The sequence below is a fragment of the Bos indicus x Bos taurus genome, chromosome X, assembly GCF_003369695.1.
Source record: "Bos indicus x Bos taurus breed Angus x Brahman F1 hybrid chromosome X, Bos_hybrid_MaternalHap_v2.0, whole genome shotgun sequence".
Taxonomy (NCBI): domain Eukaryota; kingdom Metazoa; phylum Chordata; class Mammalia; order Artiodactyla; family Bovidae; genus Bos; species Bos indicus x Bos taurus.
In genome coordinates, this window is record NC_040105.1 from 142,461,951 (window position 1) to 142,533,848 (window position 71,898).

The 71,898-nt window shown below is 43.5% G+C and overlaps 2 protein-coding genes across 2 annotated transcripts; one reads left to right on the forward strand and one right to left on the reverse strand.

The window, feature by feature from the left end:
* Positions 1 to 614: 614 nt before the first annotated feature.
* On the forward strand, positions 615 to 29,634 carry LOC113887573 (A-kinase anchor protein 17B). Its single transcript, XM_027534756.1, has 5 exons — positions 615 to 963; positions 18,777 to 19,548; positions 21,269 to 21,399; positions 23,140 to 23,371; positions 25,217 to 29,634. The coding sequence occupies exons 2-5, from the start codon at positions 18,793 to 18,795 to the stop codon at positions 26,849 to 26,851; spliced, it is 2,754 nt and encodes a 917-aa protein (XP_027390557.1). The 5' UTR covers positions 615 to 963; positions 18,777 to 18,792; the 3' UTR covers positions 26,852 to 29,634.
* A 1,982-nt stretch (positions 29,635 to 31,616) lies between these two features.
* Positions 31,617 to 40,078, reverse strand: PGRMC1 (progesterone receptor membrane component 1). Its single transcript, XM_027533844.1, has 3 exons — positions 39,449 to 40,078; positions 35,430 to 35,585; positions 31,617 to 32,917 (listed from the first exon to the last, which is right to left on the reverse strand). The coding sequence occupies exons 1-3, from the start codon at positions 39,771 to 39,773 to the stop codon at positions 32,814 to 32,816; spliced, it is 585 nt and encodes a 194-aa protein (XP_027389645.1). The 5' UTR covers positions 39,774 to 40,078; the 3' UTR covers positions 31,617 to 32,813.
* Between the last annotated feature and the right edge of the window lie 31,820 nt (positions 40,079 to 71,898).

Below are 71,898 nucleotides of genomic sequence, written 5' to 3' on the forward strand. Positions count from 1 at the left end.
AGAGACACAAGCAGCAGTCTGTGGGGCTAGTGCGTTCTTGTCACTGGAAGTTGTTCAGACTAGAGGGCAGGGACCCTGTACGTGGGAAAAGAAAACCCAAAACCCAAAGCGAAACCAACCAGTGCGAGGGTAGAGTCAGTGCGACCTTCGAGGTTCCTGCTGACCCTGTGATGTGTAAGTTCTGGCCAAGCGGGTGCACATTTCTCAGCAGTCTTGCCTCAGGGATGAATGAGGTGCATGGTACCTCTCCCGATCGCTTTCTTATACTACTTTATTCAAAGCAACTGGCTCGCGTCGCGGTCTGCAGACCAGGTGAGTTGCAGGCTCTAAATCGCTGTAACTTCGTTCAGGGGTGGGGGGTTGGGGGAGCCCGGCAAAGCCTTGCAATCCTCAGGAGCAACCGCACCGTGGGATAAACTTTGGCTCGGGCTCTGCCGCACGAGAGGGGCGGGGCTACTTGAATTGATTCTCAGGAGAAGGCGATTGGCCCCCGGGGAATCCAAGGGGCGGGACTAGTCTATTGTTGCCATTGGTCCTGAGGGCAAGTTGAGGGATGGCAGCGAGGGGGGCGGAGTCCATGAGGGAAGGCAATTGGCTAGGCTAAAGCCCACCAAGGGGAGCTGGCCGGCAGGCGGGCGAGCCTGAAGCCGGGAGTCCGCAGCCAGTAGCCGGGAGGCGGCTGCGCGAGCTCGCTGGGGCTTCGGCGGGGCGAGGGGCGCACGGGGCGTTGGCACCGGGACGCGCGCTTGCGTCGCCGACTTGGGTGCAGCGGGGACGCTTCTGCTCCCCGTGCGCTCGACGCGAGCCACTCAACAGCTGGCCTCGCGGGCTACAATCGTAGGAAGCGACTGGGAGCTTTGCCGGTCGAGACTGCGGCGATTGGAAAGACGCGGTGGCAGTAGCGGCAACCGGGGTACGCCAGCAGAGACCCGGGTGGAGACGCAGCAGCACCCCAGGATCCCGGTAAATGCCCTCCGCTCTGCTTGCAGAGCGGCAGCCACGTCCCGCTGCGTATCGGTGGGCCGGCCGGCCTGGCCTACGGGAGCTGGGAGCTGGGTGCCTGTAGACAGGGCCACGCGGGACCCACGGCGAGGATTGGGGAGGGGATGCTCAGGAGGCCTGGGTCGCTCCGCCTGCCCCTGCAGAGTCAGGGTTCCCAGAGATGCGCCGGGGCTCTTCCCCTGGTCCTCTCCTTTCACCCTAGACCTTGCCGCACCTCCCCCGGCCGTGGCGCCGCACTAGGGTCGGCTGTGGCACCCACGCCAGAGCTCGCTTCGGCCGCCGAGGTCACTCGAGGCATTCCCCTGGGGTACGCTGACAGTGGCGTCTCACTAGTGGGAACTAAAGGTGCCCTCTCCGGTACCATCCACAGGCCAAAGGCCGGATGCTCAGCTTCACCCCCGGCTCCGGTGCACTCCTCCAATTAACCAGCAGCCGGGCGCCGCCGCCCCCGCCCCCCTGTGACCCGGTCCTGGGCTTCAGGGATTTGTCAAGAGTCTCGCTAGAGGTTTCCAGCGCGTGTGGAATCAAACTGTCCCCAACCTGACTGGTACGACAGGGCCCACCCATGGCACGGGGTTCTGAATTTGGGTTGGGGGGAGTGGGGCCAGGGAAGAGCAGTTTGGAGAGGCCCAGGCGGTAGGAGAAACCGCTGTCGCCGAACGCGAAGTCAGGTAGTCTTGGTGCGTGGGACTCACCTCTTCTTTACACGTGGTCTCCTGCACTTGGCGATTTTATTTAAAGCCAGCCGTTACTGGAGAACTTTTGAATGTTGCTAACTCCGAGGAGTGAGTTTTATTGGAACACTGGATTCCAGCATGAGGACTGGTCACCCTTTTGACTTTTCCATTTTCTCTGCATCTTGTCTAGATTAGGACTAAGGTCTCAAAGATCAGGCCCATTTTGCTGTGTTCTCTCCTGCCTGCCTCCATCTAACTTTGGAACGTCATTCTGTTGAGAGCAAATTTACGCACGGACAGGGCTCAGACTTCATGCTGAGAAAACTACTCTTTGGGATAGTATAGTTGGGGTCTCTCCAGTTCTGTTTTGTTTGTTTGTTTGTTTGCTTTTTAAAGAATGTGACATTCCAGTAGTCACATTTTTCTTTGCTCCGTTTCTCTGTTTGGGTGGGAGGAGTCACTCAAAGCATTGAGTAGCTTGAAGTGTGGAATAACGTGCGTGAAGTTATTTTTACCTTGGCTTTTGCTAAGCACAGAGAAAAGTAGCAAGTGGAATAGGCCTGCTGGCACGGGTGTCAGGGGATCCCAGCTATGGTGTAGATCAGAGCACAACTGCAGGTGGAGTAACAGAGCCAAGGTGCGGAACCAGTGAAGACCATCTTGGCTCCTGTGAGGGCACCTGGGCTTTGCATGTGTGGGTGCCTGCGCTAAGTCGCTTCAGTCCGGTCCGACTCTTTGCGACCCCATGGACTGTAGCCTGCCAGGCTCCTCTGTCCATGGGATTCTCCAGGCAAGAATACTGGATTGCATTGCCATACCCTCCTTCAGGGCTTTCCATGTAGTCCTAGCCAGAGAGCACACCTGCAGTGTGGCCCTTTTGTCTGGGTTCCCTGCCATACACTCATGCAAAGAGCGTGGCCTTTGACTGGCTTCATGTGTCATCTTCAGCATCAGAAGGAAAAATGAGGTGCAGAGGTTTGGGAATGTGAAGCTGGCTCGTAGTGGTGGCACTGGTGGTGGTGGTGGTGGTGTGTGTCTGTGTGTGCACACATGTGTGAGGGAGAGAAACTTGTTTCAAATGCTAAAGCAGCTCTCTGCCACCAAGCCTGGCTATGGGTTGTCTTCCCAGCCTGCATTCCTGCTTTTGCTGGAGAGAGGGGTTTTGGCTGAGGTGTTTCAGAGCCAGGGTAGTGTTACTTGTATAATTCTCTTAGTGGCCACGTTGGGCCTGTATCAGTTCTATGTTATAGCCAGCATGCTCCTAAAGCTGTAAGATGCTATGTATTAAGAGCAAGCTGGAGGTTGAGGTAGACCAATGCCTGAGGCACAGTCTGAGCAGATGTGGACCGCATAGAATCCAGTGGTGGTTTGCTCAGAAGAGACACCATAAGGCTGGACCACTTAACAGCAGAAGAAGGCCAACCATAATAATAATATGCATTCACTTTAATTGAGCGTTTATGAGTATTAAATACTTGCATCATTTTTTGTAAACTTGACAATTCTGTAAGGTAGGCATTATTATCTTCTGAAGCTCAGAGAGGTTAGGTAAATCATCCAGCTGGTCAGTGGCAAAGGTGGGGTTTGAACCCGGGTCTGGTTGACACTAGCCCTTGAGCTTGAAAACATTTTACCATTTCATGTCACACAGGAGGTTTCAGAAACCAGGTGGGATGTGAGCAAGGCTTTGAAGGGTGGGGTTTATGTAGGGAGAGAGGACATTTAGTGAGAGGGGTTTGAAGGAACTCGAGGGAGACTGACCTGGCTAGAATGTGGGATGGACACAGGGCATGATTAAATAGAGCTGGTGGGGGTGGGGTTGTGCTCTGAAGAGTCTTGAAAGGAACTTGGGACTTGATGCAGTAAGAATGAGGGCAAGGTTGAGAATTTTTGAGCAAAGACAAGCAGGTCAAAGCCAGTCCTCATTCCTTGGTGTACCCTACCTGCGTCCCCGGGCCTGTCCTTGCCTCACTCTTTCTTGAGACCCTTGCCTAGCTGTCAGTATATTTAACTCTTGTTTTAAAACTTCCTGAAACTTTGGAGAGCACCGGGTACATGCAACCAAGCAGAAGGAGCAAGCTGGGAGTCTGGGGTCAAGTTCAGCCCTAGATGGGTGTGCTTCAGCCTGTACAGTATTTTTTTTTAAGCAATTGAATTAGGGGCTAATGTTGAAAAACCAAAGAGCCTAATAAAAATCAGGATTTCCAGCTTCTCTCTTCTTTTAAAATTTAAAAATTTTTTTAATTTTTTTTTTTTAACACCGAAACATTTTGTATTGCTATGCTATACTATGCTAAGTCACTTCAGTCGTGTCCGACTCTGTGCAACCCCATAGACGGCACCCCACCAGGCTCCCCCATCCCTGGGATTCTCCAGGCAAGAACACTGGAGTGGGTTGCCATTTCCTTCTCCAGTGCATGAAAGTGAAAAGTGAAAGTGAAGTCGCTCAGTTGTGTCCGACTCTCAGCGACCCCATGGACTGCAGCCCACCAGGCTCCTCCATCCATGGGGTTTTCCAGGCAAGAGTACTGGAGTGGGGTGCCATTGCCTTCAATAGTTTCAGGTGAACAGAGAGCTTCTCTTGAAATGCCAGAGACTTGGCTGGGGTTTTGCCCGTGGAAGACAGAACCGTGCAGTGCTGATTGGCTGGGGTCACATCGCCCACATCCTGGGACACACCTGACCTGGTGGGCCCCAGACCCCTACTCCAGGGCAGCAATCCCTCATACAGGAAGATGCTAATTTAGGATTAGCTTCGTGTCTTACTGTGTAATTAGGGAATTGTCAGACCTGCAGAAGGCCCGACTCTGAAATGTGAATATTCTTAACATGCAGGAGTGCTGTGGCCCTGTCTGGGGAAGGGTTACTAACCAGGAACTGAGCGGCATCCTGACGTGGCACCTTTCCTCTGGGCTGGGATTTCGAAGCCTGCTCTGATGGGGTCCCAAAGAGACAGTCTGGCAGGCCTTGCTTGGACTCAGGTTTTGTTCCTGAGAATCTGGGTCAAAATGATGAAAAGAGTTCAGAGGGAAGAAGAACCTACTCGGAGATGGTGACCTAAAAAGCATCGTGTTAAAAAGGTGAATCTGGAAGTCACTGAAGACACTATGTATGTTCTAGGGGGACAGGTACGAGCCATTTCTGTGCTGGTGTTTGGGCTGAGAGGGCTTCTTGGTGCAGGTCTCTACAGGCCCTGCAAGACACTTAGCAGTTCTGGCCCTCTGCTCACGCAGTGACAGCAGTACCTGTCCCTGTGCCAGTTGTTGTGTCAACTACAATCAACGGTAACTATGCCTGTCCCACCACTTTGGAAGGGCACAGTGCTAACACATTTGAAAACCACTGAGGTCTATTCCCAGGAATTCTAACATCCATTTCACGAAGAAGAGTGTTAAACCCATTACCACTTCTCTATGGCCCAGAGTATATCCTGTGCTTCCCATGGTGCTCACCATTTGCTTCTTCAGATTGCAGTGGTCTTAATTTCTTTCTCTTTCTAGACACAGTTCTTTGAGGGTAACTCATCACTGTGGTACTTCCCTGGTGGCTCAGATGGTAAAGTGTTTGCCTGTAATGCGGGAGACCTGGGTTCAATCCCTGGGTTGGGAAGATCCCCTGAAGAAGGAAATGGCAACCCACTCCAGTACTCTTGCCTGGAAAATTCCATGGATGGAGGAGCCCGGTGGGCTATATAGTCCATGGGGTCGCAAAGAGTCGGACACGCCTGAGCGACTTCAATTCACTTCACTTCATCACTGTAGCTTCCAAAGTGTCTTAAACACTTAAATGGAGTAGCTGCTTATAGGTGCACTTAACTGATCTCCACATTCACTGATTAATATTAGTAGCTCTGGGGGCCTTGAAAGAACAACAAGTCTGTTTTAGCATTTCACTATTCATTTCCAGGTGCTATTATTTGTATTTTCAATATGGGAGTAACACTTTTTCTTTAAAAAAAATTGAAGTATAGTTGATTTATAATGTTGTGTTAGTTTCTGGTATACAACAAATTGATTTACTTATATAAATATATTTGTGCATTGTAATATTTTTCAGATTCTTTTCCATTATAGGTCATTAGAAGGTGTTGAATGTAGTTCCCTGTGTTGTACAGTAAGTCTTTGTTGTTTATTTAGATAGTGGTGTGTATCTGTTAATCCCAAGCTCCTAATTTGTCCCTCCCCCTGGCTTTCCCCTTCATTAGCTGTAAGTTTGTTTACAACATCTGTGAGTCTGTTTTGAATGTAGTTGATAAGCAAATTCTTTGCTTCAGGAAAGACTTAGTACTGTTAAATCTCTACCACGTGCCAGGCTCTGTTCTAGGTTCTGAAGAGAAAATGATGAACAAGACACATGCAGTCCCTCCCTACTCTCACAGAACTTCCAAACTGGGGATGGGGGTGGGGTGAGGCAGATAAAAAGCAGATTAACTAGTCCACGTGATCACTTCAGTGTTACAGTGAAAATAAGATGGGTTGCTACACTACAACCTGATGGGAGTGGGGGCAGCCCTGTTTAAAACAGTGTTCTCTGTTGAATCTGAAAAATGGGAAGGAGCCAGCCATGAGAAGAGCTTGGAGGAGAGTGCTGCGGCCAGAACCCAGCATGGGGGCAAAGGCTCTGTGAGGGGTGAACTGTGCTCAAGGAACAGTCAGCAAGGCCAGTGTGGCTGAAACAGAGAGGACGGGGCAGTAGGGGAGAAGGGTAATGGGGTGAAAGAGGTGGGTGGGGGTTGGGTTTAAAGGGAAGCAGTTTAGATTTGGTACAAAGCATGTTGGGGAGCCACTGGAGGGTTTTGAACAGAGGAGCAACACCATCTGAGTTAGGATTTTTTAAAAAAATCATCTTGACTGTTGTGTAGCTTGAACTCTATGGGGGGCAAGGATGGAAGGAGAGAGACCAGCAGGGGCTGTTGCAGTCATTCAGGTTAGAGACGATGGTGGCGTGAACCTGGGGAGTAGCTGAGAAGATGGAGATGGATTTGGAATGTTTGAACAAGGAATGGAGTGGAGGGTATGGGGAGGGAGGAGGGAGGAGGGTTCAGGATGGGGAACACATGTATACATGTGGCGGATTCATTTTGATATTTGGCAAAACTAATACAATTATGTAAAGTTTAAAAATAAAATTAAAAAAAAAAAGGAATGGAGTGGAAACGATCTTGCTGCAGTATTGAATCTGAAAGGAGAGGAGGAAGAATGCCTGGTAGCCTGAGCGCCTGAGTGAAGGGCGGTTCTATTTAGGGAGATAAGAGTTACTGGATTGTGGGGGTGGGGGGTAGTCTGAGGTAGGGAACAGGTTTGGGGGAGGAAAATTAAGGTTGAGGTGCAAATGGGACATTTAGCTTGGAGACATTGAATGGGTGGTTGAATATCAGTGGAGCTCCAGCCTATAGAAAAATTAAATGCAAGTTAGAGCCAGTGTAAGTTGCTATTATATAGTGGCGACTAACAAACGTAGTGGAAATCAGGACTGTGAGGATTCAACCATCCCTCCCCTCCACCTTTCGCCCCTGGCAACCTCAAGTTTGTTCTCAGTCTGTGAGTCTGTTTCCGCTTTGTAAATAAGTTCATTTGGACCATCCCTTCTAGCTTCAACATATAAGCAATATTATATGATATTTCTCTGTCTGACTTACTTCACTCAGTATGACAATCTCTAGTCCATCCACGTTGCTGCTAATGAATAGTTGGGGAGTTTGAGATTGACATGTACATAGTGCTGTTATTTAGAGTGGGTAACCAACAAGGACCTACTGTATGGCATGGGGAAGTCTACTCAATGTTACATAACAGTCTAAGTGGGAAAAGAATTTGAGAAAGAATAAATACTGGGTTGGCCAAAAAAGTTTATTTGGATTTTTCGAAAACCTGAACAAACTTTTTGGCCAACCCAATACATGTATATTTGTGATTGGGTCCCTTTGCTGTGCTCCTGAAGGTAGCACAACATTGTTAATCACTAAACTCCAATATAAAATAAAAAGTGAAAAAGAAACCCAATAAGTGTCCAGCATGAGCAGGGCTGCAAGAAGATCAGGCGTGTTAACACTGGCGTTGGCACGATAAATTGACTTTATCTTTCAGGAGAACAACTTGACAATATGTAATGAGCCATGCACATGTTTTTCTGGCCTTTGACATGGGAACATATTTCGAGGAAACAGTTTTTTAAAAGATTTGTACAAAGATTTCCATTAGTGGTGCTTGTTCTCATACTAGTAGTACAGAGTGGTAGTGGCGCTCTCCTGGAAAAGAAAAAAGAAAGCACAGATTCCAAGGGAAGGGGACTATCTAACCAAATATATAGTAACTCTAAAGAGTTCCTGTAGACTTTCTCTTGATATAGAATTTCTCTCTATATAGAATTTGCTATAGGCACAAAAAGTGAGGAATGTGTTGACTATGTCATTTCTGGAATTGTGATTCAACAGGTGCAAACCCAGATTGTGAAGGCCCGTAAGTACAACTGTGTAAACCTCACATGCTATTCATGCTGAAAATCATAAATATACAGTTGTCCTGGTTTTTCAAACCACTGCATCTGCTTTTGACTTTGTCCCCCTTTCTCCTTGGCAGTGTTTGGTGATCAGGGTGCTATGACACGGAGGTCCACCATGAAGGATTCACATGAATTGTGGCTTCTCCAGTCTTTCCTCCCTTTATCACACTTTTGCCAGAAGGTATTGGAAAGTATCTTCTCCTGCAGGATGTGTATTCAAATAAGTTTCCCTTGGGATTTTAAAAAGGTTGTGAAATACTGTGGCTCTCACAGACTGCTTAGGAGTGCAAAACATGGTCCCATGTAAAGGTCGCTTTTTCCCTGTAGGTGGCGACTCGTGGGCAGGAATCTTGCTGGTAATTTTCAGGTTGTGAAGATGAAACCTGAGAAGCAAAACACTGGTGACTTGACGATATGCAAATAGTATTTCTCACAAAAGTACTCTGACTCTTCAATGAGTGAGGCAGACGTACAGAAGATACTCCAACCACATTCCATTAAATCCCTGATAGCTTTTTTCCCCCTAATATGAAGAAGAGAAAGCAATGTGTCTACTTCAGTAGCATCATAGTAAATTAATAGAAGGTTTAAGGCGGTATTTGGAGAAGGCAATGGCTCCCCACTCCAGTACTCTTGCCTGGAAAATCCATGGACGGAGGAGCCTGGTAGGCTGCAGTCCATGGGGTCGCCAAGAGTCGGACACGACTGAGCGACTTCACTTTCACTTTTCACTTTCATGCATTGAAGAAGGACATGGCAACCCACTCCAGTGTTCTTGCCTGGAGAATCCCAGGGACGGGGGAGCCTGGTGGGCTGCTGTCTATGGGGTCTCACAGAGTCAGACACGACTGAAGTGACTTAGCAGCAGCAGCAGCAAGGCGGTATTCCTAGCTGGAAGTGTCTAGAGAGAGATATTTTGTAACAAAAATGTTCTTGGTGTTGGAAAAGGGGATCAAAGACCAAAAGATTGGTCAGACAGGTGTTCCAACTGCCATGTGCCTATTTTTTTTTTTTTTTTTTTGCCATGTGCCTATTTTAAATAACAGCTCCCTCCCTTGCAACCATGGACTGACTCTCATACTAACAGAGTTGCGTAAATGTATTTGCACTGAAAGTCCTAACACAAACCTTTCTTTAGGTTAATTTAGTGACTGAGCACACACACACACATTTTTTTAATGGAAGTATTGTTGATTTACTATATTGTGTTAGTTTCAGGTGTATAACATAGTGATTCAGTATTTTTTCAGATTCTCTTCCATTATAGGTTATTCCAAGATATCAGGTATAATTCCCTGTGCTATACAGTAAATCCTTGTTGCATATCTATTTTATGTAGTTGTTGATCCCATGCCTCAAATTTGTCCCTCCCCACCTCCCTCCCCACTTTGGTAACCATAAATTTATTTTCTATGTCTGAGTCTGTTTCTGTTTTGTATATATATTTATTTGTATTATTTTTTAGATTCCACATATAAGTGATATTATACAGTGTTAGTATTTGTCTGACTTCTTTCACTAAACATAGTATTCCCTAGGTCTGTCTACATTGCTGCAAATGTCAATATTTCATTCTTTTTATGGCTGAGTAATTGGGTTAATTTATTTTTATTACTCTCAAAAACACTTTGCTTTCCCCAACATTATCACATAAAGGGAACATTCATATGATCTTTTAAAAGAGGGAAACAAAAACAGGAAATTAAGTTGCCGAAAGAGGTGAGTTAACACGAATCCAGTTTTCTTCATTTCAAGATCAAAATTTCCTGTACTAAACCGTACTTTAGAACAGATTTTCTTTGTGCTGGTAGAAGAGATTCTCTCTCAGTAAGACTGCAGTATATCATGGTCACAAATTGGTCATTGCTGTGGATCTCCAAAAAGTCACTTCTTTTATGCCCTGAAAGCCCCCAGAGCCACAATAAGCCCTTTAGGACCATCTTAATTTGAGAATTGAGTCATTTGGTGGATCCTAGATTGGTTGTCTTCCTCTTATTGCAACACTGTGTGCTGCTCGTTTTAATGACGTGATTTAAAGCCTTTTAAGATCAGAGCATATGGTCAGCCTCAGTTTTTAAATTGTTGTTCAGGGGACTTCCCTGGTGGTCCAGTGACAGACTGCATTCCGAATGTAGGGGCCTGGCCTTGATCCCTGGTCAGGGAACTAGATCCCACCTGCCACAAGGGAGGTTGCATGTTGCCACTAAGACCTGGCACAGCCGAATAGACAAATATTTTAAAAAATTATAGTTCGGGTTAATGATGTATCAGAACACCTGAACGTTCATCCATGACCTCTTGACTGAAAAACCAGGGAACTCCTCTATTTGGTCAAGACTTACTGGAATTCTGTACTAGTTGAGAAATTGGAAATTGACTAGGTTGATTTGACCCAAAGACATTTTGGCTGCCTTGTTGACAATGAATATGTCAATATAACTTTATACATCTTAAATGCTGTCAAAATGACTTAACTTTAAGTTTCAGAAGCCTAAAGAAAAAAGGCAGCAAAGGACCACTTTGAAAGAGGATATTGAGTTGTGCAGATGGCCTTATTTTTTTTCACTGTTTTAAAAAAAATGTGCCTCATTCAAATAGCATTCCTAGCACCCTGACAGTGAGTATTTATGAGCGTGAGAAAAAGGGAGAGAAAATGAATGAAACATACTTTGCTCATGACTCAGGTTCTTTTAATGTCATGGTTCTGATCTAAAACACCTGAGGTGTAGCAGAGTCCTCCCTCTGGTATCTTCTGAAATGAGAGAAGGTATTGGAGGAACTTTGCTTGCAGACCCCATAGAATATATTGATTTTTCACTGCAGGTTCAAACAACGGTTTTAGGGAATATCTCAAAACTGATCACTTTTCTCTAGTCTCTTATTCTGCTGCTATTTAGTCAGGTTTGCTACTAGCTATAGAGGCAGGAAGATGGGGCGGACCCATGACTAGAGAAAGCAGCCACGGTTCTCTGAGAAGCTGCTAGAAATGTTCTCGTGTTGAGAACTGGTTGAGTGAAATGCTTTCGTAGAGCTGTGTACACAAGATACTGCTGGAATGTGCACTGTGTAAACATTATTGAATAACTCTAATTTTTGAAGGTTAGAGGAGTTCTCATTTGCCTCTGCAAAGGCATTGAAGAATGAGTGATCTCAGTGGTGTTGTTTTTCATAATAAGGCTAGAAGAGAGATATGTGTATGTGTGAGGGGGCTAGGAGGCCATGGTAGAACATACTAGATAGAGCATGGGAATAGTTAAAAATCTTGATTAAAATTCAATTTTTGAATCACTGATGACGGCCATACTTATGACATTCCTTGCCCTCAGGGCTCAGCTTGTATTAGGCATATGACAGGGATTAGTAAAAATGATGGGGAAATTGCTAATGAGTTCTACCATGACTATCAATTGAAGCACAGACATATTAAAAGGGAGTTTAGCATAACACTCTCAAGGTCTCTCCATGCTGTCACAGATGACAAGCTTTCATCTCTTGTATCGAGTATTATGCTATGTAAAACAAGTCAGAGAAAGACAGATACCAAAAGATCTCATTCACATGTGGAGTATAAAACACAAGCAAACCAACACCTAAGATTAATTAGCAGACCAAGAAAAGCAAACACACAGATACAGAGAACAGAGTAGTGGTTACCAGAGGGAAAGGTGCAGGGGAGAGGGTGAAATTATAAAGGGGTCAACTGTATGGTGTTGAATGGAAACTAAATTTCTGGTGCTAAGCACACTGTAGAGTACTCAGTAGTGGACATATAATTTATATGCATACAGTTTATATAATGTTATAAATCCCTTTACTCAATTTTTTAAAAAGTATTTAGAGGGTATATTCAGTTCAGTTCAGTTCAGTCACTCAGTCGTGTCCGACTCTTTGTGACCCTATGGACTGCAGCACACCAGGCCTCCCTGTCCATCACCAACTCCTGGAGTTTACCCAGATTCATGTCCATTGAGTTGGTGATGCCATCCAACCATCTCATCCTCTGTCGTCCCCTTCTCCTTCTGCCCTCAATCTTTCCCAGCATCAGGGTCTTTTCCAATGAGTCAGCTCTTCGTATCAGGTGGCCAAAGTACTGGAGTTTCAGCTTCAACATCAGTCCTTCCAATGAACACTCGGGACTGATTTCCTTTAGGATGGATTGGTTGCATCTCCTTGCTGTCCAAGGGACTCTCAAGAGTCTTCTCTAACACCACAGTTCAAAAGCATCAATTCTTTGGCGCTCAGCTTTCTTTATAGTCCAACTCTCACATCCATATGTGACTACTGGAAAAACCATAGCTTTGATTAGACAAATCTTTGTTCGCAAAATAATGTCTCTGCTTTTGAATATGCTGTCTAGGTGGGTCATGACTTTCCTTCCAAGGAGTAAGAATCTTTTAATTTCATGGCTGCAGTCACCATCTGCAGTGATTTTGGAGGGCAAATTAGGTTGTTCTAAAGAATCAATTTTAAATCATATCCTGGTAACTTGATCTCAGTGATTTTGCCTATTTGAGTAGATATATTTTTATTAATGGACTTCCCAGGTTGCTCAGTGGTAAAGAATCCACCTGCCAGTGCAAGAGACACAAGTTCAATCTCTGAGTCAGAAAGATCCCCTGGAGGAGGAAATGGCAACCTACTCCAGTATTCTTGCCTGGAAAATCCCATGGACAGAGGAGCCTGGTGGGCTATAGTCCATGGGGTCACAAAAAAGTCAGACACAACTGAGCAACTAAGCATGCATGCATTTTTATTAATAAATATAAATATGCATAAAATGTGTAACTATATCTACTAAATAATATATGTAATTTAAAGTAATTTTCCTTTTTAAATTGAAGGATGTTTGATTTACAATATTGTATTAGTTTCAGGTATGCAGCAAAGTGATTCAGTTATATATGTATATAACTGATTCTTCTCCATTATAGATTGTTACTAAGATATTGAATATAGTTCCCTGTACTGTACAGTAGGTCCTAGTTGTTTATCTCTTTTATATAAAGCGCTATGTATCTGTTAATCCCCATATCCTAATTTATCCATCCCCCACCCTTCCCCTTTGGTAACCATAAGTTTGTTTTTTATGTCTGAGTCTGTTTCTGTTTTGTAAATCAGTTCACTTGTATTATCTTTTTTGGATTCCACATATAAATGATATCATATGATATTTGTCTTTGATTTACTTCACTTTGTATGATAAACTCTAGTTCCATCCATGTTGCTGCAAAAAGCATTATTTCATATATATGTGTTCCTAAGCCATAAAAACATATATGAAATAATGCCATTTGCAGCAACATGGATGGAACTAGAGATTATCATTTATATATATATGTGTGTGTGTGTGTGTGTGTGTGTGTGTATGTAACCTTCTTTATCTATTCAGCTGTCAGAGGACACTTTGGTTGCTGCCATGTCTTTGCTATTGTAAATAATTCTGCTATGAACATTGGGGTGCATGTATCTTTTTGAATTAAAGTTTTTGTTTTTTCAAGAAATATGCCCACGAGTGGGATTGCAGGATCATATAGTAACTCTATTTTTAGTTTTTTAAGAAACCTCAATGCTGCTCTCCATAGTGGCTGCAGCAGTTTACATTCCCATGTACAGTGTAGGAGGGTTCCCTTTTCTCCACACCCTCTCCAGCATTTATTTGTAGACTTTTTGATGATGGCCATTCTGACTGGTGTGAGATGATACCTCATTGTAGTTTTGAATTGCATTTCTCTAAAAATTAGCGATGTTGAGCAGCAGATTGCTTTATTATCTTTAAAAACTAGTTTATTTTAATTGGAGGACAGTTGCTTTACATTATTGTGACAGTTTTGGCCACGTATCAACATACATCGGCCATAGGTATACATGGACTCAGTGGCAGATTACTTTTGAACATGTTAAAACAGGGATTGGATGGGGGAAAAGGGCACAAACCTTTTAAAACCTATTTTCAGGCACAAGGTAGGGCCTTGTACAGTTTTAACTAGATTCAAGGATTGGCATGTTTAAGCTTAGAGTTGAGAAAGTGTCCTGTTTAGAAGTTTCTGGCCTCTCTGGATGACTAAGAAGATGTGGCCACCCCAGGCCCTCCTTTCCTCACCGTGGCCTTCAGATGGGGCACCAGCCTGGGTCTCTGCTCGGCATTCTTTACTTGCTGAGGCCATCTTGCTCTCCACTGTGGTCATCTGACTTGTGACCTCTGCTGTAGAATTTACTGCTTATTTTAGAGTCGGTGTGAGAATGAAGCAGTAGCCAGTTTTTTTTTTTAATGTCAAAAAATACTGGTATCAAGCACTATAAAATACCATCTGATCCATTTCCCTTCAAATTTTAGGAGAACATTTACTATACTTCAGGAAAGCAGAAAGATCTGGCTAAAATATAGAAACTGAGTGGAAATTGCCCTTGTGAAGGATATGAGGCATACGTTTAATGTCAAGAAGTTGATTTTTAGTAATTTTTGTGAGTTTAATCTTAAGTAGAAGGAAAAATAGAAAATTTACATACAATCCATTTATATCAATCATGATTTTAAATGAGTGACTAAAAAATGCCTCTGTTAACACAGTAAATCACCAAAACATTTTATTAAAACCACTTTGCAAAAAACTCATCACTCAGTTTCTGAACTTCATTCCTGTGTATACATAGTTTTGACAAAATTGTATCTAAAATGACACCGCAATAAGCATCTTTGAACATCTTCTCTTCTTATTTTTAATTCTTTCCTTAGGTTGAGTTCCTAGAGCAGCTTCCTGGTTCAAAGGGGATGAGCATTTTTATGGTTCTTGGTTTGTTTTGCCAAGTTATTCTAAAAAAAGATGTAATTAATTTTTCATTCTGGTAGCTCAGCTGATAAAGAATCTGCCTTCAATGCAGGAGACCCCGGTTTGATTCCTGGGTCCAGAAGATCCCCTGGAAAAGTAATAGGCTACCCATTCCAGTATTCTTGGGCTTCCCTGGTGACTCAGATGGTAAAGAATCAGCCTGCAATGTGGAAGACCTGGGTTCGATCCCTGGGTCAGGAAGATCCCCTGGAGGAGGGCATGGCAACCCACTCCAATATTCTTGCCTGGAGAATCCCCATGGACACAGGAGCCTGGCGGGCTACAGTCCATGGGGTCGCAGAGAGCTGGACACGACTAAATGACTGAGCACAGCACAGTAGCAAGATATGAAAGTGCCTAGTTTTTCCTTCTTCCCCAAACTCTCCCATGAGTGGGCTTTTGTAATTTTTTAGTTATTTGCGTAAAAAGTACTCAGTGTGATTGTATATCTTGAAATTAAAATTTAGATGTTTGTATCGTTAGCTATTTTTGTATAATAAGCCATCTGAAAACTTAGTGGTTTAAACAAAAACCATTTCTTATTTCTCATGAGTCTATAGTTTCTCAGGACTGTTCTGCTCATCTCTGATGGCTGCAGTTGATCTTGATGGGGATTGCTCTTATGTGAGCCGTCAGTTGGTGGGTTGGCTGGGAGCTGGCTGGACTAGGATGGCTGATGAGCCATCACAAGTGGGCTCTTCCCCATGTGGCCTTTTTCAAGCAGGCTAGCCCAGGATTCTCCACATGCTATGGAAGGGTTCCAGGAGAGTGAGGGCCACTTGATGCCTCATCTGAGAGCTGGCACTAGAACACTTCTGCCACATTCTATTAGGGGGAAAAAAGGCAAACTCATGTTCAAGAGCTGGGGAAAATAAACTCTATCTCTTGATAGCAACAACTCTCAGTTCAGTTCAGTCGCTCAGTCGTGTCCGACTCTTTGAGACCCCATGGACTGTAGTACACCAGGCCTCCCTGTCCATCACCAACTCCTGGAGTTCACTCAAACTCGTGTCCATCGAGTCAGTCATGCCATCCAACCATCTCATCCTCTGTTGTCCCCTTCTCCTCCCACCTTCAGTCTTTCCCAGCATCAGGGTCTTTTCAAATAAGTCAGTTCTTCACACCAGGTGGCCAAAGTATTGGAGCTTCAGCTTCAGCATCAGTCCTGCCAATGAACACTCAGGACTGATCTCCTTTAGGATGGACTGGTTGGATCTCCTTGCAGTCCAAGGGACTCTCAAGAGTCTTCTCCAACACCACAGTTCAAAAGCATCAATTCTTTGGCACTCAGCTTTCTTTATAGTCACAATCTCACATCCATACATGACTACTGGAAAAACCATAGCTTTGACTAGACAGACCTTTGTTGGCAAAGTAATGTCTCTGCTTTTTAATATACTGTCTAGGTTGATCATAACTTTTCTTCCAAGGAACAAGCATCTTTTAATTTCATGGCTGCAGTCACCATCTGCAGTGATTTTGGAGCCCCCAAAAGTAAAGTTTCTCACTGTTACCATTCTTTCTCCATCTGTTTGCCAAGTGATGGGACCAGATGCCATGACGTTAGTTTTGTGAATGTTGAGTTTTAAGCCAACTTTATCACTCTCCTCTTTCACCCTCATCAAGAGGCTTTTTAGTTATTCTTTGCTTTCTGCCATTAGAATGTTATCATTTGCATATCTGAGATTGTTGATATTTCTGCTAGCAATCTTGATTCCAGCTTGTGAGTCATCCATCATGGCATTTCCCATGATGTACTCTGCATGTAAGTTAAATAAACAGGGTGACAATATATAGCCTTGATGCACTCCTTTTCCAATTTTGAACCACTCCATTGATCTATGTCCAGTTGTAAATGTTGCTTCTGTCCTGCATACAGTTTTCTGAGGAGACAGGTATGGTGGTCTGGTATTCCCATCTCTTTAAAGGCTTTAGTGTAGTCAATGAAGCAGAAGTAGATTTTTTTTTTTTTGAATTATCTTGCTTTTTCTGTGATCCAACAGATGTTGGCAATTTGATCTCTGGTTCCTCTTTCTTTTCTAAATCCAGCTTGTATATCTGGAAGTTCTTGGTTCACATATTGTTAAAGCCTAGCTTGAAGGATTTTGAGCATAATCTTGCTAGCATGTGAAATGAGCACAATTGTAAAGTGGTTTGAACATTCTTTGGCATTGCCTTTCTTTGTGATTGGAATGAAAACTGACCTTTTCCAGTCCTGTGGTCACTGCTGAGTTTTCCAAATTTGCTGGCATATTGAGTGCAGCACTTTAATAGTATTGTCTTTTAAGATATTAAATAGCTCAGTTGGAATTCCATCACCTCCCCTAGCTTTGTTCATAGTAATGCTTCCTAAGACCTTCTTGACTTCACACTCCAGGGTGTCTGGCTCTAGGTGAGTGACCACACGATTGTGGTTAATTGGGTCATTAGGAACTTTTTTGTATAGTTCTTCTGCGTATTCTTGCCACCTCTTCTTAATCTCTTCTGCTTCTGTTACATCCTTGCACTTTCTGTCCTTTATCTTGCCCCTCTTGTATGAAATGTTCCCTTGGTACCTCTAATTTTCTTGAAGAGATCTCTAGTCTTTCCCATTCTATTGTTTTCCTGTATTTTTTGCATTCACTTAAAAAGCCTTTCTTGGAGAAGGCAATGGCACCCCACTCCAGTACTCTTGCCTGGAAAATCCTGTGGACGGAGGAGCCCGGTAGGCTGCAGTCCATGGGGTCGCGAACAGTTGGACGCGACTGATCGACTTCAATTTCACTTTTCACTTTCATGCATTGGAGAAGGAAATGGCAACGCACTCCAGTGTTCTTGCCTGGAGAATCCCAGGGACAGGGGAGCCTGGTGGGCTGCCGTCTCTGGGGTCACACAGAGTCCGACACGACTGAAGTGACTTAGCAGCAGCAGCAGCAGCAGCAGCAGCAGCAGCAAGAAGCCTTCTTATCTCTGCTTACTATTTTCTGGAACTCTGGATTTAGTTGGAACTTTGCATATCTTTCCCATTCTCCTTTGTCTTTTCCTTCTCTTCTTTTGTCAACCATTTGTAAGACCTCCTGTATAGGCAAGCCATTTAATTTTCCTGAATCCACTGAACGTCTCCATCTACAAAACAGGCATGAAAATACCTATTCACAGGTTGCTTCAGGAACCAAATGAGATAAAGTAGCATAAATAATAGTCACAGCTTATAGTGATTGAGAACTTGCTGTGTGCGGGGCACTCTTCTAAGGACTATGCCCATTTATTCCTTCCTAAAATCCTATTGTTTCTATTTTACAGTTAAGGAAACTGAGACACAGTCTATAGAAACTCTCTGAAACCTCTAAAACACATTAAACAAATGTTAGCTCTAACCTTAATTCTCCTGGTAGTGTATATTTCCTTATCAGTTTGACCTAAATCCAACAAATGCTGCTGCTGCTGCTAAGTCGCTTCAGTCGTGTCCGACACTGTGCGACCCCAGAGACAGCAGCCCACCAGGCTCCCCTGTCCCTGGGATTCTCCAGGCAAGAACACGAGTGGGTTGCCATTTCCTTCTCCAATGCATGAAAGTGACAAGTGAAAGCGAAGTTGCTCAGTCGTGGCTGACTCTTAGCGACCCCATGGACTGCAGCCCACCAGGCTCCTCCATCCATAAGATTCTCCAGGCAAGAGTACTGGAATGGGGTGCCATTGCCTTCTCCGCCAACAACTGCTAGCACCATTCAAAAGCTGAATCTGTGTTTCCCTCCTTTGGTATCCTAACAGTTCCTTTTCACCCTCTCAGGTTTCCTGTGGATACCATGACGGTCACGGTGGTGTATGATAACTCAGAGGCCACAGAACTGTGCGCAGCTCAGCACCTCTACCTCAAGCCCATAGCAAAGCTGATGATCAATGTGTTGCTCCCTGAGAGCCCGGAACCCTCGAGACCCGTCTCTAACTGGGAAGTTCTGGACCAGCTGAAGAGCCTGATTTGTCCTGACCAGTTTACCACTGTGCGGCTCGCCAAGAGCACCAGGGACTTCATCCGGTTTGAGGGGGAGGCGGAAACGCGAAGCTTGGTTCAAATCCTGAAGGCCAAGTTGCACGGGAAGATCATCAAGCTAAATGGCTTGGAAACAGACTTAAAAGTCGTGGTGACAGACGCCCAGGGAGAGTGGGAGCACTTCCCCAAGGAAAATGTGGCCACCCCGATGGGTGATGGGTCTGAAGAGCAGGACCATGATAAGAGTCCAAATTCCATATACTTCGAAGGGCTGCCCTGCAAGTGGTTTGCTCCCAAAGGTTCCAGTGGGGAGAAGCCGTGTGAAGAGATCCTTCGGGTGGTCTTTGAAAGCTTTGGAAAGATCAAGAATGTAGATATCCCAATGCTCGACCCCTACCGAGAGGTTATAACCAGTGGGAGCTTTGGGGGGTTCAACTTCGGCTTGCAGACGTTCGAGGCATTTATACAGTACCAAGAGTCAACTGACTTCTTAAAGGCCATGAAGTCCCTCCACGGGATGAAGCTGATGCTTAAAGGAGATGATGGGAAAGCTCTGGCATGTAACATCAAGGTAAGGAGCAGCCAGGGTTTTATAAACTTTTTTTCCCATGGTTCAGGTGGTCTTGAGTAAAAGCTAGAAAGAAGCCTTTGGAACAGATTTCCTTAGACCACCCTGGAGGCTCTGATCAAGAGCTAATGTAAAGATTTATGTTGTCATTAATAAATGGGTATTTTTTGGGGACAAAATATCATTATGATTAGGGCATTCTCCTACTGTCAGCCGTGCTGCCAGCTGTGGTTTGAAGTGATGGTTGTTATAGTCTGGGGCTCTGCCCAGCTCCTTGGGGACATTAAAGGATTCTTCATGGTCCTTATAGAAGTATCTCATATGCTTCTTCTGTTTGACAAATTGCTGGAAAAGGGCAACATGCAGCTTGAAACAAGAAAGGCAGTTTATTCCCCCTTTGCTATGGGAGTCACAGTTAACTATACATTAATGACGACTGTCAGGTAAATTCTAAAACAGAATCCCAACAAACCTGGTTCCTTTCCTCTCAAAGTCAATCTGTCTATCCAGCATGAAGACAGCTTCATGACTGTCTGAATGCCTGGTCATCTTGTTCTTGAAACCTTCATGCAGCTAAACCCTTTTTCTCTAAATCAGTCTTTAGTGTGAATTTGAACTTTCAGCTTCAGTAGCTTCAGGTGTGTGTGTGTGTGTGTGTGTTATGTGTGAGGCTTCTTGGGTTAAAATATATGTTTGAAGCTTATGAGCTATTCAGTCTGACAAAAGATCTAGCAATCGCTATAATGACCACCCACACACTACAGCAGCTTAAAAAATAAAGCATTACCAGTGGAATGAGAACATCTTCCCCTTTGTGTACCATCCTCAGTCAAGGCTGCTCACTCCCTTCAAAGGTAACTGTGATGGTGAATTTGGTGTTTGTCACTCATGCATATTTAAATAGCTACTTCTGCATCCTTGGGAGAAGGCAATGGCACCCCACTCCAGTACTCTTGCCTGGAAAATCCCACGGACGGAGGAGCCTGGTAGGCTACAGTCCGTGGGGGTCTCGAAGAGTCGGACACGACTGAGCGACTTCACTTTCACTTTTCACTTTCATGCATTGGAGGAGGAAATGGCAACCCACTCCAGTGTTCTTGCCTGGAGAATCCCAGGGACGGCGGGGCCTGGTGGGCTGCCGTCTATGGGGTCGCAGAGTCGGACATGACTGAAGTGACTTAGCAGCAGCAGCAGCTGCATCCTTATATTTTTTAGGCGAATTTATTTGTAGTGCATCAATCTGACTTTTACTTTATTTTCAGATTTGCAAAGTTGTTTAATAATCACTATAGTCAGATCTTGTATCTCTTTTGGTCAATTTTCCTACATCTTTGCTCCCCCCACCCCATTTCTGGACTGTTTTTGTCTCTGCTGATTTAAAAAAAACATTATTAATAACTCAGTTAATCAATATAACAAACCAGAAGCAATATACTCACATCCCTTAGAACTCGTGTCCATACGGGCACTATGATGCCGCATATGGCTGTCAGGTGAGTTCCTCAAAGGTTCTGCCAAAGAAAGTTCTAGAAATCCCACAAGGACAGTTTGAGAGATGACTGAGAGGCAGTGTAACTGTATGGGTACTGGGACACAGAGAAGGCATTTTTAATTCACTTGGTTTGGCATTGACAGGTACAAATTAGTTTTAGCTCTCTGGTCTGGGACATACCCAGCCAGCAGGCAAACTTTTCTAATGATACTTTGAATTGTTTGAGAGCAGGTTATGTTTGATACAACCAAACACTTCAGTGAAGGAGCTATAAAGAAGAGAAATCAAGAAAGGCTGAAATTACAAGAGTTGGAGGAAGAGAGGAAAAAAGCAAAAAAAAGAGAAGAGGAAGAGGCTGAAAGGTGAGGAGACCTAGTTCAGTGAAGAGCATTGTTGTTGTTGTTTTTGTTGTTTTTTGTCTGTTTTTAAACTTTCGATTTACGGATTTATCTCTTCAGGTGAATGGGTTCATCTCTTCAGCATGATGGGGGGAGCAGGAATTGGTGCCCATTAGAAAATTGCTGTCTTTCCATTACATTGTTACAAAACCAAAAGGAGAAAGCAGTGAAAAACAAGATACTTTAAAAGTATGCTTGTCAGGAGGAGCAAGTAATGAGGAATAGTAGGACCAACCAGATTAGGTTGTCTAGGAGTTAATAATCATTAAAAAAAAAAAAGGCCGGGTACTTTTCGAATGAGAATTCTAGCCTGCCAACGTACAAGTTTCACCAGTTTACCTAAATTTACCAAAGTTTACCTTGCCTATCCATTGAAATTTTGGGAGAAAATTCTTTTCTGTTTTGGAAAAGATTTTCTTTCATAAGATGATCAATAATCAAACTAACCCAGAAGGATCTGTTGAGACCGTTTTTCCTGTTGGTTCAAGTTCTTTCTGTGAATTTAAGGAGCCTGTGTATTTACTTCTTTGAGCAGTTTAGGAGCTTGAGACTAGAAAGGACCGTTGGATTGTCAAGGGTTTGCCAAGAAGGGACAGCTGGACCAGAACTATGGGGCTCCCCAAACCAGTTTTACCTCCTTCCTGGCTCCTCCCCTTGCAGGTTTATTCTTCCAGCCTTTTATCCAAATTATAGGAGTTTAAGAATAGTCTTCCATGTGCCTCTCACGTTTTTTTGGCTGGCGGAGTGCTAAGAGTTACTTAAGGTCTTGGCTGTGAAACCTGGCCAGAAGCTGATCCCAGTAAAGGTAATGAGCCCCCCCAAATTTCCAGATCGATTATGCAGTTGAGCTCATCCTCCAGTTTGGGGCTCGGTCCTCCCTCAGGCAATTGTCCTCCCCTGCCCTTCCCCCACCCCCCAGGTTTCCATGCTTCTATGAGAGCCTAACCAAAACATCTTAAATATTCAGAAAACAGAAAAATAAGCCCATATTCTTCTAAATCAGCCTGTTTTTATGATAATGTACTGGGTGGCTCAGATGGTAAAGAATCTGCCTGCAATGTGGGAGATCTGGGTGCAATCCCTGGGTTGGGAAGATACCCTGGAGAAAGGAATTACCTGCTCCAGTATTCTTGCCTGGAGAATTCCATGGACAGAGGAGCCTAGCAGACTACAGTCCATGGGGTCACAGAGTGTCAGACATGACTGAGTGACTAACACTTCACTGTGTTAAGGAGTGTGCACTAAAGACCAGTTCTAACCTTTAAGATTTTCTGAGTGCCTTGACTTACTTTCATTTGCGTCTGTGTGACCAGCTCAGGAAAGGTTTTGATCTCAAGAGAAATGGAATCATCACTGCAAATGCTAGATCCCATAGTCCCTGCTTCTGGTTTGAGAAAGTGCAGGGGGTGGGGGGAGGTTGAGGCCCTTCCTTTGAATTCAGTAGTCTTCTTCATTTATTTTTTAAATTCTCTCTGCATGAGGTCTCCTGTACGTGTTTCTAACTGACCAACTTCGTTAAGCATCTCTCCCCTTGGCTGATGTGTCACAGTGTCTTTTGTCCTCAGTGGTCTAATGTCGAGCCTTGGGGTGTTGTAGCTGGAGATTTTGGGGAACTCCTGCCAGGGAGGAGGTAGTGGGGAAGAGAGTAACCCTTTTGCCCGATAAACACCTTCTAAAGGGTTCACTCTCTTAATCATTATCCAGAAAAAGGAAAGAGGAGAGGAAGGTCCAGGAAAAGAGGAGAAAGGCCAGAGTCAAGAGACGCACCCAGAAGGAAAGGGACAGGCACCGGCAAAGGAGACAGAAGGACAGCGCCAAAGTGGGGGCCCAACCAGGGTCCAACTCTTCCAAAGACCTGGAGAAGAGGAAGATCCCACTGACCCAGACGCAGCTGGAGGCCCTCTACCTGATTCGGGCACTCCTAAGGAAAATTGCAGTAAGGCTCTTGCCCCATTGTTCTTTGGTTTGGGTAGCTAGTGACCTCTCTGAGTCATTATGGCCTTTACTTTGAAACAGCAGCCTATTGTTTAACCAGTGGCTGTGGAAGACTTACTGTATTCGTTGAGGTTTGTTTTCAATAGGCTGGTCTCTAATAACCACAATTTTGCATTGACCAAAGGGATATTCAGGTTCTCTGAAGGGGTTGGGTCTCACCTCCACCATCTGGCGTGCACACACACACACACACACACACACACTTTGTGTTTCTCAACTACTCTTCTAAGCTCCTAATGGAGCTAACAGAAAATGCCAGGAGGAGGGATGTGGAGTTTGTAGTCCTGCATTACCTTTCGCTGGCCATTCATCAGTGACAGGATTGGACGGGAAAGGAGGGCCTTGAACAGACATGTTAGTCTAGTCTTCAGCTGTTTGCTAAGGAATACCTCACATCATAGGCCAGTTGTTTTGTTTGGAGAGTTTCAGTTGGGGAAGGTTTTGTTCTCCCATTTACTGACCTCCTAAAGATAACCAGACTCAGCAGATGCCCCAGAGTAAAGACCGAAGCGTTCATTTGAAAAGCCACATTCAGTGTTCTTAGACACCAAGAGTGAATGGCATTCATTTTCAGTAGAGTTGATTTTAGGTATATTTGCCATCTCACCTGTTTTTGTTTTTGTTTTTCTCATTGGTATGGCCCATCAAACTGCATGAAATAAGGATCAGAAAAACCTCACATTTATCTTGACAATAAGGCGAGCTGGATCTTTTTTAGTTTGCCTTGCTGCTACTGCTGCTGCTAAGTCGCTTCAGTCGTGTCCGACTCTGTGCGACCCCGTAGACGGCAGCGCACCAGGCTCTGCCATCCCTGGGATTCTCCAGGCAGGAACACTGGAGTGGGTTGCCATTTCCTTCTCCAGTGCATGAAAGTGAAAAGTGAAAGTGAAGTCAAGTTGCTCAGTCGTATCCGACTCTTAGCAACCCCATGGACTGCAGCCTACCAGGCTCCTCCGTCCATGGGATTTTCCAGGCAAGAGTACTGGAGTGGGGTGCCATTGCCTTCTCCGTTAGTTTGCCTTAATGACTGCCAAAAGTGACTTCTTTTGAAGAATTCCTCTCTTCAATGTGTGTGGTACCAAATTTGAATCCCAAGTCCTGGGTAAGCTCTGAGCCCTGATTTGTGCCGAGTGTCAGTGGGAGCTCAGTACAAGCTCTCCCAGCAGGGTAGGGGCCGTAGTCCACACCTTCCACCTGCCCTGCAGTCATGGACAGCAGAGAGCACCATTGTCACAGCCATATTTTCTACTTGCTATCTTGTTTCCAACCGAGGTGGTCAGGTCAAAGACATGCTCACTTGTAATCCATAGGAAGAGGCCGTAATAAAACCCAAAAATGCAGTTTGGCTTTTATAAAGCCAACTGACCCTTTAAGACACATATTTCACCCACCAGTCTTTTCTTGTTCTAGGACTGTAGCCCCAGGGAGCGCTGTAGAGCATTTCTTATTCCTCTTCAGCTTCCCACCCTTGAGCACAATACCTGGAACAGTAAGTAGACCCATCAATTTGTGAACAAAGGAAAAAAGGATTATGTGCTTTTGAAGGTATGTAACTGGGGTGCTTTCTAACATAAGGACAGGCACAGACCTAGTCAAAGCAGCTCCTGTTAGATGGGGACATTTAATTTTGTACCTCCTGTTTCTTCAGTGTGCTATTATTCCTAATTTGGATCTACCCTAGGTGTAATTAGAAACTCTTCAGAACAGTGCTATATAGCCCAGTTTTCTTTGAGATTTTTAACCTGTTGAGCTTTTCATGTGAGATTTTTAACCTTTTTCTTTGAAGGAGTCTGAAGAATTTTACCCACGGAAGGCGAATATTGCAGGCTTCAAAGCTCATTATGCTCTGGGGACCATGTCAGGAACTCTGAAGAAAGAAGAACCAAACACTCAGTATCTTCAAAATCAGGAGGAAACGCTAAAATGCCCTGTTTCCAAGTCAAATTATAAACGTAAACGAAAAATGAAGAAAAAAGCTAGAGCTCACTTACGTAAATCTTCCCACCGCCTTGGGGGGAAAAAAAAAAGATATTCAGCAAGAAAAGAGAAAGCTGGAAAATCATTAACTGATGAATACAATAAAAGTTTGAGCTGTGAACAGAATTCCTTGCAAATTATAATGACTCAAGGTCAATCTCTTGAGAAAGACCAGCATGGTTCTAATACCTCCTATTCTTCCAGATTTGTTGAGAGAGACCATAGCAGGAAACAGAAGATCTATGAAACAGATGAATTTATTGACTATCTTTTAAACCATTATCAAACTCCAAAATATGCCCGCATCTGCCTAGAACCAAGTCACATAACAAGCACATGTCAGTGGAAGAGAACTGTCCTTGTGAAAGGAAATAGCTTTCAAATCAATTTGAGAAAACATAAGCATCGCTCAACCAGTTTGAGCCAAATGCAACATCTAGATAGGAGAGAACAGGTGCAAGAAGATGATCTCTGGACAAATCTTTCTTGGGATACTGAGCATATATCACAAAAGAAAAGAAAAGTGGATTATGCTGAAGAATGCACGAAGAAGTTTAAACATCATTTTAAGGACACAGCCAGTGAAGCTGGTGATTGCCTGTCCCCAACTGATGACAAGAGCCATCTGTTGGAAAAGACTCATGCTTACCAAGTCCAGGATCCCATATCCACAAGTCAAAGCCAAGTTTCCTCATCTAAGAAGTCAGAAGACTTTGATTTGAAGTTGAGAGATTTCTTAGAGGAAATTAGCAGTGATTCTGAATGTCTCAGTGATAATCTTAGTGTAAACAAAGAGAAGAAAAAGAAGTCTGTGGCCACATATGATAGCTGCCCAGAAAAGGGATGTCTTGATGCTGATGAAATCATCACTTGTGATCCAGAAATTATGTCAAGTCAGCAGGCCTTGCATGCAGAGTGGAAACATGATGGGGAGGAAAAATACTCTGAATACAAGCTTAGGAAACCAGGCAGGAGGTCTACTTATGAACTGAGATGTTCGTGGCTTGAGGGTAAAAACAATTCCATTAGAAATGAGGACAGCAACAGCAAAGAGAGGGAAATACTGGCTCCCCAATACTTATTTGATGAAAGCCACCACCACAGATCCAGTGCCAGTGATCAGTTAGACACTGTCATAGGAAAGAGGAGGCAGTTTAGTGATAGTGCATTTGACCACAGAGTCAACTATAGGCTCTTGCAAGTGCCAGTAACATCACCAAAAACTGCTGATGCTTCCTATTTGTGGGATTTTCCCAAAAGAAGAGAGATACCATGGAGGTCAGAATATAACTGGGATGCAGGAAGGATGAAAAGACGTGAGTATTCTGGAGATTTCATGCTGAATTCTGATAGTTACTACATCAGACCTAACAGTCTGGAGCGCATTGATAGAAGCCATTTGAGAAACAACTTCACTAGTTCTTTTTATTTTCAAATGTTTTGAAGGTTTCTTAGATCAGTAAACCCTTATTCACAGTAAAAATCTGCAAGAAGAAAATTTAAAACCAAATGTAGCTATGTAGTTAGCAACTACAGAGCAAGAGAGCAAACACTTAGGAGCTTGAGCAAGGTCAAATGCAAAACCTTGCTTCTCTTGCCAAAGTATAAAGTATAGATCAAAGTGTGTGTGTGGCAGATGTGTTGGCAAACTGGAAACACCAAACATCCCGATTCAAAAACTTGGTAAAACAATGTGCTTGCAAAACTTTCTTATCCAAGGACAGACATTTCTACAGTTCGATTGCAGCTTTAATTTGGTGCCATCAAAGGAGCAAATTCACATTGAGAGGAGTTAAGATAGCCTTCTACGGTTCTTCAGCTGTCATAACATTATCATTTAACATCATTTATCTTCAAAGGGATGGCAGTGAATGCATAAGGATCTTTCTACTTGTTCTTTGATTTGGTTCGAACACCATGTGAAGCAACAAACTTTCCTGACTTTTATCTAGAAATACCTATAGATAAGAGAGATGACACCTAGAACATACACTGGACTTCTCCATGACATTAGAGGGTTCCCTGAGCATCTACCAGAAGGAAATTAATCTTATTAATATGTTCATAGGACTCAAAGAGTTGTCCTTTTAGAAACAAAGCCTTGGAAGAAGAATCTAAAAGGGGCTCAGATTGTCTTTTGAGGCTGACACAGACAGTGGACCATTAGCAGAGTTGTTTTTTTTGGAAGAACCCCATGTCATTCCATCGTAGAAAAGCAACAGGATTGAAGTGATACAACTTGGGATTTGTCAAAGGAAATATTGAACAATCCTGGGGCACCAAAAATGGCACTTGGGAAGAGAGGATGTGACACTATTCCATTTCAGGTTATGTAATCCTTTCACTCAGGGTTGGGTGACATCAGTTTGTAAAAAGCCACTGAATATCCCCAAACTGACTTTTATAAAACAGTAACAAGTGCCTCCTCAACCCTCAGTAATGCCATGGAGTTAGGAAGAGTCAAGGGTAAAGCCCATACTTTTCTAGTGGGGGGAAAATTGTATGTGTGCAGAATTTGTAAACTCTTAACATAAGCAATTTATCTTTTTACCTACTGGTTTTGGACTCCTTGAATATGTTTTTAAATTGAGATATTTTATAGATTCGTAAAGACATACATCTTAATGCAGTGCATGTTCTATTGAAAGCCCGGCTGGCTCATTCTGCCTTATATTGGATTTAGGAACTCAGGGGGGGCAGTAGATGACTTTTTTCTTCCAACAAAACTATAGCTGACATGGCAGTGGAAGACCTCAAAGAGATTTGACTGCCTGCAGCGGGCAAAGGTATTTTAATCCACAAAGTAGTGGAAGGCAACATTTTCATATTACATGATTCATTTCAAATAGTCCTAACTTGATAGTCCATAGAAAAGGACCAGCTGGTCAAGCCAAAGTAGGACACCAGTCAGTGTGGCTGCCCAGAATGATAAGGCATGATGTGTGCTTGTAACCAGACTCTTGAACAACCTGATATCTGAGATGCCTAGAAAATCTTCACATCATTCATTTATTTGTTAGCTCTCTTGTATTCAGTTCTACTTGCAAGCTAGTGACTCTGCCATCAGAGTCACACAAGCCATCAACTAGGCTTGGCTTGTCCAATCTGAAAAATCACTCCTAGGGTGAGTGCCTTTTCTCCTCTAAGGACTAGCAATGACTATTAATGTTCAGAATACTATTGTCTAGAGTAGCCTTTACATTATAACAGCTTGTATTTTGTCAGAAAACCTGTGGCAACCAGGTATTATTCTTTTCCAATGAGACCCAACGTCCCTATTGTTTTCTTCATGTTTAATGCCCTTGAAACACAGAACATTATGGTTTGTAATGGAAAGCAGCTATGCTTGTTTTGGAAAAAAGAAAGAAAAAACAACTCAATGTCTTCTGTCATTTGATAATTTTTCTTTGCAGAGATTTTAGGCATGAAAACAATTTGCTGCTCAGTAACCAGACATAAAAAAATACATTGCAGAATACAGCATGTGCAATTAAAAAATTTTTTTTGTATAATAGAATTGGTGCTAAGTCACTTCTATGTAATATTTTGGTCTAAATACCATCCTGGGACCTAGAAGAAAGTAAAAATACTGGTTTTGTGTTTACTTTCTATACAACCTTGGGTTTTTATGTCTTGTGGTAATGCATTCTAGATTTGAGCAAATCCCTTTTTTTGGTGTGTGTAGGCCTTAAACAAGGATGAGAACAATTTCTCCTGAACTTTTCAAATGGATTGATGGAATGATTTAGAACTGAAAATGTGATACTCACTTTCTGTTAATTAACACTGTTATTCTTTGTTGTGCTGTTATTTAAGTGGTGCAAAAGTTTTCTCATATCTTTTTCCTATGTCCAGTGAAGGGCTGGAACTTTAATCTGTGTCTTTTTAAATAGATGTTTTCATGTTTTTCCTTGTATGCATTACTAATAGTGCTTTAAGAATTAACTAAAAGTCTGTTAATGTGTTTTCGTTACATTTGTTTGAATTCCTCAGGTAGAAAGCCATTGTAACCTGGTAATTTTGAACTTAAGAACCAAATAAATGTATTTTCATTTGTTGCAAGACTGTTCAACATGTTCACTTTTAAATGTTGATAATTCCACTTTGTGGGAGGGTGAGATTTCTACCTGTAGTATGCTGCTTTGCACTAACATTGCTGCTCCTTTTTGTCATTTGCATTGGTAGAGAAATAATACATGTTTGATTTTCAGATATATTAAAAATAAAGTTGTCATAGTATAGAGTCTTTGTTCATTGACCAGATGTGCTGGATAGAATATCACACACCTGCAGTAATATTTTCTTTGAAAATATGTCTGGTTTCACTACTGTTTTGAGTCAACATCTCCCTTTATAATACCAGTTAATGGCAATTGACTGTCAGAGCTCATGAAAATGCAGTTGTATTTTCATTTTTGGATAAATGAGAATCATATTTTGACTTAAGACTGTTCTCCCTTCAGCAAAGGTTTTATCAGTTCTTTATAGGCAGCAAAACAGATTCCACAGAATTTCACCTCAGCCCTTAGGGCTTCGCACGTGGTGCAGTGCTAAAGAATCCATTTGCCAATGCAGGAGACGTGGGTTCAGTCCCTGGGTTGGGCAGATCCCCTGGAGGAAGAAATGGCAACCACTCCAGTATTCTTGCCAGGGAAATTCCATGGACAGAGGAGCCTGGCAGGCTACAGTCCATGGGGTTGCAGGGTTGGATACAACTGAGTACACACACACACACACACACACACACACACACACACACACACACACACAGTTCAGGCCTTGGTGAAAGTGTAGAAGTTGCCCAATTTCCAAAAACATGTGTGGGTGTGGGATGGGGAGTCCAGTCATAGATGTGAGGGGCTTCAGTGATCAGTCTTTGATCCTGAAAGAGTTAATTGTATTTTCACAGGAAATGTACAGCAAATTTCTTCTAAATATCTGTAACAAAGGCGGACTGTACCTTAGAGGGCCACTGGGCACTCTAGAGCTTCTTTTTGTTCAGAGAGCTCTTTCTGAGACAGCAAAGGCTGTTTTTGCTCATTCTGGATCGAGGGTTTGCATGAAGTGTGGCCCTCTGATGTAAGGTGAACATGATATTGTGTAGAGAAGCCACAGAGATGCTGCAAGCACATAGCAAATGCTGCTTCTGACCCTCAGATGTTGGGACTAAGAAGACAGTGTCTAGGCAGGGACTATAAGAAAGTAGGGGAGGAGGAAACAGCTGTTCACCTGGCCCCTCCCTGGCTGGCATGGCTGGTGCCATGGCTGTAACCACCACTCCCTCATCTTCTCAAACAGTGCCTTTTACATAATATGGCTTATAACTGTGTGAGCTGGATTTAAGTTTCTACAGGAAAGTCCTGCCTGATAGTAGTATCCCTTTACCTGTAATCAGTACAATGTTTAGTTCTGAATGGGGGGATTCCGGCTATCTGGGGTTGAAGCTTTTAACCAGGCTCTGGATGTTTTCCACCTGGCATCAAGACAAACGTGTTTAACTGAGTAAAAGGAGCAGCCTAATCTCAGGCTGCAATGGTGGCCCAGTTTCTCTCTCCCTCCCCTTCCCCCAAAGCATACGGCCTAACAGGTTGCTTGGCACAAAACAGGCAGCTCAAATATTTGTTGGATGAAAACTAATGCAGGAAAAGGACACATTTTAAAACAACAAAAACAGACAATATGGTTTGAGAACATAAAAGCTGGAAAGCTCTGAGCCCTCTCTGGTTCAGGGAGTACCTCCCTTGTAAGAAGAGTCTGTCAATTTTCACATGAAAATGGCAAAACACTCATCTTCAGAGTAATAGGTTGTCTGTTTATACAACCGACTGAATATGTAAGTCTCATATCCTTTTGGCATGAAGTGAATCAACTTTGTGACCATAAGGTTCCTGAACACTTTCCTAATCCCATGATACGTAAAGCAAAAACAAAACCTGCCTTGGCACTCAGTAAGTCTTCACTAGAGTTACTCCTTAGTAAACTTGCTATAATTCAAGGCAGAAGTCTGCCTCTGAGTTTATTAAATTCTGACAAAAAAGTAAATTCGATTCACTATTTTAACCGGATAAGCTGGTACTTGGTTTTTGGTGTGAAGTTGTACCCCTTTCCTTGTCTCTCTTGGAAGACAAAAAACATCACTCAGAAGTGAAACTCCTGAATCTGCTTCCTCAGATTAAAGTTTAAAAGAAATAAGGCAATCCCCCACACTATACTGGGTAAAACCATTTTATTAACTGACCAAAGCACTTCATTTTGTTTTCTGATTTGAGGTAAAACCATTAAACACAGTTCACAAGAAAATACAATGACTATTCAACTACAATTACAAGAGTTTGAAACCTCACTAGTTATTCATATAATACTTTTACAAAGTCATACAACTGTACAGTCTACTTAAGCTAAGTTTATTGTTAACCAAGACCAATATCAAAGACCAAGACACTTGACTACAACTCTTGCAGTGGCTATAGTTTTGTAACAACAGAAGAATAACTGTTAGGTTATGAATACACTTTAAAAACCACTTGGCCAGTAATGTGTACGGTTTCCTCATTCTTCAGGGGTGTGTGTGAAGGCTCTTAGAGAACAATCTGCTCCTGTCCTACACGGTCCCCTCGCATGTCCAATCATGTGAAATAACCAAGAACACAGGGGTGGGGAAAATAGTCCTACAATCTTATTCATGTATTTTTGGTTTTTAGGCAAGCCAGCTGATTTTCGCCAAAGCTTGCTTTGGAATGTTGAGATCCTATTTTCAGGCTCATTGGAGATTACTGTTAAGTAAGGGCATCTGAGTGTTCCAAAGAGCACAGGACAATGATGCTGTCCCCAAACAGAAAAGTAGGTTACCTGTGATTGAGTCCAGCTTTGAGATTTCATTTTGTACTGGACTGCTCTCTTTAATTAATACCAAAGCCTTTGGGACACTGCAGATTTGCTTTAGAGGTAGAGAAAACAGAAATCATGCAGTTAGGTCAATCGAGAAATAAAGGATTTTCTATCTTTAGAGAATATCATGACTCAAAGTCCATTCTTTGTTTCTTGACGCTTGAAGGACTTCACACATTTAACCTTTAAACCTGTTTGGGGGGAATACTCATGTCTTACCTGTCTCTCAGGAAATACAAGTTCCAATTCAGCCTGCACTGACTACAAATAGAAGAAAAACCATAATAACATTTGTCTTACAGCACTGCAGTTCACTTTCTGGATTTGTGACACGCAAACATATCATGCATTCTAAGACAGAGTTAGCTTTATCAGTGTCACTAGTGATGTTAATTAAAAAAATGTACAGCAAGTTCAAAACTTTTCTAAATATTGAAATCACCATGTTTTAAAGACAGACTGGAATGTTACAAATGATTCTGCAAAATACAAAAATAGATATGCTTCCGCTGAAGGCCTTAATCATTCTTCCGAGTGCTCTCATCTTTTGGCTCCTCCTCGTCTGAGTACACGGTGGGCTCCTCCCCGTCCTTCAGCAGTTTGCCCACATGATGGTACTTGACTGGAAGAAAAGAAGATGACACAACTGGTCATTCTCACGCTTTGGACAAAACCACGATCATATTTCGTTTGAAAGCACTTACGAGAGGCCTACAAGCAACACAAAAACATGCTGGGATTCTTCAAGGCAGTTTATACCACAGTCCCAGCCAAGTCCCAGGGAGTTAGTTTTGTTCAGCAGATAGAAGTATAGAATGGGGAGTGATGCCTGACAATGTGTGTGCAAGGTAATGTCAAAGTGGTTTGTTTGTGTGTAGGGGAATGTTCAGCAGAGCAAGGGCTTGGTATGAGTTAGTTGGAAGGGTTGCAGGACACTTCGTGGGAGAGAGATATGCTTTGGAAGATGTGTAGAAGGACTTGGGGAAGGAGGGGTTTCCACAAAGTGCCAACGCCATTCACAAAGGCATTCAGGTGAGACCAAACATATCTGGGGAGCAATAAAGGGACCGACTTGGCAGGAGACTGGGAGCAGCGTCAGCCAAACAGGGTGGGAAAATCTTATGAAAGATGTGCAAAGGCAGCCTGAGGCGTCTGAACTTATCCCAGATGGCAAAGGGCACCGAAAGTGCACAACAAAGGAATGACAAGGTGAAATAGCGCTATGGTAACAACGGTTCCACTATGTATAGAGGGCAGGGCGAGTTAGTCAGGAGAGTCCAGGGACAGGGTGACTAGGAGGCCAGCGGGCAGATCCTCACGGGGAGAAACGTGAGCCAGGACGAAGGCAGTGTCCATGGGGCTGGAAAGGGAAGGATATGAGACCCATTAAAGGCAACTGGAGACAGGAGTTACGGAAGTGAACGCTGGAGACTCCGTGCACCGAAATGGGGACTTTGTGACCAGAGACTGACAACAGGGACTGGAGAAGTGCAATTAGTGTTGGCAAGATGCAGGTCTCAGTAAACGTTTGAGACAGAAGGTTCAGTGGAATGGTGGGGGCAGAAACCATATTGTAGAGAGCAAGGAGGGATGGAACAGTGGTTAGGGACAGCCATGATTACTAGATGCTTGTCTGACAGAGGAAGGAATGATAATAGTCTCGGAGGATAAAGGGGAGAGCAGGAGACAGAATTTTCCCTCAACTTGGGGAAAAAAAGCTAGACGTGGTTAAAGGCAGTGGTAAAGGAAACAGGAGAACACTGGAGATTTTGGAGAATGCAGGTTTAAGAGAGTAACCAGAATGTAAGAGACTCGAGGAGGGACGGAGTCAGCAGATGACCACCATATTGGCTGTATTATCGGGCCAAGTTAGTGTAGGGTTAATTATCACAGTGTCAGAGGTCAAGAGAACTCCTCTTCTGAATATGGGTAGGAATTAAAGGAGTAACCAACCTGTTTAATCAGGTAAACTGGAGCTACTTTGCTGTGAAATAATAGTCAGGAACAATTAGAACTCGCCTATTTGAACATATTATAAAGGTCCCTAGGGTGCTTGTGACTGTACAAGACAAATAAAAGCTGGGTGGCACCTGAGAAACCTGCCTTAAGGGGGAACCATGCCAGTTTTGAGTGTAGCTCAAGTGTCACGACAGTATTTGGGACTAGCCTTAGTTTAAGGGGTTGGGGGAACCATGGTTTTTTACCCCACTGATGAAATTAAGTCCTATAAAATAGAGCTATGTAAATTATGAATTACAACTCATTGGTTTCATATAGAACAATCTATTGTTACAAAGGCATCCTGAAGATGCAAAAAATGAGGGACTGTTAGATAGCTGAATTATGTTTTCAGAGTACAAAGACTTGCCTCTGGACTTGAAAGTTATACTTAGTTGACTTGGGATCCAAACTCTAAAGGCAGAGTTATACCTGGCTAATTATTAATCCAGAACTCTCTCTGAGGTCAGCATTACTCTCAAAACAGTTGAATTTAGCAAAAAAAAAAAAAAAAAAAATTATAGAGAACAGTAAATAGAAAATGACATTTATAATGACCTCCATCCTTACTTCCCCCCAAAGCCCTTGGTCCATAGCATAAGCCAGGAAACAAGTGTCTCCTTTCTGCTTTCTTTTTAAAAAACGTAGACACCATTGTTGCTGGGCAGATTATAAGCATCATTTGTAGATGAGGCCTATAGTTAGGCTCAATTAGATTCAAAGAGAAGCTGTTTTGTATAATACAAGTCTCTCATTCTTTAACAGCAATGTGGGCTGCTTTTAAACAGCAAGTTCTACAAGTAAGGGCTTATGAAAATCCTTCTGTAGCCAAGATGGCCACTCTCCTTTCCCCTGCACACCAAATCCTAGTGGGAAAATCTATGCAAACCTCAGAAATTTCAAAAACAGAAACCCAGGTTTCCACAGAGAACTAGCTAGATATTGGGATGCAGTCATGGCAAGTGACTCAGCACTGCTACAATTACTTCAAGCCATGAACTTGATCTGTCCAAGATTCAGGAGCCTATCAAAATGCTCTGCAGTTGCAGGCTGCTTAGTAATAACTATTGTACTGCTGTGAATCCCATTATTGGTAGAAATCTGACCCTGGCAAAATAAAAAAAAAACCCACTTACAAGTGAACTGAGAGTCCCAGTCACTCAGGGTCTCCTGCTGGGCAGGAGTGAGGTCGGAAAGGTCATCGTACTCATCCTTCAGCGCTTCCTTATCCAGGCAAAAGGTGGCAAGGCCTCTGGATGCATCTCTTCCAGCAAAGACTCCATACGGCCCCTCTTTAAAAACAAAACCAAACCAAAGACCAATTGTCTATTAGACAGTCAATTTCTCTGTGGCTCACACACAGGAAATGGCTTCCTTACCAATGAGCATGGAGAGCCCATTTTTGAATATCAAATTCCATTTGGAAACCTTAAGTGATTGACGTGGATCCTTTGATTATTACCTAGTGAATACTGAACGACCTGTTGTCATTAAACTTTTAAATACCTAAATCAAAATGCTATACTGAAGAGTTGGACACTACTGAGCGACTTCACTTTCACTTTTCACTTTCATGCATTGGAGAAGGAAATGGCAACCCACTCCAGTGTTCTTGCCTGGAGAATCCCAGGGATGGGGGAGCCTGGTGGGCTGCCGTCTATGGGGTCACAGAGTCGGACACGACTGAAGCGACTTAGCAGCAGGAGCAGCAGCAGCAGCATTTCTTGTGATTGCAAATAGCTAATAAAAAAGCCATAAATGATTATCTCCTGGGGGGAGGGTGTTAGTAGGGAATGATCCAAGATATAGTTCATGGATCAGAATTTAACTTCTGGACATTGAACCTAGAACCTGGCTCTGTTCTAGGGACTGGGGTTGCACCAGTGAAAGTTATGGTTTCTGAAGATAAGAAACGTGCGTGCGTGCTAAGTCAGTCAGTCATGTCCAACTCTGTGCGACCCTATGGACTGCAGCTTGCCAGGCTCCTCTGTCCATGGAATTCTCCAGGCAAGAATACTGGAGTGTGTTGCCATGCCCTCCTCCAGGAAATCTTCCTGACCCAGGGATTGAACCCACATCTCTTATGCCTCCTGCATTGGCAGGTGGGTTCTTTACCACTAGCGCCACCTGGGAAAATAAGAAACACTAGAGTGTAAACAGAAACATTTTACACATGTATGCTGATGCAATTTAATGAGCCAAGAGTGTCTCATAGAGATCTTTGGTTGTGAGACTAGACTGTGTTGAACATTAATGTATGGCCTCTGCAGGAGAAATCATTTTATGAGTATCAGTGGTTTAGAAATCTATCCACAGGTTACATAATCTTCACTGTCAGTAAAGAAGGCATGGAATCAGGTCTGTCAGCTGTTTTGGGTGGGTTTGAAGACTCTGAAAATTCTGTAAAATATCTGACTGCTATTATACATAATGATACTAAATTTTTGTCTAAGAGAGCAGTGAATCATTCTGTATGTACTTCAAGTGGGTTTTTCGACTTATTTTAATATTGCACCAGTAAATGAAAAGAATCCAGTGTACTTTAAACAATGTGTTGTTTCCCCAAAGGTAGATCAAGTAGCAAGTCAGATATGAAGAAGTTTGCAGGTAACTACCATACCAAGTGGGCTTCCCTGGTGGCTCAGAGGTTAAAGAGTCTGCCCGCAATGTGGGAGACCCGGGTTTGATCTCTGGGTTGGGAAGATCCCCTGGAGAAGGAAATGGCTACCCACTCCAGTATTCTTGCCTGGAGAATCCCACGGATGGAGGAGCCTGGTGGGCTACAGTCCACGGGGTCGCAAAGAGTTGGACACGACTGAGTGACTTCACTTTCTGACTTCACTTTCACCATACCAAGTATGAGAACAGATCACATTTCAATATGGCCTGAAACCTCAATCCACTAGGACACTTTTATTTTTACAAATTAGACGAAATTTATGATCAACTTTTAAAGGCACATAAGATTCCGAAGAAAAATGGTTGTTTTTCATCACCATTACATACTGCCATTTCCACTAGAGAAGGTAAACAGGCCAAGTGGATGGGTTTGGACCTCACCATTTTAGAACTTATGGTTACAGAATACTGAAAACACTCTGAGGGGAGCATTAAAAATCTTTGGAGAATATATACATTATCCACCAGAATATACAGTCACCAGAATGTAAGCTCCATGAGCAGAGATGTAGGCCTGTTTTGTTCACTACTATATTCCCAGCACCCACAAAGGTGCCATACATACAACATCATTAAAAATAATGAATCATTTTCAGGAATCCTTTATAACACAAAGTGTAATTGCCACGTGATGTTACAGATGCATGGACTCATGCAGGTAGACTGAGATCGCACAACGGGCCATCTCTATCACTTTAAAGAGGGACAACTAAGGCCTGGAGAGAACAATGCTTTGCCCCAGGTCACACAGGTGGTGAGTGACCCAACAAGGCCGAGAACCCAGGCTGCCTGACTCCCAGTTTCAAGCTCTGTACACAGGCCTACCTTCCTCTCAATGACTTTGCAAACTACAATTATATGGTGAAGCTCCAGGCACGTTTCAACTGCTTTATGGGGTGGCTTGGTTGTAACAGATATTTACATGATTATGTTTACTGATAAAGCCTTCAGGTGCACCACTGTAAGTGACAAATAATATAGGTATGGTTTTCAAATTATTTTGACAGTTACATGTTTATAGGAAGTAGGTCTTCTAAATCCTCCCCAAGGAAAAACTGTGGCGTGGGAGAGTGCTTTAGTACATCTGATGTTGATGAGTTGGAGGGGCAAAGTAAAACAAACCAGGAGTGGGGATGAAGGCAGACTGCTGCCTTCTTCGCTCTCCCTCCTCTCCCTGAACCCCCTGATTTTAGACGCATCCATACTGGAGGAGCTAAAACCCCTTCTTCCTCTGATCCAAACATGCTGTAAAGCAGAACTTTCCCAACCTGGAGACTCCTCGAATTTGCCTGGGGGTGGGCGTATTAAAATGCAGATTTCTGGATCACCCCTTTCCCCCACTCTTGGGGGAGATTAGGCCGGGAATCTGTATTGTACCTCAAGTGCATCAGGTGATTCTGTTCTGCAACCAAGCCTGGAGAAGCCTCATTTCTAAGGCCTACCAAGCCTGTCCCTCTGCAACAGCTCCTCAGTCAACCAGCCCTCATTTCCCCTCGGGTTGGCTTTTCCACGAAACCCCACACCCAGCAGCCTCCGTAGCCCTACCCCTTTTGTTTCTCAGGATCCTCCCACTTCTCCCTCCCTCCATTTTTTTTTTTTTTGGCTTCTAGTTCCTTCTCTCCTGTTACGGAGTGTAATACTGTATTACCTTCTGGTCTTGCCACATTCCTATCGACCACTACATTCAGCCTTCTACATCCAGCTCCCTTCCCCCTATGGAGCCTCCCCTGTTCACCTCCCAGCTTTCCCCGTCTGCCACACACATACCAAACACATGCCACTCACATACCTGACACATGCCACATTGCTAGCACACGCGTGCGCACGCACACACACAAGCCTGACATGCCACATACGCATCACACAGAGCACACACACATCACTCACTGCCACGCACAGTGCTCCAACCTGCTGCTAATCTCGTTTCCCATTTCCTTCTCCCACACCTCCCCATTCCTCATGGCTACTCCTGGGGTCATCGGCCTTCCCGGCCCCTCCAAGGCTAGACCTCCCGACCCCCTCTCGCCCTCCCTCCCATCATGTTTCCCTCGAGACACTCTCATTTCCTTTCCCCAGACCGACATCATCCCCTCCTTCCAGGAACCCTCGAACCCGATACCTTCCAAACTCCTCCAACACTGCGCTCTGCTGTGCCACCCCCCACCACCCTCAGCCTTCCAGACTGACGATCTCACCCCCCCATCCACCCCCGGCTTAAGCATTTCAGTCTTCTTCCTCCACCCCACGCCGGGGCTGGCGGTGCGGACCGGGAATCTGCGATCCCACTGGCTCGCAGCCTTTCCAGGGTGCCTCTGGCCCCCTGCCCGCCCGGGGAGCCTCCCTGCCCCGCCCTCCCAGGCTGGACACCATTCCAGCCCCTCCCCGGGCGCCCCGCTCCCTCCTCGCCCCTCCGGGACCCAGCCCCGTGCTGGGGCCCCTTCTTTTGTCTTTGCGACCCCCCGGCCAGCCGCCGTACCAGGCCCGTAGAACTTGCGGCCTTTGGTTACGTCGAACACCTTGCCATTGATGGCCATGAGTATACGCGGGTCCTGTACGCCGTCGAAGCGCCGCAGCTCGGCAGGGGTGAAGTCGCGCCGCTTAAGGCGGGGCAGCGGGGGCGGCTCGTCGTCGTCGCTATCGCTGGCCGCCGGCTGGTCCCCGCGCACGATCTTGTAGAGCAGAAAGATGCAAAGGCCAAGGAGCAGCAGGTTGAGCGGCGACGTGAAAATCTCTTGCAGCAGCCCGCCGCTCTCGAGCTCGCTCGTGTCTGCGCCGGTCGCCGCCACATCCTCGGCAGCCATGATCGCTGGAGCAAAGGTTGGGCCGGGATAGGCAGGGATCCGGAACTTGCTTTCTCCTCCCTCTCCGCGAGCTACTGGAGCGCGGGGCCCGGCTGACCAAGACTAGCCAGCCGAGGAGGTGGAGCCAGGCGGGGCGGAGTCGGAGGCGGACGGGCGGGGCCTTTCAGTCCCGCCTCCCCGCGGCAGCCGAGGCTCCCGGCGCGACTCAGTCAGGCCCCGCCCAGCTCAGGCCCCCAGACCTGGCCTCTGTTTGGTGGTGGCTCCCCTCCCCCAGCCGGATCCTACCTCCTCCGCCGCGGGGATTGCGGAACACACCCCTCAGCAATACCTGCAGGGCCTGGTCGCAGCCTCACGCCATCCCCACGCCAGCCTCTAGCTAACTGCGACGCATCACGCAGCCCTCCTCCTTACCCCCAGTTGTTCATCACACACCTACCCGCTTGGCTTTGCCGGGCTCTGTGTAAGGTCTTCTCAGCCACCTGATGCGAACCAAACACTAACTCCATTTCTCCTGCTTTAACCTTCTCCCAGCCTTCCATTCAGGAGACTCATCTTTACCCGGCCAACCCTCGGGATCACGAGGCTCTCTTAGGAGACAAGAAACTGACTCCTTAAACTCCTTTCCCACCCTAGCTGCTAGAGACTCAGACTAACCATTTTCACCTGGCTCCCCTTGGCAGCCTTTCTCCAATCCTCCTCCCACCAGATTTTGTGGGGCAGACACCCCTCGGGATAGGTCAAATCAGTGCCTGGGCCTCATCTGATAACTCCCCCAGTGTCTGGTGAAACAGATCAGATCGTTTGATCTGCTTTGGGTTCGTGTTTGGAACACTAAATCCTTTTTGCAATCACTGATTTGCTCAATCCCAGGGCATCAGCGGGCAATACTCTGTTGCGCTTTTTTTGGTTGTTGTTATTGTTTGTTTGGTTTGGTTTTTTGGCTCAGAATAATCACCAAAGTTTCTTTGTTTGGCAGCGTTCTTCTATTTGAAGTTGGTCGAGCTATCCTTGGCAGTCACAATAACCCTGTGCTAGAGCCCAGATGAAGGTGGGAGTTTGGAAGGATCCTAGATTTGGGCCGTTGTTTCCTTGGTATTTCATCCGGCCTTTGATGTGCTAACCAGCTGCACAGGAGCAGCCTCATGGAGGAAGCACTGTCTGTACCCTTCAGAGTCTTAATGTGGCTGCCCTCTTTATGGTGGCAGGGGGAGGGGAGCGGAAGAAAGGGTAGAGAGAAGGGGAAAAAATAATTAAAGCCAAGCCACGTACACATCTGCAACCCAGAGCAGTACTTTTCCATCAAGAGTTCTGTTTGCTGGCACAAAATTTACTCCCCCTCCCAACACGCAGGAGACTGGAGAGATTTGGCTTCTTACCTCAGAATTCTAAAAATTTCTGGCACAAACTGCTTCCATCCCTGCCCCCCCCCCATCTTCTTAAATCCTTTGTGTGTGTGCTCAGCCGCTCAGTCTTGTCCGACTCTTCCTGACCCCATGGACTATAGCCCACCAGGCTCTTCTGTCCATGGAATTTTCCAGGGAAGAATCCTGGAGTGGGTTGCCATTTCCTTCTCCATAAATCATGCAAAAGTGCATATGAACTGAACAATCTTTAAGTCGGGCCCACACACTTTTATTCACAGATCTAAATTTAGGATTAGCTGAAATGGCCTTTCCAGATCTTTTGTCAAACCTCTTCAATTTAATCAGGGAAAGCAGGCTCAAACTGGGGGCACTGGGCTGTATTTAGAATCAGATTGTCTTTAAAAAAAAAAAAACAAACAAAAAAATCTGTGTATGGCCAAGACAGTTAACAAAAACAAAAAAGTTGTGAAATATATTTACATTTGCGACTAATATGACAGACAAAAGATTCATATCTTTTAAGAGCTTATTTTGATTGACAAGAAAACTGTAAGAGACTAGTTAGTGAATGGGCAAAAATCAAAATAGAGAGTTCACAGAAGAAGGAATACCAGTGGTGAATAAGCATATGAAAAATGTTCAGTCTCAACAGCAATGACAAATGAAGATAACTCTCTCACCTACTACTTTCCTACAGAAAGGATTAAAAAAAAAAAAAAAGTGGAGGCCGGGAGTTATATACAATATTGATCAGAGACACTTGTACACTGCTGGGGAGAGTAGAAATTGGTATAACCTTTGGTTATCTGTAAAAATATTTGCTATCCATTGATATCCTACTTCTGAAAATCTACTCTTTGGTTCATTAAATCCACCGGTAGGGATCTATCCCTAGGAAACATTTAGAAATGCAAATGAAGATTTCATTACTAAGATGCTCATCAAAGAATCATTTGTAATGTGGAAAAACTGAAAACAACCTTAATGTTCAACTTTAAGAAATAGCTGATTAATCCACTCGAATTGTGACAAAACCATAAGATTGTGTGTGATGCAGCCATACAGATATTATCATGACACAGGAAAATGCTTGTGTTTTATTCTTAAGAGAGAAAAACAGGATACAAAACTATATACAATGTGAACTCAACTATGTAAAAAAAAGTATAAAAGGAAGCCTGAAAGGAAGCATGCTAAAACGTTAACTGTTATGATTGTTTCTTCTTTATACTATTCTGTATTTTCCAGAATGAACACATGTCCCTTTTAGCCTCAGGAGGGAAAATGGTTTACTATTTCTTGTCTGAAAAAAACGTAGAATGTAATACACGTTCACTACGACACACTTTAACAATATATAAGTAACAAATGAAACTCATTTCTCCGTCTCCCAGCTCCCCAAACAATCTTGAAATTCAGCCCACACATTAGCAGTTTGGTCTGTATTCCTGCAGAGATATGAGACACACACACGCATACACATACACAGATTTTGTTTTACAAAACTAGGGAAATTTTAATAATAAATAATTCTTCAGGCTTTTTTCTGAGAGGTACAAAGTAAAAAATACCAACAAGCCACTAGCTCCCACTCAGATAAACTGTGTTTGAAATTTTTAAAGGGCACATTTGTTTAAGGTTATAAAATTCAAACTATAGCAAGATACAAAAGGTAACTTCAATCTCCTCCCCTCACCTCTGGTTCTCTCTCCTCAAAGGTAACCATTATTAAAAGTGGGGAAAATGTCAGACAGAGAAAGACAAATACTGTGTGATATTACTGATATGTGGAACCTATAAAAGAAAACAAAACTGAACTTAAAAAGCAGATTATGGAAAAATGGTTACCAGGGGCTGGGAGTGGGGCAGTAGGAGAGACATTCAAGGATGCACATTTGCAAATAAGTCCTGGAGATCTAATATGCAGTACAGTGATTGTAGACAACAAAATCATATTATAAGCATTAAACTTACTAAGAGCCTGGATCTTAATTTTTCTCACCACTAGAAGAAATGAAAATTATGTGAGGTGCCAGAGGTGTTAGCTAACATGACAGTGGTAATCTGCAACAATATGAATGTATGAGGTCAATATGTTGTACACCAGAAGCTGCTGCTAAGTTGCTTCAGTCGTGTCTGACTCTGTGCGACCCCATAGACAGCAGCCCACCAGGCTCCCCCTCCCCGGGATTCTCCAGGCAAGAACACTGGAGTGGGTTGCCATTTCCTTCTCCAGTGCATGAAAGTGAAAAGTGAAAGTGAAGTCGCTCAGTTGTGTCCGACTCCTAGCGACCCCATGGACTGCAGCCCACCAGGCCCCTCCGTCCATGGGATTTTCCAGGCAAGAGTACTGGAGTGGGGTGCCACATGATGTTATATATCAATTATATCTCAATAAAAAGTGGGGGAAATGTTTTTATGGAAGGCTAGGGGGGTTTATGGGGCTTCCCTGGGGGCTTAGAGGTTAAAGTGTTTGCCTGGAATGTGGGAAACCCGGGTTCAATCCCTGGGTTGGGAAGATCCCCTGGAGAAGGAAATGGCAACCCACTCCAGTACTCTGGCCTGGAGAATCCCATGGAGGGAGGAGCCTGGTAGAGATCGCAAAGATGGAGGGAGGAGCCTGGTAGGAATCGCAAAGAGTCGGACATGACTGAGCTACGTCACTTCACTTCACAGGGGGGTTTATGGGCTTCCCTGGTGGCTCAGCTGGTAAAGAATCTGCTTGCCAATGCAGGAGATGCAGGATTTGATCTCTGGGTTGGGAAGATCACTTGGAGAAGAGAATGGCAACCCACTCCAGTATTCTGGCTGGGGAAATCCCATGGACAGAGGAGCCTGGTGTACTACAGTCCATGGGGCCACAAAGAGTCAGACATGACTGAGTGACTCACACTCACACACACACACACACACACAGGGGTTATAATTTTCACTTGTCACAGTCCAGTGCCCTTCCTCCTATACCTCTATAGCAGGTATACCCTTGGAGGGGCAATGGATTTAAGGTAGTCTTGCTTTATATAGAGCTTTGAAAATGCCATTGAAAAGCTCAAGAAGTGATCCAGATTGAAAATGTAAATGCTTTCAAAGCAGAGTTGATGTTCAATAAAATGGGCTGTTGGGTAAACACTGGGATGTTGAGATTGAAGGCAAGCCTCCTACCATTCTAGTTCATGTCGCAACTCTCAGTGGAAAGGTCTTGTCCAGAGTGGCAATTCTCAAAGTTCTCTGGAAAGAAGCCAGGTGCTCTTGACTAAACAGCCCCCTCCAGCCCATGAGAGTTGCAGTATATATAATGTTTGGCTTCAAATCAATGTCTAAAGCCTATGTATTTGACCTGAGGACTACTTATTTCCCAAGATATACATTAAGTCTTTTAATGTTTCCAAGCTTCTTGTCTCCTTTAAATTATTTTCATAGGTTTTAAAGAACGTTTAAAGAAGAATAGGACAATTGGCTGATTAACTAGAAAATGTGTGAGAAGGAATTTAACCTCACTAGTAATCAAATACATACACAGGAATGCAGTGACAACATATCATTTTTCAGCACTCAAATTATCAGAGCGTTATTTTTGCCTTTGGCTGTTTGAAGCTTTTTAAGAATGGTAATACTTTGTGTTGGCAAGCATGTAGCGAGATACTTACTCAGACACAATGCTGGCCAGAGTGAAATGGCTAGGATGAAAGATTCATCTTATTCACCAGTGTATTTCATGTCTGTCATATAGTAGGTGATCAATAAATATTTGCTGAGTTAAGGTATATTATAAGTGGACATAGACTTTCTAGTGGTTTACAGTGACTGTAGCCATGAAATTGAAAGATGCTTACTCTTTGGAAGAAAAGCTATGACAAACCTAGACACTGTATTAAAAAGCAGAGATATTACTTTGCCTGCAAAGGTCCGTATAGTCAAAGCTATGGTTTTTCCAGTGGGCATGTATGGATGTGGTGAAGGTGAAGGTGAAAGTTGCTCAGTCGTGTCCAACTCTTTACTACCCCATGAACTGTAGCCTACCAGGCTCCTCCATCCATGAAATTCTCTAGGCAAGAATAGTGGAGTGGGTAGCCCTTGCCTTCTCCAGGGATCTTCCCAACCCAGGGATCAAATCCGGGTCTCTTGCATCGCAGGCAGATTCTTTACCATCTGAATCACCAGGGAAGGCCCATGGATGTGAGAGCTGGACAATAAAAAAGGTTGAGTGCCAAAGAACTGATGCTTTTGAACTGTGGTGCTGGATGAGACTCTTGAGAGTCCCTTGGACAGCAATCAAACCAGTCAATCGTAAAGGAAATCAGTCCTGAATATTCATTGGAAGGACTGATACTGAAGCTGAAGCTCAGCACTTTGGCCATCTGATGCAAAGAGCTGACTCATTGGAAAAGACCCTGATGCTGGGAAAGATTGAGGGTGGAGGAGAAGGGGATGACAGAGGATGAGGTGGTTGGATGACATCACCAACTCAATGGGCATGAATTTGAGCAAGCTCTGGGAGATGGTGATGGACAGGCATGCTGCAGTCCATGGGGTCACAAAGAGTTGGACACAACTGAATGACAGAACAGCAGCAACAAGACTTTCTAGAAAGCAGTCCTGGCAATATGCAATAAGAACTTCAAGTTATTTGTACCCTGTGACCAAAGACTTTAACTTCTAAAAATTTTTCCTAGGAAAGTACTCAGAGATATGAGTAGAGATTTGTACGGAAAAATCACAAAGCCTGATACATGGTAGAACAGATGCTGGAAACCATGTAAGTATGCTAAATGCCTTCCACCTCACTCACAATAAAAGCCCAAAGTCCTTACAGCCACCTACAAGGCCTTCCAAGGTTTGTTGCACCTCACCCTGCCTTTATTCTAGGACTTTAGGACCTCATGCCCACTTCCTTCCCAGGTCACTCTACTCCAACCACAGTGGCCACCTTGCTGGCCCTCGAACAATCAGGCATATTCCAATTCCTCCATACTTATGACTCCTTTTGCTGGAGTGTTCTTCCCCACATAGAAATCATTTCCTCACTGCTTTCAAATCTTAAAACAGCCTCCCTCAACTTGCTTTCCCTCTTCTCGGATTTATTTTTCTCCATCATAGTATTATTTACTCACTTTTTTGTTTATCTCCTCCAGTGTGACTCTGAGTTACAGGAGAACAGAGATTTTCTTTATTTCCTTCACTGCTGTATCCCCCTGTGCTTAGACTAGTGGCTGGAATATGGTAGGAGCTCAATACATATTTGTGAGCTTGATTTGTTTTTTTAGTTTTTCAACTGAAGTATAGTTGATTTACAGTGTTGTGCTAATTTCTGCTGCTGTACAGCAAAGTGACTCAGTTATACACATATATACATTATTTTTTAATATTCTTTCCCATTATGGTTTATCCCAGGAGACTGGATATAGTTCCTTGTGCTTTCCAGTAGGACCTTGTTGTTTTTCCATTCTAAATATAATCGTTTGCATCAACTAACCCCAAATTTTCAGTCCATCCCTCTCCCTTCCCCTCCCCCTTGGCAACCACAAGTCTGTTGTATGTGTCCATGAGTCTGTTTATGTTTCGCAGATAGGTCCCTTTGTGCCATATTTTATCATATGGTATTGGTCTGCTTTTCTTCACCTAGTATGATAATCTCTAGTTGCATCCATGTTGCTGTAAATAGCATTATTTTGTTCTGTTTCATGGCTGAGTAGTATTGTTGCGGGGAGGAAGGCAATTCTGACTCCATGTTGGAAACTGTTTCTTTGACTTGCTTTCGTTGCTTTTGTCATTCGTAATCATACTTAATGAACTGCCTCAGAGGACCCTGCCTCTCTGCCTGACTGTAAACGTGCCCTTGTTCAATTCCTGAGATCACTTCGCTTTTTAGAAGTATCCTACTGGTCGAATGATTGAGGATCCGCTGGAGGGGCAAATGCTGGAGCAGGGACAGCAGTAAGGAGACTAGTGGCTGAAGGGCGAGGGGGTGTAAGCCAAGCTTGCGACATTGTGGACACACATGCGAGTACGGAGAGGATCGATGGAAAGGGGCGCGTGGCACCGAGCTTAGGATTCCTCCTCGACTTCTCCCGTTCTCTCTACATCGCATTCCAAACACTCTATCATCCGCAGTGAGGAGGTATGCAGAGGGGAGAGAAAATTTGAAGAAAGGGCCTTGTCCTCAGATGGGGGCTGTGTCTTAATATGTGGTTCATGGACCAGCAGTGTTGGCATCAGCTGGAAGCTCATCAAAAACACATGATTTTGGGCAGTATATCAGACCTACTGAACCAGAATTTCCATTTTAACAAGAGCCCCACGTGAGTCACCTGCACATTAATGTCTGAAAAGCACAGGTAGATAGATTTATAATAGATAACCAACAAGGGCCTATGGTATAGCATAGGGAACACTGCTCAGTATTCCATAATAACCTAAATGGGAAAAGATTTGGAAAAAGAATTGTTGTTCAGTTACTCAGTTGTGTCTGACTCTTTGCGACCCCATGGACTGTAGCACACCAGGCTTCCCTGTCCTTCACCATCTCCCGGAGCTTGCTCAAACTCATGTCCATGGAGTCGGGGATGCCGTCCAACCATCTCGTCCTCTGTTGTCCCCTTCTTCTGCCTTCAATCTTTCCCAGCATCAGGGTCTTTTCTAATGAGTCAGCTCTTCACATCAGGTGGCCAGAGTACTGGAGCTTCAGCTTCAACATCAGTCCTTCCAATGAACATTCAGGATTGATTTCCTTTAGGATTGACTGGTTTGATCTCCTTGAAGTCCAAGGGGCTCTCAAGAGTCTTCTCCAACACCATAGTTCAAAAGCATCAGTTCTTCAGGACTCAGCCTTCTTTATGGTCTCTCACATCCATATATGACTACTGGAAAAACCATAGCTTTGGAAAAGAATAGATACCTGTGTATGTATAACTGAATCACTGTGCTATACATCTGAAACTAACACAACATTGTTAATCAACTATGCTCCAATATAAAATTATTTTTAAGCTTTTACTTTTTTTTGTTTTATTTTTTTAATTACTTTTATTTTATTTTTAAACTTTACATAATTGTATTAGTTTTGCCAAATATCAAAATGAATCCGCCACAGGTATACATGTGTTCCCCGTCCTGAACCCTCCTCCCTCCTCCCTCCCCATACCATCCCTCTGGGTCGTCCCAGTGCACCAGCCCCAAGCATCCAGTATCGTGCATCGAGACTGGCATCTCGTTTCATACATGATATTTTACATGTTTCAATGCCATTCTCCCAAATCTTCCCACCCTCTCCCTCTCCCACAGAGTCCATAAGACTGTTCTATACATCAGTGTCTCTTTTGCTGTCTCGTACACAGGGTTATTGTTACCATCTTTCTAAATTCCATATATATGCGTTAGTATACTGTATTGGTGTTTTTCCTTCTGGCTTACTTCACTCTTACATTTGAATCAATTCTAATGAGGTGGATGAAACTGGAGCCAATATAAAATTTTTAAAAAGATTCAAGTACAGAAGAAAACCACTGGTAGAAGGAATGAACATTCAGGTGGAGAGATCCAATAATGTATCCAGTGGAGTACTGGGGCATGAGGCTAAGGCTAGAGGTCTTGACTGGAGAGATACATGTAGCAGGAATCAGGTTGTGAGTGGCAGTTGCAATAAATCACTCGTATTGAATCAGATCACCAGGGAGAACAGGGCAGAGGTGCTGCCAGGTCTCCATGCACAATGTGCTAAGCCAAGGCTGAAATTGATCGGCCCTGGTGACTAGAACTGGCTCCAGTGCATGCATATTTGACCCTCACATTTATGTTACCTTAAAAAATGTTAGATGTAAACACTTAACCAAGAGATTTTTTTTACATAAATCCGGATTTCTGAATTCTCTTAAAAAGTTGGACAACCTGGCATTAGATCCATGTGTGACAACAATTGGCAGTTGATTGGCAGCTACCTCCCTCAGAGGGCACTCCTACAGGAGGCTCACTCCTCTGAGCTGTGTTCCCATCGGTGAGACAAGATATCAGCTGTCTTTTAGCATATTTGCTCTGATTTTCTTAATACTGGAGGATAGTCAAATGTTTTTTTGTTCTCATGACTCCGTTGAAAGTGGAAGATGAAAGATAAAGGAGAGGGGAAGAGGGTCACTGTTTCTAAAAAAAAAAGAGAGAGTGAGAACATGTTTCTTTGTGAATTCCAGCATGTACTACATTTTCACATATCTACCATCCTCGTGTGACTCATTCAAATTACTTGCCTGGCATCCATAGGTTGTTAGCCATTTGTAGGAAGAAGATGAAGGCCAAGGGTTTCCCTGGTGGTCCAGTGGCTAAGACTCCACGCTCCCAATGCTGGAAGCCTGGTCAGGGAACTAGATCCCACGTGCAGCAACTAAGACCTGGTACGGCCGAAAGAAAGAAAATGAAGGCCAAGATAGAATCTAGGGGGAAGACTGCCATTTTACGGAGAGGTAGGGGAAGAAGGACCCACCAAGAAGATTGAGATTAAAAACTCCCAGTGATGGACAGACGATTGGGACAGTGTGGTGTGACAGAAGCTAGGGGATGGGAGAGGATTCCCCGGGAGGGGAGAGGTTCACAGTTCTGCAAAGGGATGGAGAGACAGGAAGACTAAAGAGTGAACTGGGCTAGGTCACTTGGAAGTCCCAGGTTACCTCTGCCAGAGTATTGTGAGTGTGGGTGTTGTGGGAAGGGCTGGAGCCTCATTCCAGTGACCTAGGGTGTGAGTGGGATTCGGGGATTGAGGAGATCCTCCTCTCCAACCATAAGCTTGAGGAGCTTGACTAAAGGGAGGGGGGTGGAGGACAGAAGGCAGTCAGATTTCTTGGTTTGATTTGTTTTTTTTTTCTGAGAGTTGGGACGGACTCAGGCTGTAGTCACGGAGGTGGTAGGTGTTTAGAGTTTGAAAAATACAGGAGAGGGGATGTTAATCAATGCTGTGGCAGGAAGTGAGACAGAAAAGGAAGAAATCCAAGGGGACAGGGGCAGGGATGGGAGGAAGGGATTGTGCGTCATCCTTTAGAGAGAGATGAGGGGACCTCAGGGCCGAGGGACTTCACACCTGACAGTCTCGGCGTTTTCCATGAAGCAGGAGGCAAGGTCAGCTGCATGGGGAGTTAAGTGGGGAGGGGGGAGGTGAAGAGCAGGGATGTGAATGTGAGCCAAGGTTAATATTTTCGCGGTCCCTCCATAGGGGCTTTTAGAAACAGGAAGAAACAGGAGACGTAGAGGCATTATGTTGCCTAGGAAACTCAGTGGTTTGCTAAAGCAACAGCAGGTTGTTTTTAATCTCGTTAACCCATTCGCATCCATTATCACCTAAAAGAGAACCGGTAAGTAGGACTAGAAACAGAGAGAATTCTGCTTCACAGAGAACACAGTGGGCATTCTCTATCGCTAAGGGAACGCAGAGGGACAGGAGGAGCCCTGGGACCAGAGACTCCACTAAGCTGGGAGGAATCATCAAGTGGCAGACAGTAAGGTGTCAAAGCCAAATTTCCTTTATTTTCTTGTGCTTGTGTGTGTCCACCGACACACACACACACACACACACACACACACACACACACTCCATACCTCTGCATGTGTGATCCCACTATCCCACCCACCAGAAATGTATAGAGTTAAAATGTGGAAATTATTCCTTCTTTGATTTTTTTTTCTGTGCCGCAGCATAATCTGTCACTCTCTGTTTTCTCTGCTGGAGCTTCATCACTGGGTAGAATTTATTTTTCTCTCCGTTACCCCATAAAGGGTGGCCGAGGCTTGTGATGTGGAGGTCTGGGCTTTACTTGCCCCAGGAGGAGAGTGAAGAGGCATTTGCTTTCAAAAGTCTAGGTTATTGAGAGCTTGGAGCTGGCTTGTCTGAGAGTGGATTGTCTGAGGGCTCTGAGGTGGGGGTGTGGGGGGGCGTGAGTGTGGACCAGCCCTGGAGAGTGCTAGGTTCCCGGAGCCTGGCCACACACAGGGCCCTGATGCAGAGTCTTAGAGTATCTAGGATCTAGGCCCTGGACCCTTCACCACTTCAGAAGCCTTTTCCTGCAGGCTCACCTGTCCTCCCCAAGGTGATGCAGCTTCATCTTTCTTGGTGGCTTGGGCTTCCCTGGCAGCTCAGCTGGTAAAGAATCTGCCTGCCATGTGGGAGACCTGGGTTTGATTCCTGGGTTGGGAAGATCCCCTGGAGAGGAGAATGGCTACCCACTCCAGTATTCTGGCCTGGAGAGTTCCACAGACTGTATAGTGCATGGGGTCACAAAGAGTCGGACACGACTGAACGACTAACTTTCAGCATCCACATGGATGAGCCATCCTGCACCTCGCCTTCTCCTTCCTTGACATTCTTCAGATCCAACTGCCTTTTCCTCTACCCTTCATCAGCCACCCTCTCTCTTGGTCACACACTAGGCCTTTTCGAAAGCACAACCCTGATTAAACTCAATCATTCCCTTTCTCCCTTTGTTGTTTAGTTGCTAGGTTGTGTCTGACTCTTTGCCACCCTATGGACTGTAGCCCACCACACTCTTCTGTCCATGGGATTTCCCAGGTAAGAATACTAGTTCAGTTCAGTTCAGTTCAGTCGCTCAGTCGTGTCCGACTCTTTTCGACTCCACGAATCGCAGCATGCCAGGCCTCCGTGTCCATCACCAACTCCCAGAGTTCACTGAGACTCACATCCATCGAGTCAGTGATGCCATCCAGCCATCTCATCCTCTGTCATCCCCTTCTCCTCCTGCCCCCAATCCCTCCCAGCATCAGAGTCTTTTCCAATGAGTCAACTCCTTCTCAGCCATTTTTCCCCCAATGTAGTATAGATTTCTTTATTTAGGAGAAAAGAGCAGCATCATGGATCAAACAGACTTAGTAATCAAAAACTTTGGTTGCCTATACAGTCATAAATTAAGACTGCTGTGTTTTAGCATATGGTTATCTCCAGATGACTTGGCATTTAATTTTTGCAATATTGCTATCACAAAATACTGATGTACCAAGATGCCTTTGCAGTGGTAGATATACTGCTCCTTTATACACCATCAGAGTAAATGTCAAATAATTTAATGAAACTGGTTTAGGGCTCTGTCATAACTGTTTAATTCACAGGTGAAAGGGAAACAATAAAATATAAATTTATGGGGACACAGTGTCAATTAAGTTATCACGTGAGTGGGTGACACTTTAAGTACAAAATTTTGAAACATACGTCCAAATCTGGGAAAACATGCTGCCTAAAGGAGTGATTTTTCTCACCTATAAAATGGTAATTATGAAGCTGATCATATAGGGGTTCAGTCTTTTTTTTTTCTTTACCATTTCTACCTCTTTTACTGGATTTTTTTTAGTGGAAAAAGAGCTTTAAATCTTTATTTCCATCAACTTCTATTTGAAATGTTGCATTTCCTTTCACCATTAATGTCTCTTACCCAATTTTAAATGTAAGCACGCCCCAGGTATGTCCAGGGCCAGCATATTTTCTCACTCTCTCCCTAGATGATTTCATCCATCATCCAGTCCTACGGATTAAAATGTGGTTCATAGACTTATGACTCACATATTTAAACTATTTACTTGGCTCTTATCCCATTCTCCAGACTCTTCCATGCACTTAGGCATACCTGACATCAGTAGGCGTCAAAATCTTTCCATGTCCCAAACCTTTCTCTTTCATCCTTGTATCAGTCAGAGTTCAGCGGTAAAAAGCAGAAACTGTTCAGTTATTTTGAAGAAGAAACTTAACACAGGGCATTGCTGCTGCTGCTGCTAAGTCACTTCAGTCGTGTCCGACTCTGTGTGACCCCATAGATGGCAGCTCAACAGGCTCTGCCATCCCTGGGAATCTCCAGGCAAGAACACTGGAGTGGGTTGCCATTTCCATTAAGCACTTGCAAAATCACAAGAAGAGGTGGAGGAACAGGGCTGCAGAAATGGCTTGTAGGACTGAGTAACTACATAGGCCCACCAGGGGTGTGAGACCTCTGCACCAGTCAGGGAAGGGGACATCAGGAAGCCTCTACCAGGACTATTGTCCTGAAGAATACGACCCCATAGCTGCAATCCAGGGAAGCTGAGCCATTGCCACCACCACCATAGACTGCTTCCTAACATCCACCTTGCTGAGACATGGGAACACTGAACTTGAAGGTTGCCATTATTGCAACTGTCTCTTGACCATCATTACTCTTTCTGTCTCCTCAAATGCACATGCAAGCACACACACAAGCTAATATTTTGTGTGTGCAAGGTACCACTCTGTGTTCTATCATTATATTATCGTCATTTCACAGAGGAGTAAACAGGGATTAAGTAAATTGCCAAAGATTAGATAGCTAATGAGTTGTCTCTGCAATTATCTGTGCTGCTTTTATCTCTGAATATTCCTTTGTCAGAATATCCCATGTAAACAAAATCTTCATAAGCATAATTTTAATGACTGCATAAGATACCATCTTATGTATCAACCATAATTTTCACCATTCCCCTACTTGTATGTTTAGGCTTATTTCCAATTTTTCTTTATGAACCATAACTCCTTGATAAGTATCATAACTAGTGATAACTATGTGTATAAATTATTTTGCCTATTTCTGATCATTTCGTTAAGATAAACTCCTTAATGTTCAACTCCTGGGTCAAAGGCTATGATGAGTTCTAAGAATAGAATTATTGAGTCAGAGGTTGTGAATATTTTTTAATGCACTTGATGTGATGGTTGATTTTGTGTGTCAGCTTGACTGGGCCAAGGGGTGCCCAGATTAAACATTATTTCTGGGTTTGTGTGTGTAAAGATGTGTCTGGATGAGATTGAATCAGTGGACTCCCCAAAGCAAATTGCCTTCCCCAATCAGGGTGGGCATTATCCAGTTCATTGAGGAATAGAATAAAAAGCAGAGGAAGGAAGGATTCACCCCATCCTCACCCCTTCCTGCCTACCTGAGCTGAAACATTGGTTCTTAGGACTTTGGACTCAGACTGAATTTACACTACTGGCTCTCCAGGGTCTCCAGCTTGTGGAGGGTAGATTGTGGGACTTCTCAGTCTCCATAATCACATGAACTAATTCCTATCATAAATTGCTTATATACACATTGATTCGGTTTCTCTGGAGACCCATGATTGTTACACTTGAGTATATTAATGCGTGTGTCCCCCCTCACCCAAACTAGGCATGATTGTCTTATCTAGTTTTTGCTCTAAGTATGCAATATTTGCAAACTTATATTAAAAACACATTCTTTTTTTTTTGCTGAAAATTTAACTGGGTGTCCTGTATTTTATCTGGCATCTCTCCCTGAGGTGGCTATCCAAACCCTATTCTTTTCTGAGGTAATCTTTCATTGTGAATCTGAAGGGCAAGGCCTTACCTCCCCTCATGGAAACCAAGGAAAGCACACGGTGCCTCTTCACATACCCAGGGCAGCTAAGGCACCGACAAGGGACTCAGGTTCTCAACAAAGACTTTGAATCCCCAGAGATTTATTCAAGAAGTGGAAGTTTTAAATTCATTTGTAAAAACTGCATCTAGCAGAGGCCCTGGCAGCCACTGTGGGAACAGTCTTTGCAGCCAACTAAGCAGGTATGTTCATTATCCATACTTTGCAGAAGAAGAAACCAAAGCATGTTCAGGTTAAGTAACTTGTTCAAGATCAGAAAAGTAATTAGTGTTCAAAAGGAACGATTTGAACCCAAGAAATCTGGCCTTGGAGCCTGTAGTCTTAACCCATTTGCTCTCCTAACCCTCATAACTATGCTATAGCTTTCATTCACTGATTGCCTACTCCGAGTCAGATTCTGGGCCAGGCACTTTGCATAATGAGGTCCTTACTGCCATTTTACAAATGAGGGAACTGAGGTTCAGAGGGGCTAAGTAACGGGTTCATGTTCCCCAGATAGAGACAAATCCAAGAGCTTTTATGCATGTAATTCCATGATGTGGATAATAAAATTAAAGTAAATTAAATAAAAAATAATTTATCCTTCAAGAGAGTAATTTCATTTTGGAGAGAAGGAAAAATAGACTTTGAAAGTCATGGGCATGGTACACTATTCGTTTCAGCTCTTCAGGCAATTGTGGCCACAATTGTCTTCCCTCTTCAGACCTCTCCCTCTACGAGGTACAGAAGGTATGAAAGCTAAAGGCCGAATTGGAGCCCGGCTTATTTAGACTTTTGCTTTGTTCATTATGAGGATGCTGTCTAATGATCCAAGTAGGTGAAGTAGGCAGCCCCCAATTCATAAAATTTACGTGTGCTCTGGGAAGGAACCAGTCCTCCTCACAAAATGTAATACTTACTGAAAAGAAAACTAATATAAATAGCTAAGAAAAAGTGCGAGTCAGAGGAATAATGCTATCAAAATATAAAACCACAGCATTAAATAAAATAAAATTTTGTTTGTCAATGTAGCCTCATCATGCTTGTTGAATTCTTTTATAAGTAAGCATCATAAAATTTGAACCAAAAAAAAAGAAATGTACTCTAATAAAATAACTTTTATATTAAAAAAAAAAACCCAAAGAACTCCACAGCACTTAAAATTGCCATCCTCAAAGGCCAGACCAATTTGTTGTTCTCATCAGTGCATGAAAGTGCTTTATAATGTTGGGGTAGTGATTTTTAAAATATCTTTGCTGATTTGATAGGAGAGAAACACCCTCTTACTTTTAGCTGTCACTTCGAAATTTCAAGTAGGGCCAAAACTTGTTAATATTTCACTACACATTTGTATTTCTTCACATGTGATTCAACTGTTCAGTTCATTTTCTGTTTATTTGTCTTCGTTCACTGATCATGGTACAAGAGGAGACAAATCAACGAAACAGAATAGACAGCCCCCCCAAAACACAACAAAAGTAGGTGTGTGTATGTATATATGGATGCATACATATGTATGAATTTATAAGATAAAGGAAAGATCACAGATCAATGGGAAATAGAGGAATCAGTCAATAAACAGTGCTGGTATGCTTTGCAATTTGGGAAGAAATAATCACATCATACACTGAAATAAATTCTGCATGTATAAAAGATACATTTTTTAAAAGAGGGGTAATAAGATTATCCATCTGATTCCTGAATGGGGAAATGCTTTTAGGCATACATGGGATAGAAGAACTCTTAAAGTAAGAAAGTGATTGGTATGCTACATAAAAATGAAGCTTTCTGGACACCAAGAAGCAGCATAAACAAATTTAAAGGCAACCCTGGCCCTGAAAATTCGTGTGGTAAATATTGAAGACAGTGGATAAAGAGACAATGCAAATCAATAGGGAAGACACTAAAAGAACAGACAAGTGAACACGCAGACAAAGAACTGGAGTTGAATCGCATGTGAAGAAATACAAATGTGTAGTGAAATATTATGGAGAAGGAAATGGCAACCCACTCCAGTATTCTTGTCTGGAGAATCTTGCGGACAGAGGAGCCTGGTGGGCTGCTGTCCATAGGGTCGCACAGAGTCAGACACGACTGAAGCGACTTAGCAGCAGCAGTAGTGAAATATTAACAATTGTTTACCCCACTTGAAATTTCAAAGTGACAGCTAAAAATAAGATGGCATTTCTCTCCCATCAAATTGGCAAAGATGTTTTAAAAATCACAACCCCTAACATTATAAAGCACTTTCATGCACTAATGAGAACAATAAATTGGTCTGGCTTTTGAGGATGGCAATTTGGCAAGGTGCATTAAGAACCTTAAGAAAAGTTCAGACTTTTGTTCCCGAAACTCCTTATCTAGAACTTTATCTTAAGAAACTGGTAATGCAGGTAGAGATTTTATACAAAGACATTCATTTCAGCTCTGAATAACCTGAGGAGAACCATTAAGAGAATAGTTAAATAGATCATGGGACAGCCACACAATAGAATACTTTGCAGTTATCAAAAATGATATTTTTTAAAGGACTTTTAATAACACAGAAATATTTACAATAATAAATTAGATAATCTAGGTGACATGGAAAAACTCTCAGAGACACACATATTACCAAAAATTGACTCAAGAAAAAACAGAAAAGTTGAACAGACCAATAACAAGTAAAGAGATTAAATAGGCTTCACAATCCTTCTGTCCATGGGATCAAGAATACTGGAGTGTGTATTTCCTGTTTCAAAAGAGATTGACTCAGTGATCAAAAACCTCCTCTTATCACACAGGCCACTCCTGTTCCCTATCTGTAACTTTTATAAAGAATCATTTTTCAATAAAACGAATTATATATAATTAGGGTTCAGATTCTGGACCAAGGAAGAAGTTCGTCTTCACTTTGCTCTCCATGTACTTTTGGATCACCTCAAGGGCACTGTTTTCTCTTTCCAGTGGCCTCCTGTTATCATCGCCTTCCCCTTTAGCAAAGTCTTCTGTAAGACAAAGAGCAAGATACTGAATTGTACTTGGTGGATAATACATACTATTACCAGGGATATTTGCATGTTGACAAAGGCCAAAACCTTAACCAACAGAATGAATCCCTGAGTGAACTGGCATTCAAGGCCATTCCCTACCTCCTTCCACTAGTCTTCTATTTCTTACTCCCCCATATGTGAGCTGAGCAATGGGAACAGTCTCTTGCTCTTCCAGCCAAATGGATATACTACCTGGATCTCCCCACGTGCCTCACACGTGCTCAGGTTTCTCAGGATTTCCCTTCCATTTGGACGCCTTCTTGTCCACTACTCAACTCTTACCCACCACCTGGGGCCACCTGCATCACACACCCCTCTTGAATTCTTCTTTCATTTATTCATTAATTCAAAGACCCTGTCTTGAGCACCTGCCACCATCTGGTAGTGTGCCAGGCACAGGAGATATACTGGTGATGAAAACACACATGGGCTCTGACCTCATAGAGCTTAGTTTCTTGGGGAAGACTGATACCAAGCAAATATACAAATATATGTATAATTATCATGTGTACTGTGTGAACTGGAGGAAAAGAACAGGGTGCAGTGAGAGACGAATGAAGTCAGGGGAAGCAGCGTCCTTGAGTGGCCCAGCTGACCCTGACCCATTCCTAATTGAAACCCTGAAAGCCTTACTGAGTGAACCACTCACTCAAAAATGTCTCTGGAATCCTTTTAGGTGCCAGGCCCTGGGCAATAATAATACAAAGTACCACTGACTGAGCAATTACCATATGCCAGGCACTGTGTGTGTCTGCACTTGCTATACCCTCCCATTTAATGCTTAAAATGACTCCATGAGAGAAGTACTGTTATTATTCCCATTGTACAGATGAGGTGACTGAGTCACAGAGTGGGTCAGTTACTTTCCTAAGGCCATTCATTTTGTTAGTGACAAAGTTGGGATTCCAACTCAGACAGTCTGAATCCTGAGTTCACCCACATAACCACAATACTGTACTCTGTAAGACGTGTGTGTGTGTGTGTGTGTGTGTGTTTGTGGAAGGCGCACAGATGAAGAGATGGGTCCAGTCAGGAGTCTGCTACACAGGCACTGATCATATCTTGCCATAGCCTGGTCCTATCCTTGGTGCACAGTGGGGAAGGGAGGGAAATCCAGTCTGCTGAAGTGGGGGCTAGGGGCATGGATGATGGGGATCACAGCATGCAGTGACAGGATTTGAGCTGGATCTTGGCTGACTTTGGAATTTGTCCATAGAAAAGGGGAAGAGGAGAGGCCTGGAGAACAGCCTGTTCAAAGCCACAGCGATGGAAAGAACACGGAATGTCTGAAGCCCAGGCAGTCTGCTCTTGACCCTGCTTAGGGGCCAGGGTCGTGGCAGGGGAGGGGAAGGCTGAGGGTGCTGTTTTGTCTTCTTCCTTCCATGTTTGGAAATACACATTCTCTTTTCCCAGGGAAGATGTTCTTTTCTTCATTTTGGAGGCAAAGCTGGGCATTGAAGATGCACAGAGACAGGTGGCTATATGCCACCCCTCTACTTTCCACAGAGTGAAAGATGCAGGAAGCATGATAAAAGAGCCGAAGGCACATTCAATCTTCTACATAATAGGAGAGATGAGTTAAGATTCTCTTGGTTCTTGGACAGTATAAAAATTGAAAATTTATCCTCAAGCCAGAGAATGAAATCTTACCAGTCACAATCTATGCTGTCCTTCAGTTCTCGCAGATCCCTTTGGTGACTTTATCCCAAACAGCCGACACAAGTTTTGTTAACAGAAGCATCCCAGGTTTTTGGTAATCTACCACCTGGTATCCCGCAGAGTCCCTGGAAGAGTGCTGAACACACACTATGTGCCTCAGTTTCCTCATTTACAAGATGAGCACAGTAATAGCCCCTACTTCAGAGAGTTAACTGGAGGATTAAATGAGATATTGGACGGAAAGCAAGTTCTTAGCAAAGAGCCTGGCTCACTATAAGCCCCTCCCCCCATGAATGTTAATATCATAGTGAGATTTGCTGATGGTGTGTGGGCTTTTCATCTGGCTTTGCTTTGGTTTTGTAACAGTAAACTGGGAAAAGGTATTTGAAGTGGTCAAGGAGTCTTTCTGTTCCCTTCACTCCCAAACACAGACAATATCTAAGGTCAACACCCTGGGGTTATTCTGACTATTATGCACTTAAGAAACGTTTCTAACCAGTCACCAAAACAAGACCATGTCCCTTGGCTTACTTCTTCTTTTTTTTTTTTTTAAGTTCAAATTTTCTTTCTTTTTTAAATTTTTTTAATATTTTATTTTATTTTTTAATTTTACAATATTGTATTGGTTTTGCCATATATCAACATGAATCCGCCACAGGTTTGGCTTACTTCTGAATCCAGATCGTGGGCTTTTTGCTCCATGGAAATCAGCCTGTATAAACTTGAAGCTGACTCTGCCAGTTTCAGTTTCTTGCCTCCTGCCCATTTTTCCTTGGCCTCTGGGAAGTATCCCACTGACTCCCAAGTCTGGTCTCAGCATTGACCCCTTCCTGGCTGCTCTTCTAAGTTGATACACCTCATTGGCTATGGTTCTGAAAAACCATAAGATGGCCACCTTGGAAAAGACCCTTAGGTAACAATTACTCACACTCCTCTCCTTCATTTTACAAAGGAAATGTACCAGAGAAGGGGGAGGGATGTGATTTAATCAGGTCACACATTGAGTCTGTGGCGAAACATGACTATGAACTGTCCCACAAAGGTGTTTCAGGACTCTCAGCCTGACCCAGGAGCAGAGCTAGCCTGCCACCTTGTCACCACACCTCTCCCTTTTCGCAGGAGTATCTGGGGCACCCAGTAAACACTGCTCTGGAGGGCAATCGCAAAGCCAGGAGGAGAAGATAGCCCGATGACCCGTCTTGTTCTTTAAAAAAAAAATTGCTGCACTGTCTCCTATAGCACCTGGGATCTTAGTTCCCCAACCAGGGATAGAACCTGCATCCCCTGCATTGGAAGGGGGATCTCAACCACTGGACCACCAGGGAAATCCCAGCAGTCTTGTTCTTCTAGGTGCCATGTTGCAGGGCAGGCATTCAGTAAACATTTGTTGAGCTGAATTTGATACATCTCTGAGGGCAAATAGTCCCTACAGCGTGGATGAGGATGTACGCTGACTGTGCATTAAAAACAGCCTTGATAGCATATTCAGAATGGGGAGGGGAACCAAATGTCAGCCAGATATTAAGGGAAAACAGGTCCCTAGATTCCCAGGGAGATGGGGTGAACACAGGTCATCCTTATGGCAAGATTCCTCTGCAGTATTGCCCAGGCAAATGAAACCTGAGGTTACCAGAAATGTACATACTAATCACTTCCATAAGGTTCCTTGGGCTTTGATTTTGTTTTGGTAAGTTTAAGCCTTACCAAACAAAAGATGTTTGTTTTACCCAGTAGTCTCATCATCAGAGAAAACAGTCCTCTACCCACCCACTTTTATCCCCTGCCTAGGGCTTCTTAGTTTTAGCAAAGGAGCATTTAAAAACATAAAGGCAATTGCTAAATAGTAAGAATGCCAACTCCTAGGAGCAATTTGACAGTGAAAATGCAGTTCCCCCTCACCATGTTTATATATTTATGGGCTTTGTATGCTTTGTATATGACATGAATACAGACATCTATCTGATCATTTTTTTGAAATAACAGCTTGATTGAGATGTGATTCACATCTCATAACATTCATTCCTTTAAAGTATATAATTCAGTGGGTTTTTGTTTTTTAAGTATATTCAGAGTACTTCCACCATCACCACTATCTAATTCCAGAACATTTCATCACTCTGAAAGGAGACCTTGTGCCCATTAGCAGTCACTCTCCATTCCTTCTTACCCCAGCCCCTGGCAACCACTAATCTACTTTCCATCTCCATGGATTGGACTAGTCTGGATATTTGATACAAATGGAATCAGACAATAGGTACCCTTTCCGGTCTTGATGTCACGTACTCGTGATGTGCTCTCTCTGTTAGCCTCTGAGCACTTTTATCTGTGTCATCCTTTAGCCAACAAGCCCAAGAAAATATGCTGCTCAGGCTACCATGACAGGGCAGTTAGGAATGTACCTAGAATAACAAGTACTTGAAAAGTTGGTATCATGAACAGCATTCTTTCTCTTTCCCAATCCAGGGAGACTGGGGATGATGGAACCATGGGGCTGGCCCCTGGGCTCACTAGGCAGTGTGGTAGAGCAGAGCCCTTCCAAATCCTTCACCAAGTGTCAGGGGGCAGCCCCAGTTCAGACAATGAAGCAGACTGAACTGCTCAGAACCTTTGTTACCAGGCAGCACAAAGGAACACAAACCTAATTGATGGTAAAAGTATCACATTACTCATCTTCATCACGATGGCAATCCAGACAGCCCTTAATCTCAAGTCACCATTAAATGACACATATTCTACTTCTCCCACTCTCTTTTTAGGCTGGTTTCTTCTGCTGAATACATTGGAAGATAAGAAAACTGCGGAACTGGCCCTGTGTTGATCTGCCCTATCTCAGTATCCTCTAAGGCTCAGCAACCTTTCCACTTGTATTCCTTTCATTTACAGGAATCAGTCTCAAGCTACCTACTTAAGTACAAGGTTTTGCTTCAGTTTGATGTCTTCCTGTCCCAAGGACACAGCTGGAATGTACCATCCTATTTTTGCCCTCCAAACTGAGCTCCCTTCCTTCTTCTCTTAAAGGCAGCTCCAAGTCCTCTGGCCGGAAGCCCTATGATCTCTTTCAACTCATCCCTTTCCTCTGTACCCACCAAAGCACCAGGTCTAAGAATATGTCACCTTGATGACAGTCTTTACTGGACCCTCTGCCTCTAGTCTTGCCTTTTTCCACACCAGACTCCTCCTAAGTGACTCCTGTGAAACATTAATTTAACCATGTCATGATCATGCTCATAAGCTGTTAAAGATCTCCTGCCCTATTTCCTGCCCTAGTGGTCAAGTGGGAAGCTCAACCCCATGGATTCAGTATCAGCTTCCACCTGGAGGTAAGGCCCCCCATTTGGTCTCTTCCACTGCCTCCTCCCTGCTCATACACCTTAGAGCTCATGAACTTAACTGTCAGTACTCCTGACACACACACAGTACTTGTGGGTCCAAGTTTCATACAGTTCCTCCTACCAAAAAAAGTACAAGTCCTGTTGAGGACTCAATGCCGAGTGCTGCAATTTCATCATCTCAGTTAATCTTCTAAACAAGTCCATGGTAGCAAATGGTTCTCCTTATATTATAGAGAAAGAAATTCAGCCTCTGAGAGGTTAAGAGAATTGATCGAGCACCAGAGTTGGCACTGGAGCCTATATCTTCTCTGACTCCGAAAACATTTAATCACCAGGTTACTGAGGACCCACAATATTGTGGTCAAACTTCTCCTCCTGGCATTCAAGGCTTTCCAGAAACCAGTCGCATGAACCCCCAGGACACCTCCATCTGCTCTAGCCATTTGTTTTGGCTGGGTTGTCTTCTAACAAAGAAGTTCCCTAGGGGTAGTGACAAAGGCTTTACATTTCTTGGGGTCCTTCACAGGGCCTGGACCAGGGTACAAAGCATTAGTTCTTGTGGAGGAGAATCAAAGTGCTTAAAATGCACTCCAAGCAATAGCAAGCCATGCAAAGCTATGCTTTGCAAAGGAAAGACTTGTTCTGTGACTTCTGATGATGAATGACAAGCAAACCCTTCTGTGTTTGCAGGAACAAACTAGAAACGCTGAAAAAAAAAGTCCCAATCCAAACTTGAAGAGCATGTAAGAAAGAATGAAGCACTGACATATATAAACTACCATGTGTAAAATGGGGCTTCCCAGGTGGCTCAGGGGTAAAGAATCCACCTGCCGATGCAGGAGATGCACAAGACAAGGCTTTGATACAAAGAATCAGACATGACTAGGCGACTAACACTTTCGCCTTCATTTTCAATCTTTTATCAGATATATGATATGCAAATATTTTTTCCCATTCTGTGGGTTTCCTTTTTACTCTATTGATAGTGTTGTTTGACGAACTTTTTAAAATCTTCGTGAAATCTAATTTGTCTATTTTTTTCTTTTATTACCTGTGCCTTTGGTGTCATATCCAAAGAATCATTGCCAAATCCAATGTAATGAAATGTTTGTCTTATGCTTTCTTCTAAGAGTTTTGTTTTGTTTTGTTTTAGGTCTTACATTTATGTCCTTCATCTGTTGTGAGTTCATTTTCATATATGGTGCTAGGTAAGGGTCTGGCTTCACTCTTTTGCATATGGATATCTAGTTTCCCAGCACCATTAATTAAAAAGATTGTCCTTCCCTTCACTGAATGCTTTTGGCACCTTTGTCAAAAACCCTATGTACAAGGGTTTATTTGTGAGCTCTCTATTCTATTCCACTAGTCTTTATGCCACTACCACAATGTTTTAATTACTGTAGTTTCTAAAATAAGTTTTGAAATCAGGAAGTATGTCTTCCAGTTTTTTCTTTTTCAAGACTGTCTTTGCTATTTGGAGTCCCTTAAGGGTCTGCCTATTGTCTTTTGCCATTGGATATAACATCTTGGCCACTCAAGAAGACGGCGGGGGGGGGGGGGTGGTCAGAAAAATAAAGCTTTCTGACACCTGAAGGGGAAGAGGAACATACAGATTGCCACTTTCTCTAATCCAGAAATTCTTAGGGTGAGACCGAGATATTGAGAGTTAGTCACTCAGTCGTGTCTGACTCTTTGAGACGCCATGGACTGTATCCCACCAGGCTCCTCTATCCACGGGATTCTGCAGGGAAGACTACTGGAGTGGGTTGCCATTCCTTTCTCCAGGGAATCTTCCCAACCTAGGGATCGAACTCACATCTCCTGTGTTGCGGGATTCTTTACCATCTGAGCCACCAGGGAAACCCAATAATTGGGTAGTTGCAAACTCTTTGGGTAGTTGCAAACACCCCCAAATTGAAGGATAACTGTGGGTCCATCCCAGGGGCATTTTTTTTTTCTGTAAAGAAAGTACAAAACTATTTTATCAAATTTTCAAATGTATCTGAACCAATGATGGTTAAGAACCACTGCCTTTGATTGCTTTCTCTTCGGGTTTCTACCTCGCCTTCCTGTACCTGGCTCTTTGGGAGCCCATATCTTTGTTCCAGCCATACTTGGAAGGAGGAAGAGGAGTGGGAAGATCTGATTAAAAGTTGGGGTTCTCCATGCACCCCTCACAATTCCTCACACTTTTGCCCCCACCTCACTGCTTCCAGGGAAAACCGCAGCTGGGAATGGAGAGGAGGAGAAAGGAGAGTGCTCCTTGGAGCTGGAGCAAACAAACAGTATATGCTAGGAGGAAATCATGGCCATTACTCATGATGCCCCAGAGAAGAAAGGAAAGAAGATGCTATATTTGATCCTTTGGCTTTGACCTTCCAGGCTACCTGCACCCCAGAGAATAGTGCTCAGATGAGCATAGGCATTGGATTGGGCAGGACCATCCCAGGGTGGAGGCTCAGGCAAGTTGAAGAGCATCCAGGCTTCCTTCATTCCCACACGCCCTATGGGAGCCACCAGCATTCTGAAGGCCTTCCCACCAGACTCCTCCAGGTCCACAGAACCATAAGGAAGGCCTTAGGAAAAGCTATGTTAGAAATGTTTATAATAGAACCTCCAGTGTAATACTTCCCCTGCTTGTACTCCCTTCCCCCAGTCAATACTCTCTTAGAGGCCAACCAATCTCTTCCTCCTGTTCTGTGGGTAGAAGAGACTTAATCAGCTAAATGCATCTAATCCCAAGTGCTTTTCCCCAGGGAACATGGAACTTTAGGTCAGTGAAACCATTACATTCTGCACTTGTGTGGGAGAGACTTGGGGTCAAGGAGATCTTTTATCCTGGGTGCCCTTAAACCAGATTTTCAACATCCTCTACTCAGTTCCCACAGCAGTGGATTTTAAGTGAGGGCTACATTTCATTTCCCCAAATCTAGTTAAATATACAGATGCCTGAGACAAAATCAGCAAGGGTACAGAAGAATTCAACATATCAACCAAATTGATCTAGTTGACATATATAGAACATTCCACCCACTCCCACAATATATATATTTTTTCTAGTGTACATAGAACATGCACCAAGATGGGCTGTACCTTGGGCTATAAACAAACATCAATAAATTTAAAAAATTTAAATCATGGAGAGTAATTTCTCTGATGACAGTGGAATCAAGCTAGAAATCAATAACAGAAAGATAAGAGGAAATTTTTGAAATACTTGGAAACTAAACAACAGATTTCTAAGTAGATTCTCCATGGGTCAGAGAAGTAGATTCAAGGAAATTAGAAAATGTTTTGAGCTGAATGAAATAAAAGTACAACATACTAAAAATCATGGGATGCAGTAAAGCAGTGCGGACAGGGAAACTTACACTACATTACATGCTTAGAGAAGAAAAGAAGGGGCTTCCCAGGTGGCGCTAGTGGTAAAGAACCTGGCTGCCAATGCAAGAGATGTACAAGATGCAGGTTTGATCCCTGGGTTGGGAAGATCCCCTGGAGGAGGGCATGGCAACCCACTCCAGTATTCTTGCCTGGGAAATCCCATGCACAGAGGAGCCTGGCGGGCTACAGTCCATGGGTCGCAAAGAGTTGGACTGAAGCGACTTAGCACACATACATGCATAAGAAAAGAAGAAAGGTCTCAATCAGCGATCTAATCTTCCTCAAGAAACTACAAAACAAAGAGCAAAATAAACCCAAAGCAAGGAGAAATAAGGGAATAAAAAAGAACAGAAATCAATGAAACTGAAAACAAAAGGCAATGACAGCAAAAGTAGATTCTTTGAAAAGATCAATGGAAATGACAATCCTCTAGTAATACTGACAAAGGAAAGAAAGAAGACAAATTACTAATATCAGGAATGAAGCAGAATACCCATACAGACAATGTAGGCATCATTGGAATAATAAGGGAATAACTCCAACAATTCTATCATAAATATGACAATTCAGATGAAATGCTCCAGTTCCTTGAAAACCACAGACTACTGAAACTCACCCAAGAAGAATTAACCTGAATAGTTCTTTAATTATTAAGGAAATTGAATTACTAAAACATTCCACCAAAAATAGCCCTGTCCAAGATTGCTTCCTTGGTGAATTCTACCAAACATTTAAAGGAAATATAACACAAGTTCTACCTAATTTCTTTCAGAAAACAGAAGAGGAAGGGAATACATCTCAATTCATTTTATGAGGCCAGCATCAGCATGATACCAAAACCTGACAAAGATGTGATAGGTACAGAATGAAAGGATAAAATAGATGATTAAGCAGTTAATCCAACTAGGGTATTTTAAGTAGAAAAATATGGGAGACCCCTGTTAGTTAACTCAAGAAAGCATGTTTGCTTAACTACAGAAACAAGCAGGCTTGCTTAGCAACAAAACCATGCAGCAGAAGCACAGGACAGGCTCCAAAACAATAAAACAATGGTGACATGAGCTCCACATCCTGTCCAGTGAGCTCAGTAAGTTAATGAGCCCTAAGACATGCTCTCTGCACACACAAAGACAATAATCTGTGGGCCTAGCTTGACCATGTAGGGACAAGAAAACTCCTCTGCCCAACCTGGAGGAGGAGCCGATGATGGAAGCATAACGTCTACTCAACAAAGACAAAGAAGTTCTCCCTCTCTCCGCTTTTCCTTTGATTACAAAACTGTAGCCCAGTAAGTTCTTGGGTCATGGCATTTCTTGCCCACCTGCTTGTAAAGCTCACAAGCATCCTATTCTAATAAATCACTTCTTATCTACCACTTTGCTCTTGCTGAATTCTTCCCTGCACTGAGACATACAGGACTATGGGACTGGAGCTCTTCAGAGTTCTGGAAATGACACCGTGTATTGGTTTCATATGGTCCAAAAATCAAGCAATCAAGCTACAGGCTAATATTCCTCATGAATGTAGACCCAACAGTTTACAACAACATATTTGTAGATGCAATTCAGCAACATATAAAAAGAATATGTCACAACCAAGAGGAATCACCTGATAATGTAAGACATATTCTAAATTTGAAAAGCAACCAATGTGATCAACCATATCAATAGTCTAAAGAAGAAAATATAGATGCCTAGGCCTTATATGCAGAGTACATCATGAGAAATGCTGGACTGGAAGAAACACAAGCTGGAATCAAGATTGCCGGGAGAAATATCAATAACCTCAGATATGCAATGACACCACCCTTATGGCAGAAAGTGAAGAGGAACTAAAAAGCTTCTTGATGAAAGTGAAAGTGGAGAGTGAAAAAGTTGGCTTAAAGCTCAACATTCAGAAAACGAAGATCATGGCATCCGGTCCCATCACTTCATGGGAAATAGATGGGGAAACAGTGGAAACAGTGTCAGACTTTATTTTTCTGGGCTCCAAAACCACTGCAGATGGTGACTGCAGCCATGAAATTAAAAGACGCTTACTCCTTGGAAGGGAAGTTATGACCAACCTAGATAGCATATTCAAAAGCAGAGACATTACTTTGCCCACAAAGGTCCGTCTAGTCAAGGCTATGGTTTTTCCTGGGGTCATGTATGGATGTGAGAGTTGGACTGTGAAGAAGGCTGAGCGCCGAAGAATTGATGCTTTTGAACTGTGGTGTTGGAGAAGACTCTTGAGAGTCCCTTGGACTGCAAGGAGATCCAGCCAGTCCATTCTGAAGGAGATCAGCCCTGGGATTTCTTTGGAAGGAATGATGCTAAAGCTGAAACTCCAGTACTTTGGCCACCTCATGTGAAGAGTTGACTCATTGGAAAAGACTCTGATGCTGGGAGGGATTGGGAGCAGGAGGAGAAGGGGACGACAGAGGATGAGATGGCTGGATGGCATCACTGACTCGATGGACTTGAGTCTGAGTGAACTCCGGGAGTTGGTGATGGACAGGGAGGCCTGGCGTGCTGCGATTCATGGGGTCGCAAAGAGTCGGACACGACTGAGCGACTGAACTGAACTGAGGCCTCAATATAGATGCCTTGGTTCAGACCAAATGAATCAGCACGTTCATGAGCAGGAGCAGGCAATCTGCATTTTAACAAGTTCCCTAGGTGTTTCTTGGGGTGTCTCAATACCCACAACCTTTCAGAATAAAGAATTCCCCTCTTAGCTTGGCATAAAAGGCCCTCTGTGAGCAAGCCCCTGCCTGCCACTCTGCCCTCATCTTTTATGTCTCCCCTCCTGAAGCTGGGGTAACCACTACCTCCCACACACAGATTGTCCTATTCCAGCCATCTGCTCTATTCTCTCTGGCCTTAGCCTAGTGCAATCTTTGCCTTGCTGATTCCCATTCTTTTTTCATAACTTTAGCTCAAACATCACCTTCTCTGGGGCCCCTTCCCTGGGCCAGGCACCCTTCTTGGGGTTCCCACAGTCTCCTTGGACTTTCCTCTTTCAGATTCCTGGTCAAATTGTATTGGGATTGTCTATTACTCGTTGCCTTACCCTGCTTTTTAACTCAAGGCCAACCCGGAGTAGGTACCAAGTACTTTCTACTTAGACAGCTGGGAGGCAAGGGCTCCCTCCTTCAATTGTAGGGTAAAGGGAGTGAAACAATGGGCACTTCTGAAAACTCCTCAAAGGCCAAGGGCCCAGTGACAGATACCCCAAAACCCTCCTCCATTGCAGGAGGCTGATTAAGGGTTTGTTCTGAGCCTCAGTCTTCCAACTGTGCCTTGGTTTTGTGCGGCCCTTTTACCCATGTGGAGGCAGCAATACACCCAGGGTCCAGACTACAGGTGACTGTCCATTATCAAGTTTAAGGGATTGGGGAGGGGGAGGTGAAAGCGATTAGAAGTGCAAACCACTGAGCACTCTGGACTTAAAACAATGATTTTCAAATGGATGGTTTTGTCCCCCAGGATCATTTGCCAAAGTCTGGAGACTATTTTGATTGTTACATGAGGGTGGGGTGGGGAGGGGAGGCACTACTGACATCTAGTGGGTAGAAAGCAGGGATGCTGCTAAACACGCTGTTATGCTCAGGACACACTTCCCCAACCTTCAGATAATTATCCAGCCTGAAATGTCAACAATGCAAGTTTGAGAAACCCTTGATCAGACAGGACTGAGAGGTGGGGCTCAGACCAGCCCTGAATGGTGAAGAAATGTCATCATCATCATCAAATTACTTGTCTGCTAAAATGGCCTGAATAACTGTGTTGGTTCACCAGCCTTTGCCTCTGGAATGGATCAACTGAAGAACCCGGAAGGCGGTTGGTCTCATTGTTTCTGAATAATTAGTAGATGAAGGCCCTGTACAATAGTAAGAAGTCTGATTCAGAGACTATTTAAAAATAAGTTATTTTCAAGTAAAACAGTAACCTCAACTAATGTCTGACAGGACATGACTCAGTAGAGGTTAACCTTGACCTTTGTTAATGAATAAATAAGGTAAAGTAATTAGCACATAATTGCATGCAAATGATGCTGTTACCAGATTAGTTGAACTGTCTCCAACCATTTTTATTCAGATGAGTAATTTCATAGCTTACCCTTTTTAAGCGCTGGGGCTGCCTATACTGAAGTACTGTGGATTCTGGCTCTTTCAATTAATAAGACTTCACTCTGATGTTCAGAGGTTCAACCAAGGTTTCACTAATCTTAAGAAAAGAGTTTAAAATTAAGATCAAATCATGTAGGAAAAAACTGTGTGTGTGAGATACATTTATTTCTACATTTATATATTTCTTTCTATATCCATCTCTCTCTCTCTCTCACGCACACACACACACACACTCGAAAGGAATAGTGCACAGTATGGGGAACCATGGCCACATCAAGAAGAGGGTGTTAGAAAGTATTTATAGGATATGGGCTTGTGTTCTGTGATTTGGGGAGAGTTTAAGGTTTGCTCTAGATTGGGTGCTATCAGGAAGCAGGGCTATTTCTATAACTGGATATTTCAATAATTTTACCCAGAAGAAGGGCAGACCAGAGAAACGCTCAAGCTATAACTGATAAACAAGAAGCAGCCACTCGTATTAGCCAGAAGAGGAAGATGTTTGCTCATTTCTGTGGATTGGACAATGGTCATGTTTTGCCTGGGTTCAGACATGGTTAGTGAGCGGTCATATTTCTGCCTTGATCCATCACTGTCACTGAGTGGCCTTGTCTGATGGTGCTGTTCATGAGATTATTTATATTCAACAGGACAGTAGCAAGGCCTAGCTGGGAGTGCTGGATGGCCCAGGATGCTTCTTCTTTTCTTGATGTATTATGTTCTATTAATATTATATCCCATCCTATCTTACCATATCATATAGTAATACTATTCAGTATATATATATTTTTATATAATATTATATATATATTAAAATATATATTTCTATATAATATGGGCTTCCCTGCTGGCTCAGATGGTAAAGAATCTACCTGCAATGCAGGAGACCTGGGTTCGATCCCTGGGTCAGGAAGATCCCCTGGAGAAGGGAATGGCAACCCACTCCAGTATTCTGGCCTGGAGAATCCCATGGACAGAGGAGCTTGGCTGGCTATAGTCTATGGGGTTGAAAAGAGTCAGACACAACTTAGCAACTGAACAACAACAACAATATTTTACATATATGTGTATATATAATAGATAAAATACATTATATAGTGTATATATAGTATATAAAATATATACTGAAATGAAGTGTTTTCAGTCATGTCTGACCGTTTGCAACCCCATGGACTGCAGCACGCCAGGCTTCCCTGCCCTTCACTATCTACCAGAGTTTGCTCAAACTCATGTCCATTGAGTTGATGCAATCCAAACATCTTATCCTCTGCCACCCCCTTCTCCTCTTGCCCTCAATCATTCCCAGCATCAGGGTCTTTTTCAACGAGCTAGCTCATCGCATCATGTGGCCAAAGTATTGGAGCTTAAGCTTCAGCATCAGTCCTTCTAATGCATTTTCAGGGTTGATCTCCTTTAGGATTGACTGGTTTGATCTCCTTGAAGGCCAAGGGACTCTCAAGAGTCTTCTTCAGCACCACAGTTCAAAAGCATCAATTCTTTGGTGCTCAGCTTTCTTTATGGTCCAACTTTCACATCCATACATGACCACTGGAAAAACCATAGCTCTATACAGACCTTTGTTGGTAAAGTGATGTCTGTTTTTTAATACACTGTTCTAGGTTTCTCATAGCTTTCCTTCCAAGAAACAAACATCTTTTAATTTCATGGCTGTAGTCACCATCCACAGTGACTTTGAAGCCCAAGAAAATAAAATATGTCACTGCTTCTTCTCTTTTTCCTCTTCTGTTTGCCATGAAGTGATGAGACCAGATGCCATGATCTTACTTTTGGGAATGTTGAGTTTTAAGCCAGATTTTTCACTCTCCTCTTTCACCTCATCAAGTGGCTCTTTAGTTCTTCTTCACTTTCTGCTATTAGA

Excerpts from the sequence above, each read along its gene's own strand:
- PGRMC1 (XM_027533844.1), bottom strand. The coding sequence starts at position 39,773 with ATGGCTGCCGAGGATGTGGCGGCGACCGGCGCAGACACGAGCGAGCTC. Across the intron at positions 35,586-39,448 it reads CCGCAAGTTCTACGGGCCTG|AGGGGCCGTATGGAGTCTTT; the intron begins GTACGGCGGCTG and ends TTGTTTTTAAAG. Across the intron at positions 32,918-35,429 it reads CTGGGACTCTCAGTTCACTT|TCAAGTACCATCATGTGGGC; the intron begins GTAAGTGGGTTT and ends CTTTTCTTCCAG.
- LOC113887573 (XM_027534756.1), top strand. The coding sequence starts at position 18,793 with ATGACGGTCACGGTGGTGTATGATAACTCAGAGGCCACAGAACTGTGC. Across the intron at positions 21,400-23,139 it reads GAAGAGGAAGAGGCTGAAAG|AAAAAGGAAAGAGGAGAGGA; the intron begins GTGAGGAGACCT and ends ATCATTATCCAG. Across the intron at positions 23,372-25,216 it reads CACTCCTAAGGAAAATTGCA|GAGTCTGAAGAATTTTACCC; the intron begins GTAAGGCTCTTG and ends TTTTCTTTGAAG.